Source organism: Microcaecilia unicolor, chromosome 3, assembly GCF_901765095.1.
Source record: "Microcaecilia unicolor chromosome 3, aMicUni1.1, whole genome shotgun sequence".
NCBI classification, from domain to species: Eukaryota; Metazoa; Chordata; class Amphibia; order Gymnophiona; family Siphonopidae; genus Microcaecilia; species Microcaecilia unicolor.
Genome location: NC_044033.1, coordinates 254936305 through 254997851, shown reverse-complemented (window position 1 = coordinate 254997851; position 61547 = coordinate 254936305). Strand labels below are relative to the sequence as shown.

At 48.2% G+C, this 61547-nt stretch overlaps 2 protein-coding genes across 3 annotated transcripts; one reads left to right on the top strand and one right to left on the bottom strand.

Annotated features, from left to right (window-relative positions):
- The first annotated feature begins 2771 nt into the window (after positions 1 to 2771).
- Positions 2772 to 31366, top strand: CCDC155 (coiled-coil domain containing 155). The gene is made up of 18 exons (XM_030197920.1): positions 2772 to 2895; positions 3671 to 3787; positions 4499 to 4679; positions 5050 to 5093; positions 11178 to 11244; positions 11355 to 11516; positions 17283 to 17400; positions 17619 to 17669; positions 18254 to 18331; positions 18614 to 18670; positions 18932 to 18991; positions 20578 to 20639; positions 27126 to 27216; positions 27893 to 28042; positions 28121 to 28216; positions 28445 to 28611; positions 29754 to 29822; positions 30706 to 31366. Exons 1-18 carry the CDS (start codon positions 2784 to 2786, stop codon positions 30893 to 30895), a joined length of 1872 nt encoding a protein of 623 aa, XP_030053780.1. The 5' UTR covers positions 2772 to 2783; the 3' UTR covers positions 30896 to 31366.
- Positions 31367 to 31451: 85 nt separating this feature from the next.
- LOC115466597 (GTPase HRas-like) lies at positions 31452 to 45907 on the bottom strand. 2 transcript variants are annotated; one of them, XM_030197942.1, is made up of 5 exons: positions 45778 to 45907; positions 44608 to 44744; positions 41701 to 41879; positions 32673 to 32832; positions 31452 to 32442 (listed from the first exon to the last, which is right to left on the bottom strand). In XM_030197942.1, the coding sequence occupies exons 2-5, from the start codon at positions 44716 to 44718 to the stop codon at positions 32329 to 32331; spliced, it is 564 nt and encodes a 187-aa protein (XP_030053802.1). In that variant the 5' UTR covers positions 44719 to 44744; positions 45778 to 45907; the 3' UTR covers positions 31452 to 32328. The 2 variants fall into 2 exon arrangements, with proteins under 2 accessions (XP_030053802.1, XP_030053801.1); XM_030197941.1 differs by having other exon boundaries at positions 44608 to 44746; positions 45791 to 45907.
- Positions 45908 to 61547: the final 15640 nt, after the last annotated feature.

Genomic DNA, 61547 nt, shown 5'->3' with positions numbered 1-61547 from the left:
CACCTCTTCGCCTGAGGCGGGCACAGCCTGTGTCCGCACATTTATCCCCCGTGTACAGCAGGTGTGCTATAAACGCATCAATAATTAGCAGATACTAAAAAATGTACATCCTGGAAAATCATCCACCCTAATCTTCAATTTATGTCTGCAATGAAGCATGGGAGTTGTAGTCCCAGGCTCCGCCCATTGACATCAGCACTGCAGTTCCCATTATGCACTATTGGAAATCCAGGATTGGCTTACAGTATCTTGTGGAACTGAGTTAGTCCATTACAGGGTTCTCAACCCAGCTCTTAGCAGATACCCAGCCAGTCAGGTCTTCAGGATACCCACCATGGAGGAAGCACATGCAAGTTTATCTCAGGCACCTTCATTGTGGATATCTTGAAAACCAGGCCAGGGTGGGGGGAGGGGGCACTGGCTCCCTATAACTCTGGGGAAACCATGCAACATTTCACTTATAGCCACTTACCTCCTGGGTGCTCTGAATGCCCTTTCCCACAAGCTCGCTAATGGACGTTCTTCTTCTACTGCAGGGGAACCCCACAGATCGATCTCTTCACAACAGCTAAGGTTACAAGTGTCATCCATTTGCTCCAAGAGACCAGCTGTCAGGATCGTGTAGGAAGCTTTTGCCGTTCACCGAGACAGAAGTTGGGCTACATGTTTCTGCCTACACCTCTCGTTACTTGCACCATCCAGACACTTTGCCAGGATGAAGAGTGCATGATTCTTCTAGTATCTCACCGGGCTTAGTTCCCTTACCTGCCCTGCATGGCTCTGGAACCATGCATGCCCTTGCCCCTCTGTCCAGACCTCACCACTCATGTGGATCCTTCAGGGAATGTGACCTGACTTTTAGACTGGTGTCAATGCACGCTGCTCTGCTATCGTCCCAAAGCCCTCCACAAGACACGCCTACGACTTTTAAGTGGAACTGGTGAATCCTTACACCTGCCCTATCTCAGACATCCTCCACTACTTGTTTCACCTAAACCAGTTCGGTTAGAGTGAATCGCCAAAATGGCTTTTCATGAACCGAAGAAGGGCATCTTGATCTCTGTGCAACCCAGTGGCCTTACCAAGTTGAAGCCTTCACTAAAACAGCCTTCTACCCGTTGGGACCTTGTGCAACTTCCATTTGAACCTATTTCTTCCATTCCTCTTAAGTTTTTATCCCGGTCACTTTTACTTCTAACCGTTTATCAGTGAGATACAAACACTTGGGCACTGCCCTCCATACACCTAGATCTACCACGATAAAAGTTGTTCTAAGAACCCATCCAAAGTTTTTGTCCAAGGTGATTTCTCACTTCCAAATCAACCAGTCTATTGTTCTCTCTACCTTTTTTCCATCTCCCCAAGCATTTCAGTATGAGGCCTCTCTACATAGCGCAGATTGCAGAAGGGCTCTCACCCAGTATCTTGAGATCACCAGATCTTTCTGTTGCTCATCCTTCATCCCAAGTTGCCCAGGTTGTCATAACAAAGTGGACACTGATTGCATTTCCAGGGTCACAGCACATCAACTGCACAAACAAACCTCTGTTTCTTCTCAATCTTGAAGATCTGCAAGGATCACTAGATCTACTGCCATATTTACTTTTCCTCCTCTAAAATCTATTACAAGACCAGGGCTCTTAGCTAACCTATTTTTGAGTCAGGCAGCATGTCTCCATAAAGAAACAGAGAAACTTTTAACTTCCATGTCAAACTATTTTCAATTTCAACAGCATATTAAAACTTTCTTATTTAGGAATTTGTGTTACAACCTAATGCCTAATTAGCCAGTATTTGTATTTTATCTTTATAGCTTGTACTTACTGGAAATGCTCAGCTTCTTTTCAACTGTGATCCGCTTAGCACCGAGAGGTATTAGCGGAATACAAGCTATATTGTAATGTAATGTTCCACATTTACTTATCTTCATTATTATCGAACCACTACAGCTAAAGGGTGCAAGGATTTATTTTCAACAAAATCTTAACTGACTCTTGCATCTTCAACTTGGGAGTCAATTATGTGTGGCCTACCTTATTTGGCTTGTCCACAACCAAAGTTGGGTTGCTTACCTGCAACAAGGGTTCTCCGTGGACAGTAGGATAAGCCAGCCGCATAATCCTTCCTACCTCCCCTACAATCGACTTACCTTTCTGGGGCTTTAGATGTGTGAATGACTGGCAGCAAGGTGACAAGGGTGGCATTAGATACTAGGAGGAGACCTTTTTAAACGTCCAGAAAACCTTCCAGAATTTTCTGGGCTTTTGTAGGCCAGATCTGTCAGGGTCCGTCAGATGTTGACATTACCTTTGTGTGGCTGGAGAACCCCTGTTCCAGGTAAACAACCCAGCTTCCTCCTATTGGTTTTAGCTGTATTAGTATGTAACTTCATAGAGTGTTGCCTAGTCTCTGTACTTCTGGAAAAAGGAAACAATCGATTCAATTACCAAGTGAGCACAGGACACACAGGAAGGGATGTTACGCTCCTGTTCTCAGCTACCCTCTTTCCAGGGTCACTTGCAAGGAGGGGGTGAGAAGGGCGCTGAGCCAGAGGGAAGCCACATTACTCTTTCATGCAGGAACTGGGGTGGGTTGGTGAGGGATAGAGTAGGTGGGTATCATAGAAGGCCATCCTAGTCCTTTTAAGGATGAGGCATCAAACTGTCTTACCGCTAAGGATTTTCTAACAGTGTAATTGACTGGCATCTGAAAGATAACCACTGTTGATTTTGTCTCTTAATTGTGCTATGTCAAATATTGCTGAGGACAGCTGTTCCTGGGCCATGGACACACATGACTTTGGTGAGACAAGTGTTGTCATACCAGAGGAATCATCTTCCAGCATCCATGATGTCCCAGCAGCCTCGGGATGCTCTATGGCTCCATCGCCAAAGGGTATGTCATCTACCAGCTAACATCAACTCAGCAGGGATGCCCTGGACCAGTGCCAGATTTTTACATATCCTAGCTGTAAGGCAGAGCCAGATTTTGAGTAGGGTGTGTGGCATTATGGCTTCTTAGCAGTGGTGCTATCATGCTGCCAAATGTGAGGGATCAGGGGTGCAGCACAACCTACTTTCTGACCCACCAGTTGCCATTGCTTCTCAGCCACGGTTTAGCTAAGATCTGTGCAGGGTCTGGTGTGAACTTCTTGCCTTTTGGGCTGAGATTGAGAGCTGGTACAATATGGGAGATTAACACCCTGATACTAGACCCATTGTGGATGGTATGATGGTAGTCATCACCAAGCAGGAGAGTTAAAAATCTCCCATTATTTTCTTTGTTAAATTTGCAATGAGAAAATCAGAAGAACTCTCGAAAAGTTGTGTGAAGGGAGTTTTCAAACTCTGGGCTCAGTAAACTTAACTTTTGTAATTGAAGGCTCGCAAAGGCCGACGACTTGTCTGCCGATGAGAGATTTTCAAAAGGTAATCTCTTCATTTGAAGCCTGCCCTTGGACTGCATTCTGTTCAATTCAGTGTTATTTAAAATCTTAAAAGAGGTTGTTGGGCTAGCTCTGTGGTCACGCCTTTATGCGAGTGTATGCTAGCTTCCCCTCGGTATCTGGCTACTCTTCTCCCAAGCCACACATGCACAATGCAACCTCCTGCTTGTACACTCCACAACGTGACTGATAAAAGTTGTTTGTTTGTTTTTTTAACCTCTTCAGCTGGCTCCCAGGATTTCTTCAGAGACACTGCCTTCCATGGGCCTCCTAGTCCTGGTCGCTGCTCAGAGGCAGTTATGCTAGAATATGCGTTCCAGGCCTGCGACCTGGAAGGAACCGGTAAGGCCAGATCCCCCACCAGGTGTATTGTTATACAGTTCTCAATTGTGGAGAGACTCTTGCTTTTCCAGGCCTGTGAGAATGCAGAGATTGAACAAATCCCAAGTCTTGGCAATATGCGGTAGAGTGAAAGAAAACTATTAAAAAAAAAAAATTAAAACAGGAAGTTCTGAGAGGAAGAGGGTCACATAAAAACAGACTGCAAAAGAGAGAGAGAGAAATTACTGGTAACATAACTCAGAACAGGGTATTACAATGACCATCTAGCTTGCCCAGTTATTCCAAAGTCTAGCCAGACCTGATCTAATGTTGCCCTGAGGTGAAAGGTCAGAGCGGCACCCTCCATGGATAGATTAAGGAGCTCTTAGGAAACGGGGATGGTAGAGAAGCAGACACTCTTGACTAGAGAATGCAAGTCAAAGCATGTGTTAGGGACTAATAGTTATTGCCTTCAATGAACGTCCCTTAATAAAGAGGTTATGCAACTAGCAAAACTATTCGACTGCATTTTTCAGTTCCTCTGGAGATGATCAAGTTTGGTTTGCAGTATATTAAATAAAATTGAACTATGAACTGTCCCTTCACTTACCCCTTCAGATCTTCATTTTCTGTCCACACTAAGGTCAGTTGGGGATAAGCAGTTGTAGTACCGTTTCTAAGCATTCTCCCGGTACATGTAAATGACTCCCAGTTCTTTGCCTTTAACGGCAGGAGAGGTTTCGGCCTCTAGGATCCTGGAGTATCTGCAGTGTGTGACTGGACAGAGCCGTGAGGGAGAAGGACTCTGCTCCCTCTATCACAGGCTGGATCCAGACAAGAGTGGGGTCTCTGTGGACCTGCGGACATTCCATGCTGTCATGGGCGATTGGATTGCAGAGCGGCGCCAGGAGCGGTCAGTACCTCGTCCATCTGGGAAGTCTAGTGGAGTATGTATGTCTGGGAAATGGGGGAGGGGGACAGGCAGCCCACGGACCCCCAAAGAAAACTGCAAACGTAACTCTCTTTGTTTTGATTACTTTGAACCTAGGGGAGTGAGATTAGTGCATGTTCTTGGCCTGGGTATAGGAGTGATAAAACTAGAATGCACATCTCTGTGGGGGCAGAGTTCCTGAACTAGGGAATAAAATGTTCAGTTTAAAACAAACATTAAAATGGAAATAGTTTTGAGCCTTCTTCTGTGTATGGACCCCTTAACACAGCATAAAAGGTTGGACAGAACAGCTAGTGCTAGCGTGATAGATACTCATCTCTGCTTTATCCAGGGCCTACGAGGGGGCAAAGGATGGAGACAGCTCGCTTCAGTCCGGTAGGTCTTTTCCCAGTGCTGACTTTCTAACTAATTTTAGTGATGCATCCACGGACTTACTGAGAACCTAATGAAAGCAGTGGGGCATGCCGACTGACACTTCGTAGCAGAAGTTTTTTTGGTGAGGATTAATCTTAGTGGGAGAAGCTGTTTTGTCCTTTCTAATACTCTGTCTTGTAAAAATGAGAGATTTCTGTAGAAGACCTTAAGGCCCCGTTTAAATGCTTCTTCCTTAGCGTCCCTCCGGACCGGACCAGGATTGGACTGATGGGTTGTGCTCGCCTACCAGCAGGTGGAGACTGAGAAAAACTCTGACTCTAGAGAGCCAATAGGAGCCCTGGCCATGTGACCTTAGCCTCAGTATTTTCTCAGTCTCCCAGCAGGTAGGAAGCGAGCCCATTAGTCTCTCTCTTTCTCTTTTAGAGGTTTACAATAAGAACAGCATTGCTACCTCTTCTTCTGTGCCTAGGAATTCTCTGTTAGACGCTGGTCAGGTAGGGACTTCTTTTCCTTTCTTTTACAGCCTCTGGGGGTGTCAAACTCGGATGTCTCCGGGTCCCTCCCCCCTTCCTCCCCATCTCCCATACATAGCTGGGAAGGACTACCCTTTGTTTAGAAAGGTGTATGTCTTTGGGAGAGGCAGCCACTATAGAAAATTAAATCTGATAAGCTACATCCCCCGGCTTCTAACGAGCAGACAGCTATGTGTTGTTCTATTACTCTTCAGCTGAGTTTTCCCCATTACTTTAACGAGCAGGCAGCTCTGGTGGCTGTTTTAGGTGTCTATATTATCTAGCTGGTTAAAAAAAAAAAAAAAAAAAAAAGAGGCAGCAGTAATTTGGAGGAGTTTAGGTGTAAAAAAAAAAATGAAAGACAACTTGTCCCCACTGACTGAATGAGCAGACAGCTCTGTTTGCATGGGAATGCTGTGAGTCAGCTGTGTAAAAAAAAAAAAAAAAAGAGTAAGCGGCAGCATTTTGTTTTCAGCCCTCTTTGAGTTGAGCTGTATTTTATTTAGCACTGCCGTTTGTGTTCTTCCCTTAGCGGTTTGTTCGGCGGAGCAGGGCTTAAAAAAAAAAAAAAAAAGAGATTTTGGCGCGAATCGGGTACGCACGCGCACGCGCACGCGCACGCGCGTTACCGTCATGTCCGAGAAGCTGAGACGCGCTGTATGCCAGCGTCGGGGATCTCCTCTTCCGGCTCCTGTAAATATTGTGCGCCGCTGGGGGGTGCGTCGGGACTTTCTTTTTCGCCGTCTTCGGGCCGTTTGGGGCTGATCTTTCTCAGGAGTCGCCTATGTTCTTTAGGGGGGTCATTTCTTTGCTTTTTATGTTTTTAATGTTGAGTAGCTGGTTGCTGTAGCCTAATAGTCAGCACTACAGTCTCTGAAGCTGCTACTACTACTGTTTATCATTTCTAAAGCGCTACTAGAAAAACGCAGCGCTGTACACTTGAATATGAAGAGACAGTCCCTGCTCCTCAGATCTTACAATCTCATTAGGACAGACAGAACAAACAAGAGATAAGGAGATTTTAAAGTGAGCAGGTTTAAAATAAGGGTCCTGAACAGAGTGAATAAGGGTTAGGAGTTAAAAGCAGCATCAAAAGGTGGGCTACAGAACTGGGTGCAGGTCCCAGTTTTAGTAATTTATTTCTCTTTCTGGGACTCCTGTATGTCTGTGTCCCACTATATATACATTACTTGGCCAGCCTGTTTGATGTTTGTTTCTTTATAATCTCGGGTGGCGTTTGTCTGTGGGCTAGGAGCCAACTTTTCAAAATTATTGGGGGTGCTAAGTCCAATGAAAATGACCCCTCCCTGGACATATACATGAGTTTTTCTCAATATCGGGGGTGCTCAAGCACCCACAGCACCCACAGAGTCGGCTCCAATGTGACTGTGGGAAGGTAGTTCACAGTTGTGTTTTTTTTGTTATAGCATTTTTCGAAAAGGTTTATTTATTTATTTATTTATTTGCATTTGTATCCCACTGCCGCGTGGCAGTGCGTTCCAGAGTTGCGTGCTCTTGTAGGAGAAGGTTGATGCATGTAGTACTTTATACTTTATGCCTTTGCACTTAGGTTGCTTTCCATACCAGGATATTTCCTATATGTTAGCTGTACGTTTGTTCTTCCACAGGCATGGGGGCAGTAAGGATGTTATCATAGGTACATGCCACTCTCACCTGTTTAACTTTGGGTCATGAAATCATAATTGCAGGCTACTCTTACATGACAGTCATTTTCTTATTTCCTCTGTCCAGGAGTTCTTGCGGTTTTATTTTTAGATGGTTATGCTTTTCATTTCGCCTCCTTTCTCTATCGCTCTCACGGCAAGGCATGTGAAGTAGGGGTTCCCTACATAGACTCTTGGATCTTAGACCATTTTCTCTCTTGATTCTTCCGAATGCAATTTTAATTTCTAGTTCCTAAGAATGGATCTCCCTTCCTCCTATTTGGAATCTCACTGCCGTCATCCGCACTCTCAATGTCTCAAATCTTTATCACAAGAACCTAGTTCCTAAGAAGGAATTTTCCTTCCTCCTATTTCAATTCTAAATGCTGTCAAGAGCGCTCTCAAAGTCTCAAGTCTTTTTCATGAAAGCCTTCGATCCATAGTGAAGCTTCGTGCAGCACATTTTTTGATACAAACTTTTCTGCATATTTCTCTTAGGAGAGTTTCTGAGAAGGATAGAGCCCGGTGTGAAGGAAGCTAAGCAGGGTCCGCCCGGGCTGGGTCCTGGAAGGGTGACCAGCTCACAATGTGCAATAATGTCCCTTCACAACACTGTTTTCCAGTCTCTAAAAGTTCATCATAGTTATGCTACCCCTCAGAAAAGGGGAGATTCTTCTTCACTCATGGCGAGTCAGCTAGCTATTTAAAAAACAAACAAAAAAAAAAACAAACAAACAAAAAAAAAAAAACCTCTTGTCGACAAGTCAGCAAGTCGCAGACCGAGAAGTGCAATTTTTATGGTTCTCAGGATGCCTAGTACTGGTGGTCAAGAGTCGTCTAAATATTTCGCAGTCTCCACAATATTTTGGGGTTACATGCGACATAGTTGCAAGGTTTTTTCCCTGGGCAATTGCCTTTTGCAGTCTCATGAGCTGCACTCCCGTGCTCTTTATCTTTTTGAGTGTTCTGAAGCATTTGCAGCTTCCCTTTTGTTTTTTTTTTCCCCGAGACTGCTGCTCTTCTTTTCGGCATTAGTTGAGTAGGACATTCCTCCTGGCATTTGGTTTTACTTCCAGGACTACCATGTGGTCTCTTTACTTTGCAACTTAATTTTTTCCTTCTTGGCTCTTGGCATTCGGTTTGCTTTCAGGATTACCATGTGGTCTCTTTACATTGCAACTAGGGGACTGTCAGTCGCTCTCGGAGCAAGGAGGTATCCCTGAGGGCTAGCGTTTTATTCTGAGCACTCTGTCTTTGGTCAGCATTGTTGCCATGTTATGTTAGTCCGGAATGCTCTTTCTGTACTCTCATAGGACTGTTATCATCTTAGGTTACTTCAAAGACTCAATCCTGCTCTCTGGCAGGACTGTTTCTAGCTTATGTTCTTTCAGAATGGTCTTCGGTCTCCTGGTAGGTCTGTTGCCTTCTTAGGCTACGTATTGAGGCCCCTGGTAGATCTCTGGTCTTCTTGTGTATTGAAGGTACATCCTTTCCTCGGACAGTTCTACTATCTGGTCATTCTGTTTCTTTACAGGGCTTGCATGTGCCCTCCTTTACACGATTGACATGTATGTCATTTTATTTTTGCATGTTTTCACTTTTCTCTGTAAGCTGCCTAAGGGGTAATCTAGCGAACAGTGCAGTGAGATGTCATCGGGGAGGCCCAGCTTCGGTTCTCACTCTGACTCTAATCGTCCTGCCTCCTAGGTGGGTTCACATCCGCACTGACGTTTGGTTTATTTCATGGCTGATGTCTGTTTTATTCAAGGGGAGTCATTTGTATGGATCTACCATCTGACCAGCCCTGTAGCATGCCATCCCCTTCTGGCATGGTGGCCTTCTCTTCAGGTCGGGCATTTCGCTTAGATATTTGGATCTCAGGGGCGTAACCCTTATGTTTTTTGTTTTTCCTTGCAGATATACCAGGCTGCCTTTCAGGTTGTCATCTTGACTTTTTATGGAGCCGAGGGGGTTTTCTGTTTTCTCTAGAGGACCTTCTCTCTGCCCCAGTCCGGCCTCTTTGTTTCTCTCTTGCTCAGGCTGGTGCATGCTCTCAGTCTGGGACAGGCATTCAGCCTTGCTAAGCAGGATGGCATCTTTTGTAGTTGCAGTATTCTCTTCTCAGCTTTTAGCCTCTGTGCCTTAGTGACATTGTCAGAGGGACAGGGTGTTATTCTTCGCACGATGATTCAAAATCATCTTGTTTCCTTTAAGGTTTCTTTCTCCTTTCAGACACTGTTGTTAGTAGCCATGGCTTCAGCTAGCAGGGTCAGGACTGCAAGTTTCTCTCTTACAGGTTTTCTTTTTTTCCAATCAGCTAGTACGTCTAGGTAAGAGGTACTTCTTCACCTGGGTATTTCTTTTTCACTCTACCTTAGTTTCCCATTTTTCATCTTTTCCAATCACTTTTTTCTTACTGGTCTGGACTCTTCTACTGGCGTTCAAGATCACAGGAAATTATATGCTTTATATATGCTTTACATATTAAAACAGATCTTATATATTTAGAGAACTGTTACAAGCTATTTGGTCCTTCCTTTTGGTACTTCTAGTCAAGGTAAGGTTGCCATTGTTTCGGCCTCACTATATCTCGACGTATTAAGGAATTCATACCTTCTATTTGTCTACTCACTGGGGGACAATTTCCTGAGAGTGTTATAACATATGCTCCATCTTGAGAAGCGGGGTTCGTTCCTTCGCACAGCGATTTTTGGTGCACTAGGTGCACATTTTGTACGGTGCCATTTTGAGCTTATCTTCATTCTCTTTTGATTGATATACACTCTACATGTTCATTGTTGCCAGGAGGTGATCTATGCAACTCGGAGATGCTTAGGGGTTTGAAAGGGTCCCTCCCTTAAGGTTACTGCTTTGGTACTTCCCATCAGTCCAATCCTGGTCCGGTCCGGAGGGACGCTAAGGAAGGAGAAATTAGATCTTACCTGCTAATTTGCTTTCCTTTAGTCCCTCCGGACCGGACCAGGCCCCTCCCATATTTTGTCACTTTTTCAACGGGGTATTAAAAAAAAAAAAAAAAAAAAAAGACGCTTGTACATATATAGGACTTTAAGTGGACCATGCCACGTCTCTGGTCGGAGTTGCTGGTGGGTTCAGTTGCTGGAATATATGTGTATGTATGTATTTATATATCTATCTATATATGTATGTATATATTTATATATCTATATATGTATAGAACTTTGAGGTCCTTAGCACTTCTGTGCTGAGAGTTGCTGGTGAGTTCTAATTCAAGTGAGCCATACCACTTCTCTGGTAGGAGTTGCTGGTGAGCTTTCCTACAAAAGGGACATACCACTTCTCTGGTGAGAGTTGCTGGGGTACCCAATTGCTGGTATATATATATGTGAACTTTTAAGTAAGCCATGCTAGTATATATATGTGAAACTTTAAGTAAGCCATACCACTTCTCTGGTGAGAGTTGCTGGTGAGCTATAAGACAAGTGAGCCATACCACTTCTCTGGTGAGAGTTGCTGGTGAGCTATAATACAAGGGAGCCATACCACTTCTCTGGTGAGAGTTGCTGGTGAGCTGTAGTACAAATCGGGCCATACCACTTCTCTGGTAAGAGTTGTTGGTGAGCTCTGATACTTGGCATTGCCGAGTGCTTTGTGGCTGCTAGGATTCCATACGGCACAGATGGTCTTTCTTTCTTTCTTTCCTGCTTTGTTATTCAAATACTGAGGCTAAGGTCACATGGCCAGGGCTCCTATTGGCTCTCTAGAGTCAGAGTTTTTCTCAGTCTCCACCTGCTGGTAGGCGAGCACAACCCATCAGTCCAATCCTGGTCCGGTCCGGAGGGACTAAAGGAAAGCAAATTAGCAGGTAAGATCTAATTTCTCCTTACTGTATAAGATGCTGGCAGTCCTTCACTGTATCTCTCTTCTAGGGAAGGCCTCTGTTCCCAGCCCTGCTCAGCTTGAGGGATATGGTGGAGATACTCAGAAATTCAGCTTGTAAGTACTGTGCTAGCCTTTCTTTACCTACCCACTGGTCATAGGTTTCCTCCCACAGCTTTTCCATCTTTTCCCTTCTCTCCCCACCTCTCGCGGTGGGACTGTTGCAGGGGGGAAGCCGCAGACCTCATGAGCAAAATCGAAGACTTGGAGTACAGCAACAAAAAACTGGTTGCCGAGAATGGAAAGTTGCAGCGAAGCATCGAAGTGTTGGAGGAGGCCGGCGCCCGCCTTGCTGAGGAGATCACCGACCTGAAGAGCAAGCTGAGGGCGTGAGACTGTGGGAGGAGTCCAAAAAGGGAGGGGTTCCTTCACTGGGGATACTAGCATGTGGGAGGACTTTAGCACTGGGATGAAGAAGCATCAGGACCTTCTCACAACTTTAATCACCTTCTTCCTCCACGACCCTCCAGACCGGTCAAGACGCGTGGGTTATGTCCTCCTACCAGCAGAGGGAGACTGAGAAACACTGAGCTTTTGAATACTGTATATATAACCTGTGCAGTACATCCACTAGCCAGTATTTTCTCAGTCTCAGCAGAGGTAGATGGACAGCCTGTGCAGTCTTCAATAGTCCGGTGAGGTAGCTGGATTATACGGTTAGGGGATTTATTCTCTGATTGCCAAATTTAATGTGTTCTGACTATTCCCTGTACGTGGTTTAAAAAAAAAAAAAAAATTAAGTGCTTCGGGGCCCTGGGTCCGGTGGGGCCCAGTTTTTCCCCCCTGGGGTGTCACACCTGTGTTCAGGTCCCTCCCCCTGTGCTGCTCTCTTTGGAGACTCTGGCAGCTTTGTGCCTTGGCTGCTTTTCTAATATTGTAGCCTTGAGAGCCCCTCACTCCTCAGCTGCCAAAAATTTGGGTGATGTTTCTTTAAGAGCTATCTGAAGCTTTTCCTTCATAGGAACGGACGGCAGGTTCGTTCACTGTTAGTAGCGAGTGAGAGCAGTGCGAGTGCCTGTGCTGGGGAAGCGGTGAGTGAGAGATTTCTTTTGGCGCCGCTTTGCACAGCGTGTTGGGAGCTTCGGGGTCATGGCAGGCAAACTCCTTCGCTGTCGCGCGTGCTCGCGCCGAGGAGTAGAAGCTCCGGGGGGGGGTCAGTGCCGGTTGTGCGGCGACCCGAAGCAGGCCTCGCCGATGGCGGCACCCCCGGTATTGAGTGCGGAAGTCCCAGCGAGTGCGGGGGTGTCGGGGGCGGCAGGAGCATCGGCAGGGACGATTTCGGCGAATTTAGTTTTGGCGGGAACGTCCGCCATTTTGGATTCCGCGCGTCCCGCGGAATCAGCTGTTTTTGGCCCTGCTGCTCCCGGATCGGTACAGAAGGGGGTGCCTGAGGGTACAGGAGGCGTTTGTTTTCCTCCGGATTTTGTATGGACCCTCTATCAAGCTTGGAAAGCAGGACCCACACCTTTAGGGGAGGGGCCTAGTGCGGCAGTGCCTAAGAGGCCTCGTTTTGAGTGGGATGAAGAGGAGGGATTCTCTCCTGTAGGTTCCGAAGGTGCTTTTAGTGATGTAGGGGACCCTGAGGGATTTGAGGGTTCTCAGGATCCGGAGTTGGTGGTCCCTGGGGAGGACCCCTCCGTAGTGCGGATTTTTCACAGGGAGGAGCTTGCGGAGCTCATTGAGCAGGTCTCTTCTACCGTTAAGTTTGAGCAGCCGGAGGCGTCTTTGGGGGAGGCTAGACAGGTGGACCCCTTGGTTAAGGGGATTCAGCGGCAGGCTAAGTCTTTTCCCATGAATAAGGACATCCGGGATATGGTGTTTCAAGAGTGGCATTCGCCGGATTCTCCCTGTAAAGTGTCTAAAGCAATGTCTAGATTGTATCCGCTCCCACAGGAAGATAGAGATTCCTTTAAGGCACCCACAGTAGATGCGGTGGTGACAGCAGTTACAAAAGCCACGGCTATTCCGGTGGACGGGGGGACTGCTCTCCGGGATCCCCAGGATAGGAGGCTTGAGGCCTTCCTCAAGCGGAGTTTCGATTTGTCAGCCCTGGCCCTGCAGGCCTCGGTTTGTGGGGGGCTGGTTGCGCGGGCGTGTTTCCGCTGGGCCGAGAAGCTGCTTGATGATTCGGTGGAGGTTGGGACCTCCGGGGTACAGGAATTAGCCAAATTGGAAATGGGATCGTCCTTTTTGTCGGATGCGCTTTATGATTTGCTCCGTGCCTCGGCCAAGAATATGGCCATGCTGGTGGGGGCACGTAGGGCACTGTGGTTGCGAGGTTGGGTCGCAGATGCGGCTTCCAAAGCCAAGCTTTGTTCGCTTCCTTTTAAGGGGTCCATGCTTTTTGGTGAGGATTTGGATAAGTTGGTGCGCGGACTCAGTGATGCCAAGGCCCCTCGTCTTCCAGATTTTCGTCCTAAGGCGGCTTCCAGGGGTATTTCCTCCCGAGGTCGGTTTAAGGAGGCTCGCCGGTATAGGCCCGGGAGGACTAGTGGCTCCTTTAGAGGTCGGTTCTTTCAGCGCACTCAGTCCTTTCGGGGCAATCGGCGCGGCGGGCGTGATTTTCCCGCAGGAGGACAGGTGTCGGGGCGTAGTTCGCAATGAAGGTGTGCGGGCCCAGGCTCTGGTTCGGGTAGGGGCTCGGCTGAGTCTGTTTTACCAGGACTGGGTCCAAGTCACTGCGGATCAATGGGTTCTCGAGGTGGTGCGAGACGGATACGCTCTGGAGTTCGACGGCTCGCCTCCCGAAAGGTTTCTGGAGTCTCCTTGTCATTCGAGGCTCAAGCGAAAAGCGGTACGGGACACTCTGGCTCGTTTGATCAGTCTGGGGGCGGTGGTCCCTGTTCCCCCCGCTCAGCGTCGCTTGGGCTGCTATTCAATTTATTTTGTGGTCCCAAAGAAGGAGGACGCCTTTCGGCCTATCCTAGATCTGAAGGCGGTCAATGCAGCTCTAAGAGTCCCCTCTTTTCGAATGGAGACATTGAGGTCGGTCATTGTCGCGGTGCAGGAAGGGGAGTTTCTCACGTCTTTGGATTTGACGGAGGCTTATCTGCACATTCCCATTCGGGCCGCTCATCAGCGATTTCTGCGCTTTGCGGTTTTAGGAAAGCATTTTCAGTTTTGTGCTCTGCCTTTCGGATTAGCAACGGCCCCTCGAACATTTTCCAAGATCATGGTTGTAGTGGCGGCGGCCTTGCGGAAGCAGGGTATTCTGGTACACCCGTACCTGGACGATTGGTTGATTCGGGCCAAGTCCCAGTCGGAGAGCGAGGTGTCTACTGCTCGGGTGGTGCAGTTTCTTCAGTCTCTGGGCTGGGTAGTGAACTTCGCCAAGAGTCACCTGGTGCCGTCACAGTCGCTGGAATATCTGGGGGTGCTTTTCGACACCAGGAACGGTCGAGTCTTCCTGCCGGGCCCTCGGATTCGCAAGTTGCAGGATCAGATTCGTCTGTTCCTGTCGGAGGCGGCTCCGACGGCCCGGGAGTATCTGCAAGTTCTGGGGTTGATGGCGGCCACCATAGAAGTAGTTCCGTGGGCCCGGGCGCATATGCGGCAGTTGCAGTCAGCTCTTCTCAGTCGGTGGTCACCCCTGTCGCAGGGGTTGGACGTGTGTCTTCAGCTGCCGATAAGCCCACGCCTCAGTCTCTGGTGGTGGCTAAACCCAGGAAATCTGGACAAGGGAATGCCGTTGGAGGCTCCACAGTGGGTGGTCCTCGTCACAGACGCCAGTCTTCAGGGCTGGGGAGCTCATTGTCTCGGTCAGGTAGCTCAAGGTCGTTGGTCTCAGGTAGAAGCTCAGTGGTCCATCAATCGTTTGGAAACTCGGGCCATTCGGCTGGCGCTGCTGGCGTTTCAGAGTCTGCTGGTGCGGAAGGCAGTCCGGGTGTTCTGCGACAACGCCACCGCCATGGCTTATGTCAACCGTCAGGGGGGCACAAAGAGTCAGGCGGTCGCAGAGGAGGCGGCGCTGTTGTGTCAATGGGCGGAGGTTCATCTTCTAGCGCTCTCCGCGGCACATGTGGCTGGAGTGGACAACGTGGAGGCAGACTACCTAAGCAGGCATTCTCTGGACCCAGGAGAATGGGCGCTTCAGCGGGCAGTGTTTAATCGCATTGTGTCGGTCTGGGGACTTCCCGTGATGGATCTCATGGCAACAGCCCACAATTCTCAGGTTCAGAGGTTTTTCAGTCGGCAGAGGGATCCTCGAACGGAGGGCATAGACGCGCTCCTGATGCCTTGGCCGCAGGAGTTGCTGTATGTGTTTCCGCTATGGCCGTTGGTCGGTCGAGTGATTCAGCGCATTGCTCGGCACCCCGGTCAAGTGATTTTGGTAGCCCCGAATTGGCCGCGTCGGCCGTGGTACGGAGATCTGGTTCGGTTGGCAGTAGCGGATCCTCTGCCGTTGTCAGAGGCAGGGGTGTTGTGTCAGGGACCGATAGTTATGCCGGATCCGGATCGGTTCTCGCTTACGGCCTGGCTCTTGAGAGGCACAGGTTAAGGAAGAAAGGTTTTTCGTCCAGAGTTATCGATACGATGTTGAGTTCGCGTAGGCAGTCCACTTCGTTGGCGTATGTCCGGGTCTGGAGAGTATTTGAGCATTGGTGTGTAGGTAGACAAGTTCTTCCCTTTCAAGTGTCGGTAACAGATGTCTTGGAGTTTTTGCAGGATGGTATGGACAGGGGTCTGGCCCTGTCTTCTTTGAAGGTGCAGGTGGCAGCTTTGTCGTGTTTTCGTGGGAAGATCCAGGGGAAGTCGTTAGCTTCTAGTCCGGATGTGGTGCGGTTTTTGAAGGGTGTTAAGTTACTGCGTCCGCCACGGCGGCGGATGGTACCTCCGTGGGATTTGAATCTCGTGCTGGAGGCTTTGGTGAGACCGCCGTTTGAGCCCTTGGTTTCGGTTTCGGATAAGGATCTGTCCCTAAAGACTGTGTTCTTGGTGGCTATTACTTCAGCCCGGCGGGTGTCGGAACTTCAGGCTTTGTCTTGTAGAGAACCCTTTTTGTCCTTTTCCAAGGAGAAGGTTTCGTTGCGCCCGGTGCCGTCCTTTGTGCCCAAGGTGGTGTCAGAGTTTCATGTGAATCAAGTTATTTCCTTGCCAGTTTTGGGTGATTTTGCGGGGGATGCGGAGCAGCGGCGACTGGCCAAGTTAGATGTGCGAAGAGTCTTGCGCTGTTACATTTCCAGAACTCGGCACTATAGACTGTCGGATCGCTTGTTCGTTCTCCATGGTGGTGCAAGAAAGGGCGCGGCAGCTTCCAAAGCTACTATAGCTAGATGGTTGAAGGAGTCAATTGCGTCGGCATATTTGCTGAAGGGTCGCATGGTTCCTAAGGAATTTTCGGCTCATTCTACCAGGGGAATGGCGACCTCCTGGGCGGAGAGTAGTATGATTCCGCCGTTAGATATTTGTCGAGCGGCGGTTTGGTCGTCTTTGCATTCGTTTGTTTAACATTACAGGATTGATGTACATGCCAAGGACGAGGCAGGCTTTGGGGCTGCAGTGTTGACCTCTGGCCTTCGTGGATCCCGCCCTTAGGATGTTACTGCTTTGGTACTTCCCACACGTCTTGACCGGTCTGGAGGGTCGTGGAGGAAGGTGAAATTAGGTCTTACCTGCTAATTTTCTTTCCTCTAGACCCTCCAGACCGGTCAAGGCCCGCCCTGTCTGTACTTTAGGCCAGGAGGTTTGTTTTAGTCTGGTCTTTCTGTTGTTCTATCTTGGCAGCTGTTGAGTGTGATTTCTATGGTTTCAGACTTTTGTTGTTATGAGTCTGGTTAGGTGTGACCGTGTTTGAGAGTCCACCTGTGGAAGCACACACAATAAAAAGGGCACAATGAAAGAGATGAAGAAAGTGTCCAGTTGGCAGTGACCACGTACAGGGTAGTTAGTTGTAGTTGGTGTTTTGGTTTTCTCTGCTTTGTCAGGGTTATACTGGCTAGTGGATGTACTGCACAGGTTATATATACAGTATTCAAAAGCTCAGTGTTTCTCAGTCTCCCTCTGCTGGTAGGAGGACATAACCCACGCGTCTTGACCGGTCTGGAGGGTCTAGAGGAAAGAAAATTAGCAGGTAAGACCTAATTTCACCTTTCCAGTTCTCAGCAGGCCCTGCAGGATGCCAAGTCTACAGCCAGCGAACTGGAAGAGCTGAAGATAGTGGTGAAGAGCCTGGAGGAGAAGAACTGTCAGCTTCAGGCCCAGAGCCGGCAGCTGGTAGGTACACTGAATAAAAAGTGGGGTCCTTGCAACTGGATGGGTCCATGTCCTCAGCCTTTGCAGTCCCACTGTGCTTCACTGTTCCAGACCCTGGTGGCATTACTCTTGTGTTCTTACTCAACCAAAAGTGGTGAACGGGGCCTGTGGTGTATCAATGAACAGCTCCCACAAGTCCCCTTTCTGATATTAAAGCGGCTTTCTATGTTTCTTGGCAGGAGAAGGAGCAGCAGGGCCTAAGTAGCCAGGTGCAGGACCTGCAAGACGTGGTGAGCTATGATCAGCCTTCAGAGAGGCTGCTTGAGGGAAATGTGCTTCTCATTTGCTGACAGCTGGGAGGGGAAAGCCTGGGGGTCTTGTTCGCTAATCTTTGGGCAAGCTCTTACATAAACGCTATGGAAAGTACACTCATCTGTGAAGAATCTGGGTCATTTAATGCTTACATTGTTTCAACACAAGAATTGCCATACTGGATCAAACCAAAAGTCCATCAAGCCCAGTGGCCAATCCATGTCACAAGTTGATCCCCAAAAGTGGCTTTCTGCAGATTTACCTTAGTAATGATTTATGGACTTTCCTCTGATTTGTTTTAAATATACTTTTTAGTATCTTCTGTACTTTTTGGAAAGGGCAAGTAACTGATTCACTTTTACAGACCTCTATCATGTCTCCTTCAGTACCCAGCTTCTCTCTACAGTCTCTCCTTGAGTGGGGCCAGAGGGAAAGTGGGCTTCCAGAAGTTCCTCAGAGATAGAAGGGGGTGGGATTGTTGGAGAAATGTATCAGCCTGCTTGGCTACAGGTCCCCTTAATTTTGTTCCTGATGTGATGCTGAGGGTGTGGCTGTTTTCCAGAATGAAAAGCTGCTTGCAGAGGGAGAGCGGGCGAGACATAAGATCGACCAGCTGGTTACTGAAACTGTAGATTTACAGGTACAAGTCCTGGACCACAGTACATTCTCTCACACAGTAAGACCCAAAAATGCCATGTTAGATTGCAAAACGCAACCAGCACTTCCAAATCTGATCTTTCCTGTTATCTAATGTCCTTTCCTGCCTCACAGGTAAGAAATGGTGATCTTTAGACAGGCTTGTAAACACAAAACATTTTGTATACAAAATTAGACACCTGGGTCTGAGCCACCATATTGTCTTGATGCGTTAGAATAGGATTTGAGACCTCAGAGGACTGGCTTCTTCTTTTTTCTTCCATAGCACCAGCTTGGTGATTGTGAAAATTTCCTCATCCACAAAGACATCCTTCTTAGGCAGGTGAGCAACTCCACTTGTACCATCTGAAGCTGGGGGACTGCTAACTGAACGGTTCTCTGGTATTTCAGCCTTTTCTATATGTGACTCCCATAGGCCTGTAGCCAGACATGGCTGCCTAATGGCAGATGGTCTTCACTCTGCTTTCTCTCACTGACAAAACTATTTTGCCTGTTACCCTACAAGGACTTTCCTTTCAGAACACTTGTCCTATTTCCTAAACCAGGAGAAGACCTGACATTGCTTTCCTCTGGCTGTTAACAGAGTGTGAACCAGGCCGAGGAACTAAAGGAAACACTGGAGGAATACCAAGACATGATTCAGGTGACCTAAAACAGCATTTAGTATCTGGGTTGTCAATGCCTTGTACCTCCTCCCTGTCGTTCACCATATCCTGCTCCAGCATTTTCTCTCTGATCAGAGAGTTAAAAACACAGGAGGGGCTGTCAGGCTCCTTTTTTCAACTTTCCTTCACCCAGAGCGATTGCAAACAGAGAGTGAGAAGGGCACTAAACTGGGGGGATGCCATATCATACTTTGAAGTCAATCTGTTAAGCCTTTGAGCATGCAAGCCCTTAAGAGAAGATCTCAAAAGCAACCCTTCCTTGGTCCTCACCAGACCAGCCCAGAACCTGTGTGTTATGCCTGCCAATATGCAGATGAAGACAGAGCAGAACAGTTTGTGAGTTCTACCCTAGAAGAGCACCCGTCAGCCTTTGCTCCTCAGTATTTCTGTCTCCAGCAGATCGTGATGGGCAGACAATGCAGCTTGTTTCATAATTCAATTCCTCACTCTTCTTGCATTTGCTGGATGTATGTCGAGTTCTTATGAAATATCTGAAAGTCACTAATAAATTTTGCAAGTCATATAGATTGTTTGTCCTCTTTGGAAGATTCAGAAAAGGTTTGGCAGCCTCCAAGGCTACTATTGCATGTTGGCTCAAAGAACCTACTTTTTCAGCCTACATTCTCAAAGAGAAGCAGCCTCCCTCAGGTTTCAGAGCTCAGTCCATGAGAGGGATAATGACTTCCTGTGCAGAATTGCAAAGTGTTACCTGGAGACATTTGTAGGGCAGCAAGTTGGTCTTCTTTTCATACCTTTTCAAACCATTATCTGCTAGATTTGGCTGCCAGAGCGCAGGCAGCATTTGAGACTGAAGTACTGAAAGCAGGAACAGTGTTACAGCCCGTTTAAGGATTGCTTTGCTACAACGCAGTGGTTCTGGACTAATCTGGTGAAGATGCTAAGGATAGAGAAATTGGATCTACCTGTTCTCTTGCTGTTTTACATTCAAACTAAGACTTGGGACACTTTCATATGTGTTTATACAATACTGTTCCTTTGAGCTCTATGTTTAAAAAAGGAGAGAAAAAAACATTTTTTGCTGCAATCACAATTGAGAATACGTTTACAACAAGGAGGTATCCTACCTCTGCCTGGTAATGCAAAATGCTGAGGAGCTAATGCTGCACAGTACCCTTATCAGGCAGAGCTCAGAACATGTTCTTTTCTGTCACCATCTGCTGATTGGCAGGCATAACCCACAGATTCTGGACTGGTCTGGTGGGACTCAAGGAAAGGACATTAGCAGGTAAGACCACCGAATTTCTCCTTGCTCAGGCCTGCCATTTTGTCCAGCGACTGCCTTGCCTCCACTTTTCTTTCCCTTCTAGTTCCCCCTTTGCTCTTCTCATTCTCCTTAGTTCCCTCTGCACTCCTTTCTCTCTTAAATGCCAATCTGAAGCACAAAGCAGTTCTAATGTGTACATGTAGCATCCTCAACAGCCAGGCAGCGTTCAAGCCCATCTCCCTTGGGTTCTGCAGCATAGCTTGGGATTCCTTCAAGTGGCATGGTGTGCAGAATATTATGGGACAACTACCAATCTTGTTTCTTCAAATGTTTCTGCAGGAGCTGAAATCCGAAATCATTCAGTTACAGAAGCAGCTGTCCCAGACCTACCTGGACATCAAGTGTGTTGCCTTGCCGAACAATGTAATATGATCGCTAGATGGGAGTGGTGTACTAAAGGAGCAACAGAAATCCGAATGGCAGGGCGCGCAGTAGTGACAATGTGGGCAGTTCAGTGTATGCTGAGGATGGCTGTATGTAGGGGTGTGCAGCCCAAACATTTGGATGTCGTTTTGGTTCTCGGGGCATTTATGGGAATCTTCATTTTGTTCATTTGTTTTTTGGGGTGGTTTCTCATTACAGAAGCAATATCATTAATAGTGTGTTTGGAAAAAGCACACAGTTCCAAAAATGTGCATACATTTTTGCGACAGTGTGCTCACTCTTTCCAAAAGACTATATATATGCTTCATTGACAGGGCGAACATTTTTCAAAAAATGAGCATTATTATTGACACATGGGAAAAAAAAACATTCTGGATATTTTTTTAAACTGTCGTTTCGGCTAAAAAGTAACACGAAACATCATGGAGAAGGTAAAATTATGTATAATCATACCTGATAATTTTCTTTCCATTAATCATAGCTGATCAATCCATAGACTGGTGGGTTGTGTCCATCTACCAGCAGGTGGAGATAGAGAGCAAACTTTTGCCTCCCTATATGTGGTCATGTGCTGCCGGAAACTCCTCAGTATGTCGATATCAAAGCTCCATCCGCAGGACTCAGCACATAAGAGAATTACACCCACGAAGGGACACTCTGCCCAGCTCACCACCGCCGAAACGGGGGAGGGGAATTAACCCAGCTCATCCCCACACAAGTGGGGGAGGGGAATCCGTCCAGCTCATCCCCGCGGAGCGGGGGAGGGACACCACACCCGCCGATGCGGGGGGATCTGGCTTATCCTGCAACCGCAACCGCGGGAGGAGCTGACTGACCCTAACACCGCCGAAGCGGGAGGGGTACAAAGCTGCCCTACAGCCGCACGAAGCGGGAGGGAGTGCCGGCAGAATTTATGTCTCAATCCAGCCCCGTAAAACGGGGGGGGGAGAGGAATGCAGCAGCTCACTGTAACACAAACTCGTCTCAACTCTTGAAGAATCCAAGTGAAAAAACTTGAACACGAAGTCTTTCTGAAGTAACTGAAGACTAAACTTGAACCTGAAATGCAACCAGAATAAAAACAGTACAGATATCTGGGAGGGGCTATGGATTGATCAGCTATGATTAATGGAAAGAAAATTATCAGGTATGATTATACATAATTCACAAGCTGATCAATCCATAGACTGGTGGGATGTACCGAAGCAGTACTCACCCAGGGCGGGACATTGAAATCCCTGACCTCAACACTGAAGCTCCAAACCGGGCCTCCGCCCGTGCAGCCACCGTCAAACGGTAATGCTTGGAGAATGTATGAGCCGAAGCCCAAGTTGCCGCCTGCATATCTCTTCCAAGGAGACGGATCCGGCCTCTGCCATCGAGGCCGCCTGAGCTCTTGTGGAGTGAGCCTTCAGCTGGATAGGCGGCACCTTCCCCGCGGCCACATAAGCCGCTGCCATGGCTTCCTTGACCCATCCTGCCACTGTAGGCTTAGCAGCCTGCAGACCCTTACGAGGACCTGCAAACAGGACAAACAGATGATCCGATTTCCGGAAATCATTGGTCACTTCCAAGTATCTGATGATGACTCGTCTCACATCCAGATATTTAAGAGCAGAGTACTCCTCTGGGTAGTCCTCCCTACGAAAGGAAGGGAGACAGAGCTGCTGATTCACATGGAAGCGAGAAACAATCTTGGGCAGGAAGGAAGGCACTGTGCGAATAGTCACTCCTGCCTCAGTGAACTGCAGAAAAGGCTCTCGACAAGAGAGCGCCTGGAGCTCGGAAACTCTTCTGGCTGAAGTGATAGCCACCAAAAAGACTGCTTTCAACGTCAGGTCTTTCAGAGATGCCCTTGCCAAGGGTTCAAAAGGCGGCTTCTGCAATGCTCTTAGCACCAGGTTGAGAATCCACGCAGGCACCACTGAGTGCGGAGGAGGGCGCAGGTGAGTAACTCCCTTGCGAAAGCGCACCACATCTGGCTGCGAAGCCAGGGAAGCACCCTTCAGGCGGCCCCTGAAGCAAGCCAGAGCCGCTATCTGGACTTAAAGGGAACTGAGCGACAGGCCTTTCTCCAGACCTTCTTGCAGGAACGCCAACACTGAAGAATTGGAGCAGTGAAGGGAGAAAGTGAGCCTGCTTCACACCATGCTGCAAAGACACGCCAAACCCTGGCGTAAGCAGTAGAAGTAGAGCGCTTCCTCGCTCTCAGCATAGTGGTGATGACCTTGTCTGAGAAGCCCTTCTTCCTCAGACGCTGCCGCTCAATAGCCAGGCCGTAAGACCAAAGGTGGAGGGATCCTCCATCACCACGGGATCCTGATGTAACAGGCCCTGCTCCACTGGCAGCCGCAGAGGATCGCCGACTGAGAGCCTGATCAAGTCCGCATACCAGGGACATCTGGTCCAATCCGGACCACCAGGATTACCCTGCCGGGATGCTTTGCCACCCGGACTAGCACCCTGCCCAACATGGGCCAGGGCGGGAACACATAGAGAAGCTCTTGTGTCGGCCACTGTTGGAGAAGAGCAACTACTCCCAGGGATCGAGGGTCCCGTCCTCTGCTGAACAAGCGCGGCACTTGGCAATTGGCCGATGACGCCATCAGATATAGGCTCGGCTGGCCCCAGCGCTTCGTGATGTCCAAGAACGCCTGAGCAGATAGCTGCCGCTCTCCGGGCTCCTGCTCCAGGTTCGCTTCCGCCCACTGGCATAGATTCATAGCCTCCTTGGCTAGAGGGGCGCTCTTGGTACCTCCCTGGCGGTTGATATAGGCCACAGCCGTGGCATTGTCCGACAGGACCCGTACAGGCTTCAACACCAGTACCGGGATGAACTCCAATAACACCAACCGAATGGCCCTGAGTTCCAGGAGGTTGATAGACCACTTGCCTCTGCAGGAGACCAGAGCCCCTGCACTGTCCTTCCCAAGCATTGGGCTCCCCAGCCCATCAAAGAGGCGTCTGTCGTGACGACAATCCACTCCGGGGTCACCAGAGGCATTGCTGCAGACAACTTGTCTGTCTGCGTCCACCAGCTCAGCGCCTTGCGCACTGCTGGGTCCAAGGGAAGGCGCACAGCAGAATCCTCCGACATCGGAGTCCAGCGCAGCAGCAGAGATAGCTGTAGTGGTCTCATATGAGCCCTGGCCCAGGGCACTACTTCCATCGTGGCCGTCATAGAGCCCAACAGCTGCACGTAGTCCGAAGCCCGAATAGGAGAGGCTACTAGGAACTAGTCCACCTGAGCCTGAAGCTTGACAATCCGATTGTCTGGCAGGAACACTCTGCCCACTTGGGTGTCGAATCGAACTCCCAGATACTCCAGGGACTGAGTCGGGTGCAGCTGGCTCTTCTTCCAGTTGATGATCCATCCCAGGGAGCTCAAAAGAGCAACTACCCAGTCCATAGCTTTGCCGCACCCTGCATAAGAGGGGGCTCGGATCAACCAGTCGTCCAGATAAGGATGGACTTGTACTCCTTCCTTTAGCAGGAAGGCCGCTATGACCCCCATTACTTTGGAAAAGGTCCGCGGAGCAGTAGCCAACCAGAAAGGGAGGGCTCTGAACTGGAAGTGTCGTCTCAGGACTGTAAAACGCAGAAAGCGTTGGAGGAGGCCAGATGGGAATATGCAGGTACGCTTCCTTGATGTCCAAGGAAGCCCAGAACTCTCCTGCCTTCACTGCCGCTATAACAGAGCGGAGAGTCTCCATGCGAAAGTGCCTCACTTTCAAGGCCCGATTGACCCCTTTGAGGTCGAGGATAGGCCGGACAGAACCTCCTTTCTTTGGTACCACAAAGTAAATGGAGTAACGTCCCTTGCCAATCTGATTTTTTGGCACCGGAACGACCGCACCCAGGCGGATCAGGTTGTCCAAGGTCTGCTGCACTGCCACAGCTTTGACCGGAGACTTGCAGGGAGAGAGTACAAACCCGTCTCTTAAGGGTCGGCAGAACTCTAGCTTGTAGCCGTCTCTGATGCCTTCCAGCACCCAAGCGTGTGAAGTTACTGTGGTCCGCTCACCCAGAAACGAGGACAGCCGTCCTCCAATCTGCACTGGGGCGTGGACCAAGGCCCCGTCACCGGGCGCGAGACCCTGGGGGAGGACCGGAGGGAGCACCTCCGGGACGGCGGTCTCTGCGAAAGGAATGCTGCTTGGGGGAGAAATTCCTCTTGAAGGAAGAGGGGGCAGAGGAGCCCGACCTGCCCGGGCGGTACCGACGGGCTTCCTGAAACCGTCCTCTGGAGGTACCGGGACGAGTACTAGCCCGAGCCATGACCTCTGGTAACTTCTTGCCCTTAGACGTGCCGAGATCGGTCACGATTTTGTCCAGCTCGACCCCAAAGAGCAGCTTGCCTTAAAAGGCAATCTAGCCAGGCGGGATTTAGAGGCGTGGTCAGCAGACCAATGTATCAGCCAAAGCCACCGCCGCGCAGAGACTGTCTGAGCCATGCCTTTAGCTGAGGCTCTCAAGACATGATACAGCAAGTCTGCCAAATAGGCTAGGCCCGATTCCAGGGCCTGCCAATCAGCCCTCAAGGAATGATCCGAGGGGGAAGCCCGCTGCACCATAGTCAGGCACGCCCTGGCCACATAGGAACCGCAAACCGAGGCCTGCAAACTTAAAGCAGTTGCCTCAAAGGACGACCTTAAGGCCGCCTCCAATCTTCTGTCTTGGGCGTCCATTAGGGCCGTGCCACCTTCCACCGGCAAAGCCGTTTTCTTAGTCACCGCAGTGATTAAAGAATCCACAGTAGGCCACAGATAGGCCTCACGTTCACTTTCAGGTAAAGGATAGAGGCGGGACATAGCCCTAGCCACTTTGAGGCTCGCTTCCGGGACATCCCATTGAGCCGAAATTAAGGTGTGCATGGCATCATGCACGTGGAAGGTTCTAGGCGGGCGCTTCGTCCCCAGCATAATGGCAGAGCCAACAGGGGCTGAGGGAGAGACGTCCTCCGGAGAGGAAATCATCAAAATGCCCATGGCCTGCACTAACAGGTTGGGCAAATCCTCTGGGCTAAAAAGCCGCGCTGCAGAGGGGTCATCCGCTCCATCCGAGCTGGGATCCGTCTCCTCCAAGGAATCCGCAAAGGACCGTTGGGAGACCTCAGACACGCTGCCCTCATCTACATCGGAGGAGACAAAGTCCTCCAAGGCCTGGAAATCAACCCGAGGGCGTTTACCTCTGGGAACCTCAACCTCTTTATCAGAAGAGGGAGCAGGGGCAGCGTTTGTATGAGGAAAGCCTGATGCAGCAGCAAAACAAACTCGGGGGAGAAACCCCCCAGACTGTGCACTTCCGCAGCCTGGGCAACAGCCCTAGACGCACCCTCAACCGGCGCTCGCAAGAGCGGGGGAGAGGCATGCTGCGCATCCAAAATGGCGTCCGGCGCGACACTCCGCGAAGGAGCCGCGCGGGAAGAACGGCACTTAACTGTAGCCGCTTTTGTGCCGTCGCCCAAATTAAGGGCGTTCATGGCATTAATGTCTCCAACCTCAAGGGCGGCCCACGAAGAAGCCGTCCGAGCCGCGTGGCCGGCCAAGATGGCGGAGGCAAGGAGCGGGGGATGGGCGTTTATGGCGGGAAAAACCGCCACGCCGGAGGAAGGACCGGGACATTCATCGGTCACGAAACTGTCATCCAACAAGGTCGAATCAGGCTGTAAGACCCCCGCATCCCCTCTAGAAGCGCTCAAGCGATCCGGGGAGCGACCCTTTGCGCCCTCGCCCTCCGACGCCATATGCCACGAGGAGAAGAATCGGGGAACCCCCTGCCCGCTATAAAAAGGTAAAATTACCTGCTTGCCGCTCCGAGCTGTAACGAACTGGTGTCCCAGTGAGTAGCTGCAATGAACGTTTAAATAAACGTCGAAATAAACGCCTTTAAGGACGTTTAAAAATTTTTTTTTTTTTTTTTTTTTTTTAACGGAGCCAGCGGGAGAAAAGGAGGGACCTGGCACCACCAGGTTTGCACTTGCTCAAAAGAGCCCTCAACCCCAGGCCTCAACAAAACCTAAGGATTAGGCTTGGAGGCCTAGCCACAGCTGCTGCTGTGTGTGACCACCACCTGCTGAGATAGAGAACATACTGAGGAGTTTCCGGCAGCACATGACCACATATAGGGAGGCAAAAGTTTGCTCTCTATCTCCACCTGCTGGTAGATGGACACAACCCACCAGTCTATGGATTGATCAGCTTGATGATATGGAAATGTCCATGACATTTTCTCATGTTAATTTCAAAGGAATACACATCCCTAGCCATATCCCTTTGAAGGGCTCGTGGGCCGCACTCATGATCCTGCTAAGGGCACATCATTGCCTGTGGTATTTGGAAGATGCCAGTCTTCTTCCTTCGGCCTCATGTATCAGTGGTAGCGGTATCTTTACCACTGTCAGACACACACACGGTCCTGTCTCATCTCTTCTTATATTGAAGGTTTCCAGAGGCACCACTGGGCACCACATTGGTCTCCGTCCAGAAGAGAATGTCACAGTCACTGTGTCTGGAGATAGAGGATGTACAACAGGTGAGGGGAGCAGAGGGTTTATGAAGGGTAGCTGTGCCCCACCAGACATGCAGTATCTGGCCTTCAGAAAATGGGGAAGGTGATTAGAGCACTGAATAATGAATTAAGCGAACCCCTGTTCTCTATGAATTTGGGCCAGTGAGATGGGCTTTTCCTTCCCAAGAGAACAATAACATGGCTATTGTTCCCCTTCTCTTCCCTTTAGGTTGTCACACTGCTAAGCCATTGACTCCAGAGGGGGGATACATGAGCGTTTCTTAAGAATTAAAGCGTTTTTAGATGGAATCCACAGAAGACCTCTAAGAAACGCTCCACTGATTAGGCTTAAACTCAGATTGCGATATGCTAATAACTTGTCCCATGTCTCAACTAAACAGAGGTGGTCCATCTTTGACAGGCATATGACAAACTTTTCTTCCATTGTAGTTTGGTATGCAAACACCACTGGATGCTCTTCACTTTTACCCTAACCGAGTCAGCCATCACAGGAGGTGGGGGAGTGAGAGAACAGCAGCCATTTGTCTTAAGATAGCTTAAATTGTTACAGCCTCGTACAAGGCTACAAGCATTTTGCTTTGATCCAATTTCCACGAGGCCAAATCCTGCACCGCACCACAGAGACACTAGGAAATGAGATTTTCACATAGATTGGATGCCATTCTGCCTTTTTCTGCAGGGGAAGGATACAGACGTTGAGCTGATCGATCCCTTGTGTGGGACGCTCCTGTGGCCTGATAGAAACACTGCTCCCACCCTGCAAGATGAACTGCTGGGCAGGTGGGAGGAAAGATGCGATCTGAATCCCTGTGAAGGCACTGCAGAGCTGGTGAGATCATGCTTTCAAGCAGATGTAGTTGGCATCTGGGTGATGGTTGGTTGATCGCCATGTGGTTTCCCTCTACAGATGACGCAGGTTAGGCAGGAAACAGAGGCTCTGTTGTACCAGGTTAAACAGCTGACAGACACTGGGAATGTGCTGGACGGGATGGCAGAGGTACAGGTAGGTGTATGCAGACCTAAGTTGGTTATGGACTAGATGCAAACCATGCAGAAGGATAATGGTGTGTGCTGCAGGGGTTAAGAATGCTGAAGATGTGTATTCAGCATGCTGTAAAATGCTAAAAAGCAGAAATAAGAGAAGAAGGCTTTGGATTGTCTCATGTCATTTAGTAACCAGGTATCAAAGAAGGGTGACAGTTGCTTCCTCTGTCATTGTCCCTTCTTCCAGAGCCTGGCACATGGATTAGAACAGGCGGGCGAGGCACTACTGCGCCGACTCAACTGCCTGGCAAGTTGCAAGGCTGCCTGTGAAACTCATCTACACCCGCTGAAGATCCAGAATCAGACATACCGACAGCAGGCGCAGCGGTGGCTGTGGCCAGACATCAAGAGCAGGTACTGGCACTCCAGGAGAGGGTGTGGACAGGGGTGGGAGCGAAGGACTGAAGCAGAGGACTTGGTATAAACAGAGTGCTACACCTTCGGTGTTGCACCGACTACCTACAATTCTGGTAGAAAGAGGTGGAAGCGCTGCTTTCACATACCCAGTGCAGTAGGCTTGTTGTCTGAGTGCTGTAAGGTGGCTCCAAAGATGTACCTAACTTGATCTTGTTGGGGATGTAGTGTAGGCAAGAAAGAGAAAAAAGTGACCCAGAAAGTCTGTAGCTGAAACAGAGCAGCAGAATGGGAACGTGTGGGGCCAAGACACAAACCACAAAAAAGGTACACTGTAAGCCATGATGCCCTGCACCTTTATCACACGTGCAATGTCTGTAGCAACTGAGTAGGAAATCCCAAAAGGAATAAGACCCTAACATAAAATAGAACCAAGTTCACAGAACCGAAGATCAGGCTCCAAAGAACTTGACACATTGGGACTCGAAAAGGCATGAAATTTATCCCATGGTACTGCTGCAAAGATACGTCCCCTGCCTTAACATTACCGTGTGTCAATAACATAGCAATGCAGTGCAACCTCATTTCCTCCCCTCTCGTTCTGTGGAAAATATGAGGGGAGGGCTTTGGTTAAAGGGGCAGACTAGCTCTTCACTTCTCTGGGAGCAACAGGAGCAAAAGCAAGACCTGTTCTGTGCAGGATCCACAGACTGCTATAAATTGTTCCTGTAAGGCTTAGTAGACATGTGAACAGCTAGAGACCTCTAAACTGGTTTGTTTGCACAACTCCTGTGCCCCCAGCTCTCTCCCCAGGTCTCTCTCACCTTTGCCCCGATGAGGAAGATCTAATTAAAATATTTCCACTGTAGTCCTGAATGTGGATCTCAACATTTGGGAGTTTTCCTTTCCCCTAAAAAGTTGTACATCCTCCCTGCTCCTTGACGAAGCTCCTGGACCCCGCTGCACAGAAGAGGTAAGTGTGTGGGAGCCCTGACTCTCAAACCCATAACAAAATGAACAGCTCTGCAGTATCACTATGCTGGACCGAAATGTCTCTACAGACCCTGTCTCTTCTGTCCTTCATCCTCAGCAGGACTAAAATGTCTCTACAGACCGTGTTCTCTTCTGTCTTTCTTCCTCAGCAGGACTGAAATGTCTCCAGAAAACCTGGCCTTACTCCCAGTGAAGAACCAGTTGGTCCCGCTTTCCAGGTAAGTCCTTCAAAACAAAAGCACTCTTTCCACAAGAGTATCCTGGTTAATTTAGAACAGGGGTCCTCAGCCCACTCCTTGAGTCACACCTGGATACCCACAATAAATTATATATTTATGCTCATCGGTTGGCCTATTTGAAAATTTACTAGGGCTGAGTACATACATTTTTACTCAAAATATCACTAAACTCTTAAATTTAGGAGCATAGAAAGTGGGTAGTAGCAGGTGGATTTAGGGCAGGAAAAAGTTAGGAGCTTAGCTCTGATTTTCAGCACTAAGCTCAGAAATTAAGCTCATATATGGCGGCAAATGAATGGAAAGCCTAAATTTATGAGCATAAAACTTTAAGTTCCTAAATTAAGTTGAATTTTCAGTACAATGGCTGAAAATAGGGCACAAATTAAGTAGCTCACTAGCCAATATTCAGCTAGCAGCGGTCAGCATTCTTACAGTATTGCCACACTGGGACAGACCGAAGGTCCATCAAGCCCAGAATCCTGTTTCCAACAGTGGCCAATCCAGGTCACAAGTACCTAGCAAGATCCCAAAACAGTACAAAACATTTTATACTGCTTGTCCTAGAAATAAGCAGTGGATTTTTCCAATTCCATTTTAATAATGACTTATGGACTTTTCTTTTAGGAAGTTATCCAAACTTTTTTTTAAATCCTAAGCTACCTGCTTTTAACACATTCTCTGGCACCAAATTCCAGAGTTTAATAGCTCAGCCTTCCGCCTATGGACCACCAATGACACAGAGGTGAGAGGCTGCAGAAGAGTGGGAGGCATTTAGGAGCTGGGTGGACTTGGTAGAAAGGTTGCTTTTCACTGTCCCTTCCCTCTGAGAGCCCATGTGAGTGATTCTGTTCCTTCTCCCTAGATCTCCATCAGAACCAGGCTTTCAGCCCTGGCTGGTTTTGGTCCAGGGAGCCCCAGTGCTGGGGTTCCTGTTGCTGCTTCTGCTAGTGAGCACAGTCCTGTCTGGTGATGGGGATCGCATGTGGACCACAATGAGGGGAGTATTTTTGCCTCACATCCAGCTGCGCTACCTGAAGCCTCCGCCAATGTGACAAGCAAGACCCAGCAGGGCAAATCAGGGAAGCCGCCACCCTGGGCCAAGAAAGCCTCAACAACTGTGTAAGGTCTGAAACAGTGGCCTTTAATAAAATTTGTTTCCACCCACTGTGTGTCTGCTCCCACCACACCAATAGCCAGGAAGGGATTTTTTTTTCCTGTGTGCTTGCTGTGGATCAAAAATACAATGAGATTCTAAATGTATGGCTGAGTTGTAGCCAGGGCAGCTGCATTTCACAGTGTGGGGAAGCGTGATCTCTACTACACATATGTACGTATGAATGATCCAGTGTGATTTTTAAGCACCGTTTTTGAGGCAGCTCAATCTCTTCATGCAGGCAGTTAATTAAACCCAATAAATACAAGCCTTCAGCACAACTAGCTGGTGGGTTGGGCACAGAATGGGATCCCAATGGAACTTAATGTGGGGGCCACCTCTCCTAAGGGAATAAAGATAGTGAACACTGGCACGCTCTTCTCCAAAGCAAACAAGCCTAGCATAAAATCCAACGGCTACTCTCTTACCTGAAGGGTTCAAGCACACCGAGCAGCTTAGGAGGAAAATGTCTTTTATTCACAATTCCAATTTCCGTAGCACCTTTTACCCAAACAGCAATCAAACCAAACAATGTATGTGGCCACCTCCGGGGCGAGTGGCCTGGCTTTTGTGACAGCTTCCGATGAAAAAAAAGCATTCCCATTCTGAGCGCAGCTGGGTAAACGGAGATAAACTGGCTCACCCAAAGTCATATATAGGTCAGTGAAAGAAAAACTGGATTTTGCGGCCCACTGAACTCAGGCAGGGGACTTAATGGAGGCGGATTAGACAAAAGGATTAACATCAGATCAGTTCCCAGGCTGGGAACTGTTACCCTGGGGCTAGTGCACCCCTAAACCACGACTGTTGCAAACTGTTCCTTATCCCCTCCCTGAACAAGCCGGTTGGTGGGTCTCTTTCTGACTTCATACTACACTGAGAACAGAGGGTGCAGAATAGACTGCCATGTCCACCTCCCCCTCCTCCCGCCCACAGGGAAGGATTTCCACTAGTTGGAAAGCTCATATGCCAGCCGCAATGTTAAAAGCTAAAAGGAAGAGGTTATAGTAAAGGGGGGAAACTAAGGTGGGCTGGGAAGCCACAAAGTAAAAGCAAAATGGATCCAGAATCCGAGCAGACTTTTGCAAGCTAACCAAAATGTTCCCTTCTTTGTCCAGCATTGCGCCTGCGGCTCACATACTAACAGGCCATAAAGCATTCCTGCTTCCTTCCCGCCCTCCTGATGGGTGGGAGGAGGATGAGGAGGGGGACGGGGCACCTTCAGTCCCTCCCCGCTTCATTTAGCAGTTTTCCATTGCAGTCCCACAGTGTGTTTCTGTGCAGATGCTCAGCCAACCTGTAGCGGGACGCACGGGCAGAGGCCTCAGTCACTCAGAGGATTCGGCATCTCCTGGAAGATTTCTTTCTCTTCTTCTTGCCATTGGTGATCTTCTCTTTATGCTTCCGGATCTCCCGGACAAGTGTATAAAAGGCATCTTCCACTCCCTGCCATCACCAAAACAAACAAAAAAAAAAAGGGTGGGGGGAGAGGGAGAAAAAACATGCGGTCACTGCTGACTCCAGTTCAGTGGTATACACATTTTTCTTAATAAATTCACTACGGCTGTGGCTGCCCTTTAACAAATGCCCCCCCCCCCCCCCCCCAAAAAAAAAATGCTTTTTGTTCTGAAGTTCCCCACGTTCAGCAAACAGTCTTCTCGTCATCCCACATGTACCTGTCTGGTCTTTGCGGATGTCTCGATGAACGGGATCCCGTAGCCCCTGGCCAGCTCTTGTGCTTGTTTCGTGTCAATAGTCCGAGAAGGCAGGTCACACTTGTTTCCAACTAATACCATGGGGACGTCGTCTGAATCCTTCACCCTGTTAATCTGCTCCCTGTGGGCAAAGAATAGATAAAGCAGTGAAAGCTCTCCACCATAATTCAAGCCCCATTTACAGAAAGCAGTGGCCACATAGCTCCTAGTGCCTGATTCGTATTCAGATCATTAAAAGGTAAAGGGCGACCAGGGATTCATGATGGCCGCATGCATCTAGGAGAGCTGTAGACCTCGTTTCCTGATATATTAAAATGCCGAAAAGAAGAGGCAAGGCAGCTGCCCGAGCTTTCCCAATGCCAGCCTCAATACCTGCTGGTCCAATGGACCAATTTGTGAGGACTCCAGGGCAAGATAAGGAGATCGGGAGCAGTTCCTTAGGAGACGCCGGAGTAATGGAGGAAGTATTGGCGTCTCCAGGACTTGATGTTGGGGCTCAGAGAACTCCGCCTCCGCAGCCAAAACAGACTAGCTCTCCCTCTGAGGGAATGAGAGGCCTGACGCCAAGGAGCGAAACGGGCCTGGTCTCCAGTGAAGCTCAAAGTAAACATTCTGAGAGGGAGATAGGGGGACAGATGGTACCCCCAGAGATAAGCAGTCCGACGCTATCTGAAGCGGGTCAACGAGACACAGTGAGAGGATTCCAGAACTTTTGATGAATATACCTCCTGGGATTATGGTAAAACCAGCAGAGGTAACTTTGGATACTTTGTGGCTCAAATGGTACAATATTTATTACAACAAACCAACGCTCTCTCTCAAAAAGTTAATGTGATTGAAAGAAGAGTGGAGAAAAGTGAAACAGATTAAATCTTTTTCTGAGCGGTTTGATATTATGGAGGAAAAAGTTACCAATATAGGAAATATTCAATTATGTTAAAAGATATTTCAAACCTCAGAAGTAAAGCGGAATTATATGAAAATCATATGAGAAGATATAATCTCAGATTTATAAATTTTCCAAGAGTAAAAATGGTAAGCCCATTGGATATGTTAAAACGATATCTTAAAGAAGTCCTAGAGATACCAGAGGTAAACTTACCACCTTTTACCCAAGTGTATTATGTGCCACAAAAAGAATGGGATCAAACACAGCAACAGACTCCTTTGGAAACATCAGATACGGAGCAGGCCACCGCGGCAACTTTAGTAGCTGCGGTGGCTTTACTACCGGACAACCAATGGTTGTTCTTTAAGCATAAGGATCAACTATTTTTGGGTCTAAAGATACTAATTTCCAGATGTTTCGAGGGACACACAGAAGAAACGAAAATTTTTGATACTGAAACCTGCCGCTTTACAACTAGGAGGTACATTTTATCTTAGATTTCCCTGTAAGTGTATTGTATGTTACAATTCACAGAAGTATGTTTTTGTGGAGCCATCTCACTTAACATAGCCTCAAAAAGAACTGGAGTGCAATTGAATAAACTCTTGCAACTTCTCTTTCTAGATGCAAAATTGCTTTGAGAATGTTTTCCTTTTTCCTCCTATTTTCTATCTAGAATTCCCCAAATATAATGTGGACTTGAGTGTTGTTAAATATATTATACTAGTAAAAAAGGCCTGTTTCTGACACAAATGAAACGGGTGCTAGCAAGGTCCTTTAGATTGTACGCTTATTTGTTAATTTGTACAGCGCTGCGTAACCCTTGTAGCGCTCTAGAAATGTTAAGTAGTAGTAGTAAGGTTTTCCTCGGAGTATGTTTGAGAGAGAGAGTGTGTGTGAGAGATGGAGTGTGTGTGTCATACAGAGAAAGAGACAGAGACAGCGTGTTTGTGTGAGAGAGAGAGTGTGTGTGCGAGACTGTGTGTGTGACAGAGAGATAGAGTGTGATAGACAGGGAGTGTGTCAGAGAGAGTGTATGTTGAGAGACAGCGAGTGAGTGTGAGCCCCCACCCCCCCTCTCGCAGGGACCCCCTCCCCACCTCCCTGTCCCCTGCCCCCCCCCCAGCCATCCATGTCCAGTGACCCTCCTCTCCCCCTTCCCCCTCTGCAGCTACCATGTCCAGTGACCCTCCCCTCCCCCCTCCAGCTGCCCATGTCCAGCGACGCTTCCACCCCCCCCCCCCCCCAGCGCATCAAACCCCCTCTCCACCCGCAGCTGCAAGTGGCAACACTGTCCGGCTGCTGCTGCTTTTCCTGTTGAGCAGCAGCAGCCGCTTCAAAAAGAGAAGAAGTGAAAAATGTTTTTAAACACAGCCCAAATCATTCGCAAATGCCTGAGTCTTAAAACGCAGTCTCTGCAGCCGCTCCTCCTCTTGCCTCCACGTCATTGCTCCTGGAGGAAGACCTTGGAGGTGCGCAGTGACGTGACAGGCGAGAGGAGGAACGGCTGCAGAGACTGCGTTTTAAGACGCAGGCATTTGCGAATGATTTGAGCTGTGTTTAAAAACATTTTTCGCTTCTTTTCTTTTTGTAGCGGCTGCTGCTGCTCAACAGGAGAAGCAAGTAGTAGTAGTAGCAGAAGCAGCAGCGGCCGGACAGCATTACTACTGGCATGTGCGGGTGGCGAGGGGGGGGGGGGGCTTGGATAATGCGCCGAGGGGGGGGGGGTTCTGTGGTGCCGCGCTTGTAGTTTTTTGATGCGCCACTTGCTCTGAAGTGGCAGGGAGTGGCGCACTGACAGCTGATTCCCAGGCTGGGGAGGAGTAGGGAAACACGTTGGTTGGTTGCCTTGCCTCTCACTGTTCCGCCCTCGACGTCATCACGTTTTGACATGAGGGTGGGACAGAGAGAGATGGTGACAGACTGACGAACCTTACGAACCCTTCACGTCAGTGAAGCCACGGAGTCAGCTTCAGAATGTTGGCGATGGAAATTATTATAGTAGAATGTTTTGTTAAGTTGGTAACTCAATACTTTCCAATCAAGTGTAAATCCTTGAAATAAGATGTAAATGTATTTAAAAAAAAAAAAAAAAGGTAACGGGCGAAAGATTTGATATACTGTGGTACATTTATTATATGCAGGTACTTTCTCTGTCCCTAGTGGGCTTCCAAGGTGAAATTAGATCTTACCTGCTAATTTTCTTTCCTCTAGACCCTCCAGACCGGTCAAGATGCGTGGGTTATGTCCTCCTACCAGCAGAGGGAGACTGAGAAAACACTAAGCTTTTGAAGCCTGTATATATAACCTGTGCAGAACCTCCACTAGCCAGTATAACCCTGACAAAGCAGAGAAACAAAAAACACTAACAACAACTAGCAACCCTGTACGTGGTCACAGTAAACTGCAAAAACAAGAAACATCTTCCGCTTGCTCTTACGGAAACATGTTCCTTTGCCTTTGATAAAACAGTTGGGCTTCTACAGGTGGACTATCAAAGAAGAGCCCCACCTGTCCCAGACTCCTATCACAAAACAGAAATAAACAGTCTGCAATTAGAGAAACAACAATCTACAGCTGCCAAGAATTATCCAACAAACACACCTCCTGGCCTCCAATACAGACAGGGCGGGCTCTTGACCGGTCTGGAGGGTCTAGAGGAAAGAAAATTAGCAGGTAAGATCTAATTTCACCTTCCTCAGCGACCCTCCAGACCGGTCAAGACGCGTGGGACGTACCAGAGCAGTAACTAACTTACGGGAGGGACCTACTAAGGCCAGAGGTCAAAACTGGTGCCCCAAAGCGCACCTCGTCCTTTGCATGCACAGGAATCCTATAATGCTTCACACAGGAATGCAATGAAAACCAAACCGCAGCCCGACAAATATCTAACGGAGAAATCATATTATTCTCCACCCATGAGGCTGCCATTCCCCTAGTGGAATGAGCAGACCAGCCCCTAGGCACCACAGGACCCTTCAAGTAAGCAGATGCAACTGCCTCCTTCAACCACCGTGCTATGGTCACCTTAGGAGCCGCTGCACCCTTCTTTGGGCCACCATGAAGAATGAACAAACGGTCAGAGGCTCTGAAGTCCTGAGTTCCAGAGAGATAACAACTCAAAACTCTCCTGACATCCAGCTTGGCAATACCACGCTGCTCCGAATCTCCAGCCATATCATCCAACACTGGCAGAGAGATGACCTGATTAACATGGAACTCGGAACCACCTTGGGCAAAAAAGGAAAGCACCGTCCGCAACGAAACCTTTCCCTCAGAAAGGACAAAAATGGTTCCCTACAAGACAAAGCCTGAAGCTCTGAAACCCTCCGTGCTGAAGTAATCGCCACCAACAAGACCGTCTTTAAAGATAAATCCTTACAAGATGCCGATACCAGAGGCCCAAACGGAGGCCTGATCAAAGCATCCAAAACTAGCTTCAAATCCCACGGAGGCACCATCCGTCACTGAGGCGGACGCAGCAACTTAACACCCTTCAAAAAACGCACTACCTCAGGCACAGAAGCGAAGGACTTTCACTGAAGCTTCCCACGAAAACATGACAAAGCTGCCACCTGAACCTTCAGTGCAGACAAGGCCAGACCCCTATCAACACCATCGTGCAAAAATTCCAAAACTTCCGCCACCGAAGAGCGAAACGGCCAAACTCGATGGTCTTCACACCAGTGCTCAAAGATTCTCCAAACCCGGACATACACCAAGGAAGTGGATCGTCTACGGGAACTCAACATCGTAGCAAAGCCACTGGACGAAAGCCCCTTCTTCAACTTGTGCCGCTCAAGAGCCAAGCCGTAAGCGAAAACCGAGCCGGATCCGGCATGATTATCGGGCCTTGACACAGAACTGATCCCAACAAAGGCAGGGCCGCCGCCCCTGCCAACCGCACCAGGTCTCCGTACCATGGTCGACGCTGCCAATCCGGAGCCACCAGAATCACCCGACCGGAGTGATGTTTGATGCGCTATATTACTCGACTGACTAACAGCCACGGAGGAAACACACACAGCCACTCCCGAGGCCAAGGCAACAGAAGAGCATCGATTCCCTCCGCTCGAGGGTCTCTTCAGCGACTGAAAAAATCTCTGAACTTGCGCATAGCGAGCCGTTGCCCTAAGATCTATCACCGAAAGTCCCCAGACCGACACAACTCGCTGGAACACTGACCGAAGAAAAGACCACTCTCTGGGATCTAGAGTGTGCCTGCTGCGATAATCTGCATCTATGTGACCTACCCCGGCCACATGCGCTGCCAAGAGAGCCTGAAGATGAGTTCAACTGCGCCACCAAGGCTCTTCGTCCCCCCTTGACGGTTGACATACGCTACTGCCATGGCGTTGTCGCAGAGCACTCGGACTGCCTTGTGGCGAACTACCGACGGCAAGGCCTGGAGCGCCACCCGAATGGCCCGAGTTTCCAGCCGGTTGATGGACCACTCTGCTTCTGCCCGAGACCACCGGCCTTGAGCTACCTGACCGAGACAATGTGCCCCCCAACCTTGCAGACTGGCATCCGTGACCATTACCAGCCCCTGTGGGGACTCCAACAGCATTCCTTTTCCCAAATTGCGCGGGTTGAGCCACCAGTGCGGAAAACACATCTCCAAGTCCTGCGACAGAGGGGACCAATGACTGAGCAGAGCTGACTGTACCTGACGCATGTGCGCCCTGGCCCACGGAACTACCTCTATGGTCGCCGCCATCAGGCCCAGGACCTGACGATAAGTACGGGCTGTCGGCGCCTTCTCTGCAAGGAACCGACGAATCGTACCCTGCAACTTGGTACCAAAAGGCCGCACGAAGGAAAGTGAAGATAAGCTTCCGTCAAATCCAGGGAAGTGAGAAACTCTCCTTTCCGGACCGCACCAGTGACCGACCGCAACGTCTCCATCCGGAAAGAGGGCACCTTGAGTGCCGTATTGACCCTTTTGAGATCTAAAATGGGACGAAAAGTGTCCTCTTTCTTGTGGACCACAAAATAGATCAAATAGCACCCCGAGCGTTGCTGATCTGAAGGAACAGGAACCACGGCTCCCAACGCGAGCAGCCACCGCAGAGTGTCCCTCACTGCTGCCCTCTTGCTCCAAGACCGACAGAGGGATTCCAGAAACACTTCGGGAGAACAGCTTTCGAATTCCAGCGCATATCCGCCTCGAAACACCTCGAGAACCCACTGATCTGACCTGATTTGGGCCCAGCTCTGGTAAAACAGACTCAGCCGAGCCCCAACATGCACCAGAGCCTGAGCCCACACACCTTCATTGGGAATTGCGGCCTGAATACTAACCTCCCGCGGAAAAGCCACGCCCTCCGCGACGACTCTCACGAAAGAACTGTGCGCGCTGGAAAAACCGACCCCTGGAGGTCCTACTACTACTACTATTAAACATTTCTATAGCGCTACTAGACTTACGCAGCGCTGTACAAATTAACATGAAAAGACAGTCCCTGCTCAACAGAGCTTACAATCTAAATTGGACAGACGAACAGACAGCTAGGGGTAGGTCCCACTCGATCTGCCCGGCCTATACCGCTGAGCCTCCCTAAACCGTCCCCGAGAGGAACTAGCTCTGGCCCCTGCCTTGAACCGAAAATCTGGAGCCATAGAACCTTGGTATCACTAAGACCTCACACTAACTTGTCCAAATCTTCTCCAAAGAGCATAGCTCCCTTAAGTGGCAGAGAACACAACTTAGCCTTAGAAGCCGCATCTGCGACCCAACCTTGTAAACCGAGGGCCCTACGCGCTCCCACAACCATAGCCATATTTTTGTCTGAAGTACGCAACAAATCATAAAATGCCTCAGACAAAGGATGAACCCATGTCCAAGTTGGCTAACTCCTGACCCCCCAGAAGAACCAACATCTACCGAATCATCCAGGAGCTTCTCGGCCCAACGAAAACATGCCCGAGCTACCAGACCCCCACAAACCGAGGCCTGCAGGGCTAGAGCCGACAAAACAAAACTACGCTTGAGAAAAGATCCCAACCTCCTATCCTGAGGATCACGGAGGGCCGTTCCTCCATCAACCGGGATAGCTGTAGCTATAATTACTGCCGTCACTACTGCATCTACCGTGGGAGCCTTAAAGGAATCCCTATCTTCCTGAGGGAGGGGATAAAGCCTCGCCATTGCCTTTGCCACCTTACACAGCAAATCCCATTCCTGACAAATCATCTCCCGGAGATCCTTGTTCATAGGGAAGGATCATGCCTGACGCTGAATGCCCTTCACCAACGGATCCTGGCCAGTTTCCCCCAAAGCCACCTCAGGACCAAACTGAAGGGTGGACGACACCCGATCTATGAGTTCTGACAGCTCATCTCTATGGAAAATCCGCACTACTGAAGGATCCTCTCCAGGAATCCAACAATCCTGCTCCTGAGAGCCGTCAATTCCATCTGACTCCCCCAGATCACTAAGCGCAGCTTCTGCAGCTACAGGAGAAAAACAATGCCTGTCCTCTGACCACTCTAACCGCGGTCTCTCAGCCAAGACGGAAACAGCCCCCTCTTCCAATTGGGGGGGGGGGGGGGGGGGGGTCCCGATCTCCAGGCCTGATATCGCGTCCAGACAAAATCTGGAGGAAAGCCCACCATTCCTGGACCGTCATTAGGCCCTTTTGTGCCAAAAACGGAGGCCACAGGCCCAAAAACAGCTGGCTCCACGGGCCGCATCGAACTCAAGATGGCGGCCGTTCCCGCCAAAACTGTTCCCGCTGACAGCGGCCCTGCCTACGCTCCCGCTGACCCGGAGACTCCCAACACCATTGATCCCTCCGAGGTCAAGTCGGGGGGAGCCGCAGCCACCTTTTTTAGGCGCACCGCAAAGCTTACACTAAGCGCCCGGCGCCTCTACCCCTCGCCACGAGCACGCGCGACATCGGAGGAGCTGGGCCGCCATAAACCACGAGGGAAGGGAAAAGCTGTTCCGCAAACGCGCCAAACCAAAAACTCACTCACACTGCAAAAGCACTGAAGAAAGCGCTGCTCCCTCGTTCCAGCAAGGAATCGAAACCCCCGTTCGGTCCGCTGAAAATAAAGAAATAAATGCCCATAAAGGCACAGTACTCCAACTCTGGCAGCTGGAAATTGTAAGGCACTCAAAGCTACAATACTGAGAAAGCAGCCGAGGCCAAAACGAAATAGAATAACTGACCTTAAAGGCACAGTACTCTAATTCTGGCATCTGGAAATTGTAAGGCACTCAAGGCTACAATACTGAGAAAGCAGACGAGGCACAAAGCTGGCAAGCAAAATGAAATAGAATAACTGACCTTAAAGGCACAGTACTCTAACTCTGGCATCTGGAAATTGTAAGGCACTCAAGGCTACAATACTGAGAAAGCAGCCGAGGCACAAAGCTGCCAAGCAAACAGAAATAGAGAGCAGCACAGGGGGAGGGACCTAAACATAGGTGTAACACCCCAGGGGGAAAAAACTGGGCCCCACCGGACCCAGGGCCCCAAAGCACTTTTTTTTTATTTTTTTTACACACACTTACAGGGTGCTGCAACAGAATAAAGTTTGGAAGGAAAAAATCCTACGACCCAATGACAAACTACCTCACCAGACTATTGGAGACTGCACAGGCTGTCAACTGCTACCTCTGCTGAGACTGAGAAAATACTGGCTAGTGGAGGTTCTGCACAGGTTATATATACAGGCTTCAAAAGCTTAGTGTTTTCTCAGTCTCCCTCTGCTGGTAGGAGGACATAACCCACGTGTCTTGACCGGTCTGGAGGGTCGCTGAGGAATCTAAGTTTTTGTGCCTGAACCAATGGAGGGTTAAGTGACTTGTCCAGGGTTACAAGGAACTGCAGTGGGAGCTGGAAAAGGTGGTGAACTCATGGAATGGCCTCCCGGTGGAAGTGGTAGAGACAAAAACAGTATTTAAATTCAAGACAGCCTGGGACAAGTGCATAGGATCTCGAAGGGAGCAACAGGGAGAGAAGATGGCACAGGTTGACAGAGTCTACATTTTTCTACGTTTAATGTCATACACCTCAGCATCCCTGCTAACTGAACCGAGTCAGTGTTTGCAGCTTCTGGGTGTCTCCAAGATCAGGAGAGGGCACTGACCTGTAGTGGTGGACATCCTGGAAGGATTTTGTATTATTGATGGCAAAGACACAGAGGAAGCCCTCTCCCGTGCGCATGTACTGATCCCTCATGGCGCTGTACTCCTCTTGGCCTGCTGTGTCCAAAATGTCCAAGAGACAGGTCTCACCGTCTATCACCACCTGCTTGCGGTAAGAATCCTGCGGAGGGAGGGAAGGAGGGGGAGACTCAGTAGCTCTTCTACAGGGAGTGCATGCTTTCCAATTTAAAACATCATTTATTACTGGCTCTACCAGACCACAGCAGTTTACAACCTTCAAACGTATAAAAATTCATAATATGAGAATAAAAAGACAGGCAAGAGCTAATTCACTCCTACTACAAACATACCGACTCATATAACACAATGTATTATATGAAGCAGAAGCAGTCAATGAATCCTTCCCTCCCAGCAAGCTGAATGTCAAAAAAATCAGGGGTCCTTTTACTAAGCTGTTATAAGTTGTGGCCTTAACGTGCCCTTGTGCAGATTTCTATGCACCAAGGCCATGCACTAATGTTGCCATTAAAAAAATGACCGCATGTGCACTTTTGTAAGCAGTAAGGGCTCTCGTGACAATCCTGCGCTAACCAGTTACCATGTGATAATGCACCCACTCTCTGCCCCTTCCACAGTTAATGCATACTGATGTGGAACTTACTGTAGGATGCATGAGCGCGTCCTGTGGTAAACCATTTAAGCCATGGTAAGCACGCTCTAATGCTTTCTGCAGCTTAGTAAAAGGGCCCCTTAGTTTTCAACATGATCTTAAACCAGGCTTGTCCAAACCTATGGCCCACCAAGTGATTTTTTCCAGCCCTTGGAAGCTTGGCAATTCTTGTGGTGCTTACAGCAGGATTCCCACTTCCGCACCTCGACTTGGCTCTCTGTGGCTCCAACTTATGCAGAGCCATGTCACGGTGGGGAAGCAGGAGTTCCACCATTTTCTTCCAAAGCCAGATGAGGGAAAAGAAACGGGGTGAAGGTTACATGAGTGAGACTGGGTGAAAGCTGGGGAGGGGATGATGCACTGTCATATTTTGTCACCGTTTGACAAAACATGCAGCAAAATACAACGGTGCATGTTTTGGTCCTCAGAATGTTACAATTTACAAAATGTGGCCCTTGACAGAAAAAGGTGGCTAAGTCCCTCAAACCTTTTCAAGTTTCCCTCTGCTTGGATTAAAGATACCTTAAATCAGTTGTGACACGACCTAAGTCAATTCATGGCTAAATAAACAACTAAATAGCAGAGAACAAACTAGTTCACATGTATCTAACTCAATTTGAAAAAAGCCTCATAATTTCACAAAGGAAGGCATATGACAATCGCGGTGAATGCTCAATGTCTGGGTGACTACCCTTTTCTGATTAATGTAATCATAAGCAAAAAAAAACCCTCCTTCCAAATTATGTTTTTTCAAATTATATTTTTACAATATTTTTCAATTATACTTTTTATCCAATTTTAAAGGCGGTGAATAATCAACTGCAAAGTATGATCACTTAGCTTTGCGTTCAGTCAGCTTCTCAGATCATATGGATTAAAGATAGGCAAGGCAGTTTGTTAAGAGTATTAGAGCCAGTCAAAAAGAGCACTCTCAGCAACGATCTCAACTTTCTGGCAGCTAAAGGCCTCAAAAATGGAGGCAAATGTTCTTAACAAACCTAATGCCCGACAACAAGGATTTTATATTCTGTTCTAAAGTGAATAGGGAACCAATGGAAACATTTCAAAAGGAGAGCGATATGATCATATTTGAAGGCATTTCCTGAAAGCCTAATTGCAGCATTTTGCAACGTCTAAGCATCCAATATTGCTAGAGGAAGTTTCTGTATATACCTATGTTTCCAAATCAGCGCTAGCCAAGCAGTTCTAGGACAAAGGCGAGACTCACGACTTTGAATAAAGGTAATAAGAAGACCAAAAAAGATCATAAATATCATGGGAGAGAGCACAGAGCCCTGTGGAAGCACACTCTAGTGCATATGCTTTAGATACATTTTATAACGCCACTCCTGGCTCCTCAGCATCCCACGCCAGGACTGGCTTGAGGATGGCACTATGAGCAGAGATCTTCCTTCCCGACATGTGGCTTCTTAAGTACTGGTGCTAGTTTATGCTAAAAACGCACCCGTTTGTAAAAGTTATCTTGGCTACACGAGGACTTATCTGTTTGCCTTTTATTTGTTTTTACTCTGATTACAGACATTTCATTGATCATGTTTCATCATCATATGCTTAGCAATTGCTACATGTCTAAGACCATGTATGTGACTATTATTACCCGCCTTGGATAAAAACGGGATATAAATGCAGTACATAAATAATGTCTAAAATTTAAACCCTGGGATTCTATATAGTGCGATTTAAGTTTCATGCGCAAATCCAGTTGTATTCTAGATTGGCGTGCGTGCAACAATTAAGCCAATCAGTGCAGTTAATTGCCACTTAGCAAGCATTAATTATACATTAACAAGCACTAATTAGAATTTACGCGAAGAACTGACTCTTCGTATTCTATAATGTGATGCGTGTAAATTCTAACTCACACAGTTGAAAAGGGGGCGTTTCTAAAATCTATGCGCATGGTTGAAGAATACGCGTGTAATTTAGGCGTACTTTATAGAATATGCCTAAGCATATTTCATTTCGGCGCCAATTTTTTAGGCGTGAAATATAGAATCTAGTCCAAAATGCTGTATGGTTTACTTTCAGGCTCTCTATGTCCACATAACATCGGGAAGTCTGGGTGCAGCCCTGAACCATACAGGGTAGGGGTTCCGAGAGCTGATATGAGGTGTCGTACCCTGCATGGTAGGGGCTCCCTTTTCTGTGGGCAGCCAGAGTCCCGGCGCTGATTGGGGTTATAGAGCGAGTCACTCACCTCTATAGTTGGATCGTATTCATCGACGAAGTGGTTCTGGATAAGTTGAATAGTAAGAGCGCTTTTGCCCACGCCACCAGCTCCTACCACCACTAATTTGTATTCGGTCATGGTGCTGCCTCACACCGTGGTGACACCTCTGGAAAGGAAGCACAGAAGAGAATGGGACAGAGTCAGAATGATTATGCACAATGCTAGAGAGAAAACACCAAACTATGGCTCATTAGAGTAGAGGGAGAGTAATAAATGGGGAGATACACTGCGCACAAAGTACAGCTAAGGAGTGGGGGGTCAGTGAAATCTCATATGGCTCATACAGTGCTGGGAATAAAGTTTGTTTCTTAGGGAGGTGGGGACAGTGACAGTCCTTGTTCTAAAGGGGCATCAGTTTTGTAGGGGGAGGGGAGACAATGCTGCTCTCAGGGCAGGGGAAGACTCTCACTTGGTGGATAGGAAGGCGGGCACTAGGTATTTTGTATGATAGTAAGGGAATAGGGTAGAAATTCTGGGTTCACAATATGGTAGGGGGGAGGGGAAGTGGGGAACTGGGATTGGGGGGGGGGGGGTTTCCGGGTTTTCAGTGGGGGTGAGAGGGGTGAAGGGGCTCTGGGTTCTCAGTGGGGTGGGGGAGGGAAGGGACTGAATTCTCGGGGGAGGGGAACTGGGTTTGGGGGGGTTCTAGGTTTTCAGTGGAGGTTAAGGGAAGAGGGGCACGGTTCTTTGTGGTGGGGGCAGGGAGCGGCACTGGGTATTCAGTGGGGTGGGAGAAGTGGGATGAGGGGAGGGGCACTGGGTTCTCAAGGGGTTGAGGAAGAGAAGTGGCACTAGGGTGGGGGAAAGGAAGGAGGAGGGGCACTGTAGGAAAAAAGGGAGGACAGAGAACTGGGTTCTCGGTTGGGTGGGGGAAGGGAAGGGGCACTTTCTCATTGGGGTGGGGGAGGGAGCACTGGGGGAAGGAACGGGTAATGGGTGGGTTCTGGGAGGGGGTTCTCGGTGGGGGAAGGGAAGGAGGAGAGACACTGTGGGAAAAACAGAGGGACAGGGAACTGGGTTCTCGGTGGGGTGAGGGGAGGGAAAGAACAGGGGGGAACTGGTACTGGGTGGGTTCAGGGAGGGGAGGGGCGTTGGGTTCTCGGTGGGGTACAGACGATTCTGGACGAGAGGACACACATTCGCTTCTCACCACCACTGGTTCCGGCACCGCTGGTTGGGGCTTGTTCCCTCCCTTCTTCTCACCGTCTCTCCTCCATCGCCGCTGCGCCCCGTTCCCTCCACTTCCTGCTACAACCCCGAACCGGAAGCGCACGCGGCCCCTCCCTTACAGACATCAACAGTCGGCCAATGGTGCCTCGGCTCCGTTCTCGGCTCGACCAATCAGCCGTGGGCAGCGCCCTTGTCGGGCCAATTGGCGTCACGCAGCGCAGAACGGACCCGCCCTACCTCCCGCCTTTTTTTTTTTTTTTTTTACAAAAAACTTTAGCAGATAGGATCGTGTGGAAGTGAACAGAGGGCAGGCTCATATTTTGTGTTTAGTGGATTTAGTACCTGTTCCTTACTCTGTTTAATGACATTATATATTTTTCTTTACAGCCCCCTTTTCCACTACGTTTTACTACATTTGCCTAATTTTTGGACAAGCCAAGAAAAGGAGGAGTCTAGACCAAAGGGGCCAAGGGAAATCCCAGTTTGTTTGTTTTTTATTCAATCCAAGTAACACACTCCAGGCACTGCTGAGGCATGGGAATAGAGCACCCTATGCAAACTTCACCCTTAGCCCTTCCCGCATCAGGATTTTCATAATTAATCTCAACCATTATGATCACCTAGACTACTGCAATGCAATCTATGCCGGATGCAAAGAACAAATTATTAAGAAACTTCAAACTGTCCAAAACACCGCAGCCAGACTCATATTTGGAAAAACGAGATACGAAAGCACCAAACCCCTACGTGAAAAACTGCATTGGCTCCCAATCAAAGAACGAATTGCGTTCAAAATCTGCACCCTGGTTCAAAAAATTATTCACGGCGAGGCCCTGATCTGTTGCAGGAATGGATGCATGAATTTGTGATACTTCAGGAGTCAGACAGCACACACCAGTATGAGAGAAAAATCTTCTTTATTTGCCAGCAAACAAAGCAAGACATCAGTTCTAGCTCTCTTCTCTTTCTCTCAGCTCTCTGTGTCTTTGTCTCAGCTGCTTCTCTTCTTATGCTGTCTTCTCCTTCTTCTGTCTGTTCCTTCTGTCCTTCTCTTTCTTCTGAGCTCCTTCTGACGTAAACTGCTTCTGCTCCTACTTAAATAGGGTCCTAAGCCCTCCTCCTAGCCTAGCCCCCTTTACTCCCAATTGGTTAAGAAATTGATTGGCTACCTTGCCTCAACCAATCATTACTTTTGAAATATCAGTTACATAGGTTCCAGACATCCTAAACTGACCTCTGACCTGGGGCCCCTTAAGCCAGACATTTGGTCTCCAGTCTCTTACATGTTATTATGATTGATTTCTCATATTCCTAGTACTAACTGCTAACTAAACTCTGGCATTCATTAAAGGGGTCAAAAGCCAATCTTACTTAATAGCATACATATCAGGTTATTACTTCCAGGAGGCCAGTCCTACACTTAGCTATAATTAATCAAGGAGAAGAGAGCTGACTAGTTCTGACCTCTTCACCTATCAGCTTATACATTGAACCAGCCAGAACTATGGCTAAGTCAAACCACATGTTGATCTCCTCAATGCAGTCCTTGCTTGACCTCTTAAACAGCAGACAAAGAGTAATACAGAATTTAACAGATATTCTACACAGACACAAACCTTATTAATTTACACAGAATCAGTATTTCTTATAAGACATATTCTAAATATCAAAAACTTGTAAATACTAATCTATTGCCTCTCTCTCTCTAAATAGTATTTTCTATCTAAGCATTTTAAACTACAATTAATCATATGTCTGGCTCATTCCTTTATTCATTCATAATAGTTTACAGCTGTGCCAGCTAGCATTGGCAATTCACAAGGGACAGAGTTTCATTTCTCACTGACCTTTCCTAACCTTAGCTCGGCCAAGCTAGACATTGAAATAATATGAACCATCTGGCATACCTTCACTTTAGTTGCAAAGTAAAAAGTTAGAATTCTAACTTCAAGCTTTTAACAGAATTAACCCTTCATATGATTTCTTATATATGATTATGCCCATGGCTGCTTCATTCCCCCCTTTGAGACTAAAATCAGCTTATGCAGAGATAAGTCTCACAACTCAAACTCTGGAGATTATAGTGATCCTAACTAGGAATAGACTTGTGAATCACCATTACCCTACTTGTTAAGGTTCGACGGCATACTGCCGAAGCACATGAGGCCAGGAAACAAAACAAAAACCCTGCTAAAACTAAGACTATTAGGGAAATGAACAAGGGACGTATCCAGGAGGTCAATGACCACCACCAAGAGGTAAGGTCTAATCCTCCTCGGTAATCCTCCACATTAAGGCTGGCCAACTGTAGGACTTTATCCATGGCATGCCTAACTACATGCGTCCTATTTATGACAATAGTACAGCACTCTGAAGAATTTAACACTGTGCAGAGACCACCCTGAGCTGCAAAGAGATAGTCAAGGCCCATACGATTATACCTAGAAACTATACTTAATTCATTAATTTGATCCTGCAATGCATTGACTACCACATTCAGCTCATGAACTAAAACATGGAGTAGGGATTGAAGTCTCCGGGTAGCCATACCTAGTTCAGTAATACCCGCTACCGGGCCTCCAATTGGAATCCAGGCTGTGGCAGAAAGGGCTACAAGTCTCTTTTTAGTCAGAGGATAAGTAGAATTAATATACTGGAGGGCTAATTCAATCGCCTCATCCTCTGTGGCAATGGAGGAGGGTAAGGACAAAGCCTCTCGCTTAGAGCGGTGCGGGGATAGTGGCTTAAGAGGAATAACTTTAGGAAAATAATTCAAGGTTACCAATACACAAAAATTATATGTAGGGGGAAGAATCATGTGGAGGACATTATCACAGAGCCAGTAATGACCAAGGAGAGGGTGAGGAAAATTCCCAATAAATGTTGGCTCAGGCTGGACAGGGTACTTAGGGTGCCCATAATGCGAGCCCCTATCCCAGGGGGAACGAAGACGAAATGGAGACTTTGCACACCATAGGCGCCAATCCCCAATTGTGACAGGCTGCTCATTTGTTAGTAACTCTTCATACCCCGGGGACTTATGAAAGTAGAAAATAAGCTTGGACACTATAGTCTTCTCAGTGGTACGCTTAGGAGCCAGATAATCACCTGGGTCATAATCTACAGGTATGGTAGCAGGGCACATAGGAGTACCTGGAGAAACTACCCACACAGATTCTCCTTTTTCTGGGAGAACATTAGTATAGTTACAGGGAATGGGAAGAACAGTTGAGATGCTTCTTGTTAAACAAAACACTCCAGAGGCTGGATAGGGAGACGTAAAAACTGGCCTTAGAGAAGATTCAGAGGGGGAAGTAGCATTATAAAAGGACCACCAAGTATAATCCTGGCTCCAAGGGCCTGAACTCGAAAAATAGGGAGGTATAAGAGCTGGGAGTTGCACAGGGACAGGTACAGCTGGGACATCTGTAGTATAAGGAGAAAATCGGGAACACACAATACAAGGGGAAGTAATCTTTGCCTGGCTAATTAGTTCCTGGACAGAGTGTAACCAAAGGTTGGAGCGAGTTGGGGTATTAGGAACAAGGAGGCAAGGAGTAGAAAACAACAAAAGCATCCAAACTACTAACATTTTCTTTCTTCCTAATCTAAAACAAATACAGCAAACTAATTAAGCAATAATATTTCAACAGTCTGTGCTAATCACAGATTACACTCATATAGTGTTCTCAGTCTTTGAGTTCTTATACCAGTTGGGATAGACCCTCAACTGATAAGGATCAAGCTTTCAAATTCCAAGAAAGCCAGAATCAGGGCAAGAAAGAGTCTCAGTATGAAGCCGAAGTTCAGCAGCTCCTGCAGTATGCAGTTGACCCTTCTTTTCAGCTAGTAGATTCTTTGGTTCGGGTCAGGCGCAACTTCAATGGCTCCGCTGGATCACTTTCTGCTCTCCACTGTCTAGGCTCCGTCTGATCCGTGCTGGGCTCAGTCTGGTCAGCAGACTTAATTCGAGACCAATGGACCCATGGAGTAATCCCTGCGACCTTCACAGCTGCAGGGGTAGAAAGCAAAACAGTAAAAGGTCCTTTCCATCGGGGCCCCAAAGGCTGGAGCTTCCAGTCTTTCACCCAAACTCTATCCCCTGGCAGGAAGGAATGTACCTGAGCCTGGAAGGGGACAGGGTTTATTTCTCTCACATAAGACTGAAGCTCAGAAATTATCTTACCCAGGAGGGCTACCTGCTCCTGCACCTGGGCAGACCCTAAAATCCCTATGTCTCCCTTAATTCCCTGTAAAATGGCTGGGGGCTTCCCATACACAATTTCAAAGGGAGAGAGGGCTGTTCCTTTAGTTGGGGTGCATCGGAGGCGAAAGAGGGCTAGTGGCAATGCCTGTGGCCATTTCAATTGGGTTTCCTGACAAATCTTTGCTAGGCTATTTTTCAAGGTTCTGTTTGCCCGCTCAACCTGCCCTGAACTCTGGGGACGATAGGCACAATGCAATTTCCAGGTAATGCGCAATGCGCGGGACAGGGCCTGAAGTGTAGCTTCAACAAAGGCGGGACCATTATCTGAACCTATGGCAAGGGGCAGTCCATACCTGGGGATGACATCCCTAAGGAGGGCTCGAGCTACTTCTGTGGCTTTCTCAGTGACTGTAGGATATGCTTCCACCCACCCAGAAAAGGTACAGACCATGACTAAGAGATATCGGAGCCTACCGCTCCTGGGCATTTCTGTGAAGTCTATAACTAGGGACTCAAAGGGTGTTAGTCCTCTAGACTGAACTCCTGGTGGAATACGGGGTCCCTGACGAGCATTATTCTGGGCACAGAGAGTACATCGGGCAGAGGCAGTGGCAACCAGACTATCCAATCCTTCCAGCACCACTACTCGATTGAGTAGGCGGGCTAGTGCTGTTTTCCCTAAGTGTGATAGGTCATGAGCTTGAGACACTACAGGCCAAGCTAGGTGGCGTGGCACCAGAACTCTGGTATCAGGGAGATGTAACCAGCCATCAGGTCTCCTTACTGCACCTTCCTCTTGAGCCCATTTCTCTTCCATTTGGGTATACATAGGTGTCCATTCTTGCAATCGGATTTGGAACAGGGGAGTCACAGTACTTGCTGGGGGTCCTCGAGCAGCTTCTTTGGCCACCCGATCAGCATGGCGGTTCCCTCGGGCCACTGGAGTATCTACCCTTTGGTGTCCCCTACAGTGAATGACAGCTACCTTCTTGGGGGCCCAAACAGCCTCTAGCAGCTGAAGTATTTCAGGTCCATACTTAACAGGTTGGCCTGCAGCATTTATGAGTCCCTTTTCCTTATACAAAGCTCCATGAGCATGTAGGGTTGTGAAGGCATACTTAGAATCAGTATAAATGTTGGTCACCAGTCCTGCTGCTAACTCCAGAGCTCGTATGAGGGCCACAAGTTCTGCTTTCTGGGCTGAAGTTCCTTGGGGCAGGGCTCTTGCTTCTATCACCTTGTCTTCTGTCACCACAGCATAGCCTGCCAGTCGCTTGGAGTTCTCCACATAACTGCTTCCATCTGTAAAATAAATTACATCTGGGTCCCTCCACGGAACATCTTTAAGATCTGGTCGACTGGAGTACACTTCATCCATGGTTTGGATACAGTCATGATCCGGTGGTCCCTCAGATGCTGGCAAAAGAGTAGCAGGATTGAATGTAGCCACTGTTTCCAGGTGTATCCGTGGATTCTCACACAAGCTGGCTTGGTACTTAACCATACGGTTATTTGTAAACCAGTGGTTGCCCTTATACTCCATGAGGGTGAGAACTGCATGGGGGACTTTAACAACCAGTTCTTGCCCCAAGGTCAACTTATCAGCTTCCTGGACCAGTAAGGCTGTTGCTGCAATGGCCCTCATGCAGGCTGGCCATCCTTTAGCCACTCCATCCAGCTGTTTAGACAGGTATGCAACAGGCCTCTGCCAGGATCCCATCATCTGGGTCAGCACACCCAGAGCAACCCCCTGTCGCTCGTGGACATACAATGAGAAAGGTTTCTCCACATCAGGAAGGCCTAACGCAGGGGCTTGGAGTAGGGCTTTCTTTATGGCAATGAAGGATTGTTGAGCAGTAGGTCCCCATTCAAATGGTTCCTTTTCACCCCCCTTTGTGGCTTGGTAAAGGGGTTTCGCCATCAATGCAAAATTTGGAATCCAAATTCTGCAGAATCCAGCTGCTCCCAGGAATTCCCTAACTTCTCTTCTGGACTTGGGTTGGGGAATTGCAGCAACTGCTTGCTTCCTACTAGCATCCAGTCTCCGACTTCCCTGGGAAATACAAAAGCCCAGATACTTCACTTCTGACTGACAAAGTTGGGCCTTTGAGCGTGAGACCTTATAGCCTGCATCCAAGAGTAGCTCCAGCAATTCTCTGGTAGCCTCAAAACACTCTTCCTGGGTCACTGCTGCAATCAGGAGGTCATCTACATACTGGAGTAAAACTCGCCTGGAAGGCTCAGATTTAAAAGTCTTAAGGTCTTGTCCTAGGGCAGTCCCAAAAATGGTGGGGGAGTTCTTGAACCCCTGTGGCAGGCGGGTCCATGTATACTGAAGCTTCCTTCCTGTTACTGGGTTTTCCCATTGAAAGGCAAAAAGCAACTGACTGGCTGGGGCCACCCGAATACAAAAGAAGGCATCTTTTAGGTCTAGTGTTGTGAAATGGGTAGCTCCAGAAGGTATCAATCCTAGCAGGACATATGGATTAGGCACTACAGGGTGTAATGAAATAGTGGATTTGTTAACCACTCGTAAGTCTTGGACTGGCCGGTAGTCCTCAGTCCCTGGCTTCTGAACTGGCAATAGTGGCGTATTCCATGGAGACTGGCAAGGACGAATAATTCCATGGGATAACAGACGATTCAAATGTGCTTGAATCCCTTCCAGAGCCTTTCTGGGAATTGGGTATTGACGAAGATGGATTGGCCGGGCACTTGGAAGTAAGTCTACATGTACAGGAGGAATATTTCGGGCCAACCCTGGGGGATTATCTTCTGCCCATACCCCACTGACCTGAAAGCTGTCTGCCAGGGGTAGGTCAACTTGGCCCTGCGACTGATGCAGCCGCCATTCTTCTTCAAGAGGGCAGCAGAAACTCAATATACCCTTAGGGCTGGATGTCGGGGGCCGAAAGGAGACTGAAGTCTGGCCATCAGAGTCAAAGGAAATTTGGGCCCTAAGCTTGGACAGCAGGTCTCGACCTAACAAAGGGATTGGACAGTCTGGCATATACAGGAATTCATGAGTGACTATGTGTGAGCCTAATTGGCATCTACGGGTTGTCAGGAAAGGCCTCCGGTTCTGCACCCCCGTGGCTCCCACCACTCGGACAGTTTTTCCAGACACAGGCGCTAATCGCTCCGTCACAACAGAATGTTCAGCTCCTGTATCAATCATAAATGGAATTGAGCGGCTCCCTATAGTTAGCTTGACCATAGGTTCCTGGGAGCCCAGTTTGTAGGAACCCGGTCTGTCCTATTCGTCCCATTCTGCCATCTCGGCTATCCCGATGATGTCAGATTCAGGAGGCTCATATCTTCCCTCTCGAACTCGGCCTCGGCTTCCTCGATCTCCTGGTCCCCTTCTCAGTCCCTGGCGCCTCTGGGGGCATTCATCTTTCCAGTGCCCTCTTTCCTTACAATAGGCACACTGATCCCTCTCCAATCTTGGTCTGGGATTCTCCCCCCTTGGCCGGGATTGATTGAAGGAATCTCGGGGCCTGGCTGGTGGTCCGGGATCCCACTTTGGCTTCCCATTAGCTAGAGGTCGACCTCGGTTAAGGGTGGAATTAGTAATGGCTGCCGCTAAAAGGTCGGCCTTCTTCTGCATCTTCCGGTCAGCCTCTCGGCGCACCTCCTGATCTCTATTAATGAAAACCTTGGTTGCGATCTCAATTAGCTGGGTGGTATTCATCCCTGCGAATCCCTCCTGACGCTGCAACTTCTTCCGGATATCTGGCATACTCTGGGCCACCAATGCACTATTCACCATTCTCTGGTTTTCTTGGGCTTCAGGGTCAAATGGGGTGTATGTTCTGTAGGCTTCAATTAGTCGCTCTAGAAAGGCCCCAGGGGATTCAGTTGCCCCTTGGAGAATTTCAGAGACCTTTGCCAGATTAATGGGCCTCTTTATGCCTTTCCTCATACCTTCCAGCAAGTCCCGGCAATAGCCAGACAACAGTTCATAGTGCTGCCCATCATTTGGATCCCAATCTGGAGCTGCGCGAGGAAACCGAGCTCTAACCCATTCCTCTGGATCCTGTGTCCCCCCGGGGACACGCTCTCGCGTGATGGCCTCAGCATTTTGCAAAATCTTCCGCCTCTCCTCAGTTGTGAAGAGGGTCAGGAGAAGTTGTTGACAATCAGTCCAGGTTGGGTTATGGGTGGCCATAATGCTAGCCACTAGGTCCACCACTGCCTGAGGCTTTTCAGTATAAGAGGGGTAATGCGTCTTCCAATTCAGGAGATCGGTGGTTGTGAAGGGTACATACTGATAGGCCTGTGCCTGTATAACCTGACCCTGATTATTAGGATCCGGTCGAGTGGTAGTTACCTGGCGGAGGGGCAGAACTCTCGAGGAGGTGGGAATGGAACCTGAGGTAGAGCTAGGAGCTACCCTCCTATCATGCTCAAAGGTGATTGCAGCGGGTCTAACCCATTCAGTGGAGGTAGGTTGAACCCCTGAGGGATGGGGAGGGGTACTCATAGACTGAGAGGTGGTCACAGGTGAGTCAGTCCATTGAAAGGGATGCCGGGCCCCTGATGAGTGGGTAGGGGTATTAGAAGGAGAGGCTGGGCTGTCAGGAGTTGAGGAGTCAGGGAGTGGAACCCAAAGCGGGTCTTCAGAGGTTAACAGGAGAGGATGTGGCACAGAAGGGTAGAGGCCGGGTGAAAAGTCCAACCTAGGGTGTGGCAGGTTTGGCACAGGAGGGGAAGAACTATCCGGAGAAGCCTGTGCTGGAGAAGCTTGGGCTGGACGGCGTGGATCTCTGGGGGTAGCACGGAACCCCAACAATGGGCCATAAGGTGGTGGCTCAAGATCTGAGGGGTCATCAGAGAGTATGGGTTTCTCAGACAGGGTAGGGGCGGAAGCCACTGATTGGGTGGTAAGCTTCCTAGGGCTCTTTCCCTCTTCTAGTTTAGATTTTCTAATCTTTCTTTGAACACGGCCTAACATGAATTTTACTGGGGATCCCATATAAGTTTTCAACCAGGAGGGAGGGTCAGTCACAAGGCTGTCCCAGGAATCTATATAAGGGAGTTGTTCAGAATATTCTGGTTCTCCTACAACTATGCTGTAGACCTTCCGGATTACTTCAATATCTAAGCTGCCACTAGGGGGCCACCCCACTCCCATAGATGGCCACTCAACTTCACACAAGGTTCTTAAAGTACTTGAGCTTAAAGTCTGTCCATAGTCATTAATTAAAAAGCCTTTTTTAAAGTTTTTAAGCATACAATCTAGGGGGGTAGCAATTTGTCTAGATGATGTCCCACCCATAATGCTTACAGTTACAACACACAAAGAGGGGGGGAATTTTTGAAAGTGCAGTAAGGGGTCTGCACTCTCGAGACACTAGGTAGACAGACAGCAATCGCTTCCTTCCGTTGCTGACCAATTGAACTCGCGTTAATTGGAAATGCAGCTATAAGAAGTCCGCACTCATTAACATTCAGGCATCACACATTCATTCAGTACAGAAAATCCCACCCAACAATTTCAGATTTCTCAGATACAGATAAGCTTAAGCGTTTTCGCTTCTAATCTCCTCTAGATTAGAAGGTACTAGGGCCTTCGCTGAGAGTTGATCAGGCTCTCCTTCCTCAATTTGTTTGAGGGGCTGATTTACAATTTTCTAGCTAGAATTACAATACAGAATACAGAATACATACCCGGCGAATGTTCTCCAGTCAGTTGGGTGCTGGGATTAATGCAGGATGCATCCCACCGCTGCCACCAAGAATTGTTGCAGGAATGGATGCATGAATTTGTGATACTTCAGGAGTCAGACAGCACACACCAGTATGAGAGAAAAATCTTCTTTATTTGCCAGCAAACAAAGCAAGACATCAGTTCTAGCTCTCTTCTCTTTCTCTCAGCTCTCTGTGTCTTTGTCTCAGCTGCTTCTCTTCTTATGCTGTCTTCTCCTTCTTCTGTCTGTTCCTTCTGTCCTTCTCTTTCTTCTGAGCTCCTTCTGACGTAAACTGCTTCTGCTCCTACTTAAATAGGGTCCTAAGCCCTCCTCCTAGCCTAGCCCCCTTTACTCCCAATTGGTTAAGAAATTGATTGGCTACCTTGCCTCAACCAATTATTACTTTTGAAATATCAGTTACATAGGTTCCAGACATCCTAAACTGACCTCTGACCTGGGGCCCCTTAAGCCAGACATTTGGTCTCCAGTCTCTTACATGTTATTATGATTGATTTCTCATATTCCTAGTACTAACTGCTAACTAAACTCTGGCATTCATTAAAGGGGTCAAAAGCCAATCTTACTTAATAGCATACATATCAGGTTATTACTTCCAGGAGGCCAGTCCTACACTTAGCTATAATAAATCAAGGAGAAGAGAGCTGACTAGTTCTGACCTCTTCACCTATCAGCTTATACATTGAACCAGCCAGAACTATGGCTAAGTCAAACCACATGTTGATCTCCTCAATGCAGTCCTTGCTTGACCTCTTAAACAGCAGACAAAGAGTAATACAGAATTTAACAGATATTCTACACAGACACAAACCTTATTAATTTACACAGAATCAGTATTTCTTATAAGACATATTCTAAATATCAAAAACTTGTAAATACTAATCTATTGCCTCTCTCTCTCTCTAAATAGTATTTTCTATCTAAGCATTTTAAACTACAATTAATCATATGTCTGGCTCATTCCTTTATTCATTCATAATAGTTTACAGCTGTGCCAGCTAGCATTGGCAATTCACAAGGGACAGAGTTTCATTTCTCACTGACCTTTCCTAACCTTAGCTCGGCCAAGCTAGACATTGAAATAATATGAACCATCTGGCATACCTTCACTTTAGTTGCAAAGTAAAAAGTTAGAATTCTAACTTCAAGCTTTTAACAGAATTAACCCTTCATATGATTTCTTATATATGATTATGCCCATGGCTGCTTCAGATCTTGGATCTCTTTCAGGGAGAGAAAACTAACAACTTATAGCAGCAGCTTCAGAGAGCATTTTCCATCTCACAGATAGGCTGCAGAGAATACCTTCTCCTGCTTTAGACTTAGCCTGGCCTCAGAATGACATCCTATAGTATATCTCCTATCAAACTGAGCTCTCTTTTTCATCAAGCACTGCCATTTCCTCCCCTCACCCTCCCCACTGACAGTTTGAACTTCGTGGGTGTGGCTTGGATCTCTTTCAGGGAGAGAAAACTAACAACTTATAGCAGCAGCTTCAGAGAGCATTTTCCATCTCACAGATAGGCTGCAGAGAATACCTTCTCCTGCTTTAGACTTAATCCTACCCACCCTACCCCTCTACCCACCCACCCCTAGAGTGACATGTCTTATATAACCTCCCTATCAACCCACTCATTACTTTACCTCACCCATTTCTATTCTTCTATCACCTTCTCGCACTACTCCAACCAGAGTTACACCTAATCACACTGACCACCCTTCAACATCTTCTGTCCTTCTGTGACTGTTCTCTTGTGCTTGACTGCTTAAATATTTTAAATTTAAATGCTTTACTTTTTGTCTATTAGATTGTAAGCTCTTTGAGCAGGGACTGTCTTTCTTCTGTGTTTGTACAGCGCTGCGTACACTTTGTAGCGCTCTAGAAATGTTAAATAGTAGTAGTAGTAGTAGTAGATCTACATGTCAGACCTCATAGACCTACCAACCAGAAACACAAAAAGGTCAGCACGCATATACCTAAATCTCCACTACCCAAGCTGCAAAGGACTAAAATATAAATCAACATATGCATCCAGCTTCTCCTACATAAGCACACAAATATGGAATGCACTACCAAACATCACGAAAACAATGCATGACCTAACAACCTTTCGGAAATCATTAAAGACCAATCTGTTCAAGAAGGCCTACCAAAACGATCCAACCTAAACACCCGAACCCTGCAACACAATGAAACTTGTAGCAGAACAGGACACTTAATTCTCCCTCCTCAACTACCTAATGATACTCTGTTACTCATGAACTTTAACGCAATTACCACTCTGTATTTCTGACACCAGAATTGGCATTCGCCATCACGGTACTATGTAAGCCACATTGAGCCTGCAAATAGGTGGGAAAATGTGGGATACAAATGCAACAAATAATAAATAATAATAATCCCAAACCCACCCTCACAGAAAATCCTGAAAAATGCATAATTGACCCTCATTGTTTTAAATATTACACTTTGCTCTGACTCTATACCCTGGATTCTCTATGGGTCACCTACATAAACTAAATAAGGGAAAGGAGATGGGATTTGATATATCATCTTTCCGAGGTTATTACAATCAAAGTACTGTAGTCTGCTACTGGGATGGACATGGGGAAAGCCACTGCATGGAATGTTGTGGTTATCTGGGTTTCTGCCAGGTACTTGTGACCTGGATTGGCCACTGTTGGAAGCAGGATACTGGGCTAGATGGACCCTTAGTCTGGCCCAGTATGGCTATTCTTATGGTTTACATTTTATATACAGGTACTTATTTTGTATCTGGGGGCAAGGGAGAGTTAAGTGACTTGCCCAGAGTCACAAGGAGCTGCAGTGGGAATCGAACCCAATTGCATTAACTATTAGGCTCCTCCTCCACTCCATTAAGAATCAATTATTGCAATGTACAAACACTTGGCAATAATTAGGAATTACTTTCGGGTCTCCTTATGTCCTATTCTATAACATGCACCCCTAAATTTAATAGCACACAACTCAAAAGATGGTAGGACCATGGGCGGGTCGGGGTGTTCCCAGAAATTCCACGCAATGTAATAGAATACTGGCATTTGCGTGCCTACCTGCCATCATAAGACATAAGCATTGCCATGCTGGGACAGACCAAGGGTCCATCAAGCCCAGCACCCTGTCTCTGACAGCGGCCAAAAACACAAGCATTTCATCCCGCCCATCCCAGAAATAGTGGATTATTCCTACTTCCATTCAATAACATTCTATGTCCTTTTCCTCCAGGAAGCCGTCTAACCTTTTTTAAAACTCCGCTAAGCCAACCGCCCCAACCACCTTATCTGGCAACGAATTCCAGAGTCTAATCATGCGTTGAGTGAAGAAAAACTTCCTCCGATTCGTTTTAAATTTACTACACTGCAGCTTCATCGCTTGCTACTACTACTACTACTTAACATTTCTAGAGCGCTACTAGGGTTATGCAGCGCTGTACAAATTAACAAAGAAGGACGGTCCCTGCTCAAAGGAGCTTACAATCTAAAGGACGAAATGTCAAGTTGGGGCAGTCTAGATTTCCTGAGTAGAGGTGTAGTGGTTAGGTGCCGAAGGCGACATTGAAGAGGTGGGCTTTGAGCAATGATTTGAAGATCGGCAGGGAGGGGGCCTGGCGTATAGACTCAGGGAGTTTGTTCCAAGCATGGGGTGAGGCGAGGCAGAAAGGGCGGAGTCTGGAGTTGGCAGTGGTGGAGAAGGGTACTGAAAGGAGGGATTTGTCTTGAGAGCAGAGTTTACGGGTAGGAACGTAAGGGGAGATGAGGGTAGAGAGGTAAGGAGGGGCTGCAGATTGAGTGCATTTGCGTGCCCCCTTGTCCTAGTATTTTTGGAAAGCATAAACAGACGCTTCGCATCATCCCATTCCATTCCACTCATTATCTTATAGACCTCTATCATATCTCCCCTCGGCCGCCTTTTCTCCAAGCTGAAGAGCCCTAGACGCTTTAGCCTTTCCTCATAGGGAAGTCGTTCCATCCCCTTTATCATTTTCATCGCCCTTCTCTGTACCTTTTCTAATTCTACTATATCTTTTTTGAGGTGTGGCGACCAGAATTGAACACAATACTCAAGGTGCGGTCGCACCATGGAGCGATACAAAGGCATAATAATATCCTCATTTTTGTTTTCCATCCCTTTCCTAATAATACCCAACATTACTACTACTACTACTACTATTTAACATTTCTAAAGCGCTACTAGGGTTACGCAGCGCTGTACAATTTAACATAGAAAGACAGTCCCTGCTCGATGAGCTTACAATCTAAAGAACAAATATACAGTTAGTTAAGTAGGGGTCATTAAATTGGGGCAGTCTAGATATAGAGGTTAGGTGTCGAAAGCAACATTGAAGAGGTGGGCTTTGAGTAAGGCTTTGAAGATGGGTAGGGAGGGGGCTTGGCGCAGGGGCTCAGGAAGTCTATTCCAGGCATAGGGTGAGGCGAGGCAGAATGGGCGGAATCTGGAATTGGCGGTGGTGGAGAAGGGTACTGAGAGGAGGGATTTGTCCTGTGAGCAGAGGTTACGGGTGGGAACGTAAGGGGAGATGAGGGTAGAGAGGTAGTGAGGGGCTGCAGGGGAGATGAGGGTAGAGAGGTAGTGAGGGGCTGCAGATCGAGTGCATTTGTAGGTAAGAAGGAGAAGCTTGAACTGAATGCGGTATCTGATCGGAAGCTAGTGAAGTGACCTGAGGAGAGGGGTGATATGAGTATATCGGTTTTGGCGGTATATAAGACGTGCAGCAGAGTTCTGAACGGATTGACGGGGGGATAGGTGGTTAAGTGGGAGGCCAATGAGGAGTAGGTTGCAGTAGTCAAGGCGAGAGGTAATGAGAGCGTGGATGAGAGTTCGGGTGGTGTGCTCAGAGAGGAAGGGGCGAATTTTGTTGATGTTAAAGAGGAAGAAGAGACAGGTCTTGGCTGTCTGCTGGATGTGCGCCGAGAAGGAGAGGGAGGAGTCGAAGATGACTCCGAGGTTGCGGGCGGATGAGACGGGGAGGATGAGAGTGTTATCAACTGAGATTGAAAGCGGGGGACAAGGAGAAGTGGGTTTTGGTGGAAAGACGATAAGCTCGGTCTTGGCCATGTTCAGTTTCAGGTGGCGGTTGGACATCCAAGCAGCAATGTCGGATAAGCAGGCCGATACCTTGGCCTGGGTCTCCGCGGTGATGTCTGGGGTGGAGAGATACAGCTGGGTGTCGTCAGCATAAAGATGATACTGGAAACCATGAGATGAGATTAGTGAGCCCAGGGAAGAGGTGTAGATTGAGAAAAGAAGGGTCCAAGGACAGATCCCTGGGGAACTCCAACAGAGAACGGGATGGGGGTGGAGGAAGATCCATGAGAGTGTACTCTGAAGGTACGATGGGAGAGATAGGAGGAGAACCAGGAGAGGACAGAGCCCTGGAACCCAACTGAGGACAGTGTGGCAAGAAGTAAGTCATGGTTGACAGTGTCAAAAGCAGCGGATAGATCGAGGAGGATGAGGATGGAGTAGTGGCCTCTGGATTTGGCAAGGAACAGGTCATTGCAGACTTTAGAGAGTGCTGTTTCTGTTGAGTGGAGAGGGCGAAAACCGGATTGAAGCGGATCGAGGATGGCCTGAGAGGAGAGAAAATCAAGGCAGCGGCTGTGAACAGCGCGTTCAAGTATTTTGGAGAGGAAGGGTAGGAGGGAGATGGGGCGGTAGTTGGAGGGACAGGTAGGGTCAAGTGATGGTTTCTTGAGGAGAGGTGTGACTATTTGCTTTCATCAGTTGGGTGGGAGCATTTACACCAGCTTTCAGTGGGCATAAGGGCTGGCACTGA

Bases quoted from the DNA above. Each gene is read 5' to 3' on its own strand.
- LOC115466597 (XM_030197942.1), bottom strand. From the start codon at position 44,718: ATGACCGAATACAAATTAGTGGTGGTAGGAGCTGGTGGCGTGGGCAAA. The intron at 41,880-44,607 runs GTGAGTGACTCG...CTCCCTCCGCAG, and splicing joins AATACGATCCAACTATAGAG to GATTCTTACCGCAAGCAGGT. The intron at 32,443-32,672 runs GTACATGTGGGA...TGGTGATGGCAG, and splicing joins CATCCGCAAAGACCAGACAG to GGAGTGGAAGATGCCTTTTA.
- CCDC155 (XM_030197920.1), top strand. From the start codon at position 2,784: ATGGACACACATGACTTTGGTGAGACAAGTGTTGTCATACCAGAGGAA. The intron at 11,517-17,282 runs GTGAGACTGTGG...TCACCTTTCCAG, and splicing joins CTGAAGAGCAAGCTGAGGGC to TTCTCAGCAGGCCCTGCAGG. The intron at 29,823-30,705 runs GTAAGTCCTTCA...CCTTCTCCCTAG, and splicing joins CAGTTGGTCCCGCTTTCCAG to ATCTCCATCAGAACCAGGCT.